Source organism: Amaranthus tricolor, chromosome 3, assembly GCF_026212465.1.
Source record: "Amaranthus tricolor cultivar Red isolate AtriRed21 chromosome 3, ASM2621246v1, whole genome shotgun sequence".
Classification (NCBI taxonomy): Eukaryota; Viridiplantae; Streptophyta; class Magnoliopsida; order Caryophyllales; family Amaranthaceae; genus Amaranthus; species Amaranthus tricolor.
The window spans coordinates 5924015-5981514 of record NC_080049.1 but is presented as its reverse complement, the minus strand read 5'-3'; the positions used below and the strand labels follow the sequence as shown (position 1 = coordinate 5981514).

At 29.4% G+C, this 57500-nt stretch overlaps 2 protein-coding genes and 1 long non-coding RNA gene across 6 annotated transcripts in view; 2 read left to right on the top strand and 1 right to left on the bottom strand.

Moving 5' to 3' along the window:
• The window catches only part of LOC130807263 (uncharacterized), a 5908-nt gene extending 767 nt beyond the window's left edge, over positions 1-5141 (top strand). The window contains exons 1-6 of one of the 4 annotated variants that reach the window (XR_009040550.1): positions 1-1029; positions 2847-2909; positions 3369-3432; positions 3543-3858; positions 4259-4286; positions 4633-5141. The exon at positions 1-1029 is cut by the window's left edge and continues 767 nt beyond it. This is a non-coding gene — a long non-coding RNA (uncharacterized LOC130807263). Of the gene's footprint in view, positions 1030-2703; positions 3121-3368; positions 3433-3542; positions 3859-4258; positions 4287-4632 lie in introns of those variants that run through there. The other 3 variants (XR_009040549.1, XR_009040547.1, XR_009040548.1) reach the window with 3 other exon arrangements.
• Positions 5142-28970: 23829 nt separating this feature from the next.
• Positions 28971-34844, top strand: LOC130807262 (uncharacterized). Its single transcript, XM_057672418.1, has 2 exons — positions 28971-29606; positions 34653-34844. Exons 1-2 carry the CDS (start codon positions 29236-29238, stop codon positions 34708-34710), a joined length of 429 nt encoding a protein of 142 aa, XP_057528401.1. The 5' UTR covers positions 28971-29235; the 3' UTR covers positions 34711-34844.
• A 4067-nt stretch (positions 34845-38911) lies between these two features.
• Positions 38912-46068, bottom strand: LOC130807261 (organic cation/carnitine transporter 4-like). Its single transcript, XM_057672417.1, has 2 exons — positions 45630-46068; positions 38912-40358 (listed from the first exon to the last, which is right to left on the bottom strand). Exons 1-2 carry the CDS (start codon positions 46015-46017, stop codon positions 39193-39195), a joined length of 1554 nt encoding a protein of 517 aa, XP_057528400.1. The 5' UTR covers positions 46018-46068; the 3' UTR covers positions 38912-39192.
• Between the last annotated feature and the right edge of the window lie 11432 nt (positions 46069-57500).

Here is a 57500-nt window from a genome sequence, read left to right as displayed (position 1 = left end):
GTGCAGCAATTTAGGATCAACAAGTCAGTGTTTTAAGCAGCCTTGGGTAGAGTTTCAGATCAGCAGGTCAGCACCAACTCAGTACTGAACAGAGACTGTGTGCAGCTCTAATTTGGGGCTGTGTTGTGTCATCATTGTTGGGCAGCATGCAGCAACAGTGCTTCACAAAGTGCAGAACAAAGTGGTAATTCGAAGGTGTGCAACAAAGCCAAGGACTAATCTTTGGTAGTTTGAAGAGTCCAATCTTAATTCCGCAAACAAACAAGTTTGGTCTAATCTTTGGGACCATACTCGCATCACCAATTATCACATGTCTTTCATAACTTATTCATAGCTGTTTGGTTTCAACATATTTACGATTGGTAACGGTAACAAGTAACCATTACCGTTTCAACTTGTTTGTTTAGCATCAAGGGATAAGCAAATCCATTAGTTGAGGATAATAGATTCCATTACCTTGTTACTAGACTAGAAGTAGCGGTAACAAAATTATTCTTTATTCTTCTATCATCCCTGATCTCCCTCTACGTGAAGCAGTCAAAGAATTATATGGATGTGGGAGTTGGGAAGCAACACTCCAATGCTGATGTACCACCACACCTCTATTTCTTTTGATTCCCTTACCCTCCTATCAAACAATTATTAATAATAACACTTATCATTACCCTTACTCATCTTTACCCTTTTCCTTTCCGTTTCATTTCCCTTAGGCATACCAAACACTCCACAAAATATCATCATGAATTAACACACTAAAACAAGAATATAAGGGAATACACCAACAAAAGATTTCAAGTAGCCTTCAAGATGGTTGGACCTTGAAATTCTTTATAGCACCATATTCTAACTCAGTAAGAAATCTTTATAGTGTTGATTGGCAAAGCAAGTAAGAAATCCCCATTAATGGCAGAAGCTATTATTGAAGAGCTGAATTTAGAGTACACTCCAACATGGGTTGTTGCTCTTGTTTGTTTTTGCATCATCTCTATATCTCTTCTTGTTGGATGTTGTCTTCACTATGTTGGAAAGGTTTGTTGTTGTAAATACCTTGTGTTTATTTTTTTAAATTTATTTATGCCCAAATTATATTATCTTGATAGTGTTTTTGGGATTTTTTTTGATTGAAATCTCAGTATTTGAAGAAGAATGATAAGAAGCCACTTTTTGAGGCACTACAGACATTCAAAGAACCAAATTTCAGTAACGTAATAAAATAGTTGATGGGTTTGTATTGAATTTTGACATGATATGACTAGGTATGAATGCTTTACAGCAACATTACCAAAACAAAGAATGAAGTAATAGCATCAAAACAGAGATTAGCAAACACTGCCCGAATTCAAAATTGTCTAATACAAATATAAGATTATGCAAAAACAAGTAAAAAAACGTAATACATCTATAAATTTGATTCCATTCGGAATTATAGAACCAAATTCTGAAATTTAAGACAAAAATAAAATAAAAAACCATATGCAAAACTTACTTGAAAGAGATGAAAGACAAATTACAATCTTGAAACACATATGAAGAGCACGATGAAACGCACAAGGTAGCTGTTTGTTGTGCCGAAATCTAGGATTTTCAGAGTTTTAGGGCAAAATTTTCTGATATTGGGAACATAATTGCAGCAGATCAGTCGAAGGAGAAGGTGAAAGGCCGAAAGTGTAGAGCGGTTTGATTACAATTTCGAATGCATTTTACCTTTTTTTAATTTGATAGTGTTAGTCACACTTAATAAGCGTGCCTGATATTAACAGTTCTTAGTCACGCTATAAGCGTTGCTATGATTCTCATGCTTAATAAGCGTGCCTAACTAAAATAAGACAATTACACAACTAAGTGAGACAAATTAAGTATAGGTAAAGACAACTTTTTTAGTAGTGATAATTATTAAAATTGCATAACGCCTTTATAGAATTTATCAATTTTTGCTCCGTCCATATTCATTATAACCAAGTACCAAACGGACCTTCAAAGCTTCCTTGGACCATAATAATTTTGTAACAAAAAAAATCCTCGTAAAAATATTAGATTGTGATAAGATATAAATGAGTCGATAAATTAGTGACATATGTTTCTAAAATTTCCAAATTGCATTTATGGACTATATTTATTTAAGAATGATAGAGTAAAAGAATCGATTTCTTATCCTTGGAGTATAATTCAAAGGAGAACAGTGGTGTATTCTTTTGGACAATCTTAGTCGACAAATGTAGCTTTCCTACAACTAATTCTTCCACACACTACCTCTATCGACTATAGTTAGACATGTTCAAAATTAAACCCATTAATCGAAATTGAGTATCATCTGATCCGATAAAATTAACATATAAATAAATATTAAGTCCGATTGTTAAAATATTTACACATAGTCAAGAATTAAAAGTAATATGAACTGATATATTATGTCATAACCCAAACCGATATAAAACCTATCCGAACACTTGAATGACAACCTTTAACTAACTAATAATATGTTAATGAATATAATAAAAAAAATGATCGAACAATACATTTGTTGCTCTACCCCACCTTCATAATTATTATGTGTATGAATATCTCTAAATTGACACTACAAAAAAATAAGGCAAATAGTGACTCTTTGCTATAGACACTTTCCTCGAGTGTCACTTAATATTGTAAAGGTGAGAAAATATTTTGGGAAATAAGGACATTTTACCAAAAGTGTGACAATTTGACAAATAAAATAAAATAAAATAAACTCTTTCCCAGAATACTCATCGTTTGTCCCTGAATAGTTCTCAGATCATCTCTTCAATTAATTCACTCACCTCTGAATATTCGAATTTGAATACTCACCTCTGAATACTCGAATTATCCAGAATACTCATCGGTTCCTGAATACTATATTCATCCGTCCCGGACCGCTCGTCAATTATTGTGAGGTAATCTTAATTGATGCTAATTATTGTCCTTATGCTATTCAATAGAAATTTTTATACTGTAATTGGAAATTAAATTTTTTTGAGAATAATTTGTGGTTGCATCATAGTTGCTATTGTTGTGAGAAAGAAAGTTAGAATTGCAGAGAAGAATTTAGGTTTTTGCACAGATAATAGACAAGAAGAACAATTTTGAATGCAATGAGAGATGCAGGTGGGTTAAACTTGTAATTGGAAATGGAGTACAATGATTGTTCATATATAGCTAGGGTTGTGTCGTCTGTTTCTTTAAGAATTTTCAAAGTTTCTTGTTAGGGGCCAAACTCTTAAAATATTCTAGTATTTCAATTATTAATTCTTGTTTTAAGCTTTTTCAGTTGTTTATCTTTGTTTTTAGATCTGAATTACTATTTCCTCAGTTTCTTATTTCAATTATTGATTGTTTTTCTTTTTTATTGCAAGGTTATTTTCTTTCAGCTTTGTTGAATGAGATCATTACAAGTTTATAGACATTATCGGTATTAAGGTTTGTTCTTTCTTTGATTGTTCTTTTTAGAGGTTTTTTTTGATATGATATGATAGTATAATTTATTTATTGTTGAAGTTTATGCGATCCTTTGGTATTCTCATCTCAAGGAAAACAAGTGTTTTACATTGAAGATGGAATAAGAACAGGATGGTCACACGTTAAGACTAAGCCTAGAGACTTGTTTGATTTAGGCGACACTCCTTGATTGTATGATTTGCGATTTGTTTGATAATATTTTTATTTAATTTTCTTGTTTTAGATTTTTTTAATTTTATTTGGTATTGAATTAGTTACACCAAAATCAATCAGAAACACCAGCCATCCTATCAGCAACAAAGGATTTCCATTTATACTACTCTAAACATTCTGTGCACCTGGACAGTAATTGGACCACAGCATTCAAGGCAACACAACACCCACTTAGTGAGTTGATTTCTGCCTATAATATCTTTTACAATGGCAACGTTTTCTGTGCATACCACATCTTTAGATATTGCAACAACTCATATCTATTGTCTTGAAACATGTTGTGAATTAGTTTCACAAGTTCACGAAAACCAGTAGCTAATGTGTTACGCATCAGCATGGTGCTTAAAAATGAAAAAGCACAATGTGGATGGTTAAAACCATATTGAAAGGACACATCACTAAGCTATAGACAAACAAAAATTAGCAGCACTAAAAATTATTATAGATTCTAATAGCATTGAATGTCTTAGTGCATTATTTGAAGTTTATGAGAAGCATGATTTCTGTTATACCATGAGTAGTGTAAGCAAAGTGACCAATAACACTCATTTTAATTTTTTCATTTCTTTTACAGGAGGACTTGTGAAAAGAAAGTATTCCATGTGGGTACAAAGCTTAGACACACTTTCCATTCTATTATCTGCTTGTACAAATTTTTCAGTTTTAAATGCATTAGACAATGTTGATATATTATTTTATACCCACTGCAATCAAATTCATTAGACATGAAACACATTTCACCACTGCATACAGACAGCTTCATTGCTGCACTTGCCCCTTTACAACATTTAAACAGTAGCCAAGGTCTGAATGTTTTATTGTTGATTCCTGTTGCTTGGAAATTTATGTTGTTGGGACAATATCTAAGTTATTTGCTGAAATGTGAGTATTTAGGTTATTTAAGTTTGCTTCTATGTGTAATTTTGATGTAATTCTCATGCTTGGCAGGTGCATACATCAAGATAAAAGGGGTTAAGGATGAGTTTTAAAAGTAAACGAAACGTTATTCAACATTGCAACAAAGACATTTTTACTTTGAATTCTATGTACAACTATTTAGCTAATGACATTGAAGTTTAGTTCCTTTTTTGATAATGAACTTTTGTAGAACAATTACTTTTAGTTATTTAGATGATTGAAATAATACACATTTTTTGTAGATTCTAGATAGTTTATATTTGAATGAAGTACTTATTTTAGTGCTTGAGCAAAGCGTCGCTATAGTAGGGTTTATATCACTATTAGAAAATGTGTCGCAATTAGCGAGTAGTGATGTCAATAAGCGTCACAAAACTAGTGCTGAAGACAAGGGTCACAAAAGAGAAAAATATAATTATAAGTGGCGCAAAATAGCCCAATACAAACTTGAAAACAGGTCACAAATTGTAGATTGACAAAGTAAAATGTCGCAATAACAAAAATAGAGACTGAAAAAAGCGTCACAAACTGAAACACAATGGCACTAAAAATCATATACTTAGAACACTAAATTAATTAGAGACGCTAAAAGGTGTCTTTAAAGTACATACAGTGACAGTGTAAAAGCATCACAATATATGAACATAGGGATGCTTTTAGTAAAAAGTCACATTGAAAATAGCGATAAGCGTCGCAAAATATCAAAAAAAAGTGTCACAAAATGGCTTTTTTTTTTTTTTGTAGTATCACTATATATGATGACAGTGCATGAATCTAAGGCAATAGACTTTAAAAGAGGTAATCCACTTACAAATTGGATTGAATAAAATTTGGTCTAAACCGCAAACCAAATCGGATTTAAATGTAGCTTTAATATTTCGTCTGGTATACGATCTAAACAGTTTGGTTCATTTTTTTAAAATTTGGTTTACGGTTTGTTCCCGTTTTTTTATTTTCAGACTACACCAGACCATAAACCGTACTATGATTGAAAGCCGTCATAGTTTTTAAAATAAAATAATAGGTTGTCACCTAAATATTTCGAAATGTAGATATTTATTATAATAGTATGTATTTGAATGATGTTGATACAATCAACTAATTACAAATTATTATATTTAGTGATTATAGGTGCGAAATAGTTGCATAAACATGCATATTAATTTCGAAATGTAGTTATTTATTATAGTAGGCCGTTGTTGATTTAAATAGTCCGGCCTGGTCCGAAAATTTTTCTAGATCGAAATTTTCAGTTTGATTTGATTTTTGCGTTACGCCTGACTAAGCCAGACTGTGTGCACCCCTACTTACAAGTTTGAAGAAGTTGGACTAACAAAATCAATTGGTAATAGTAGGAGATTATGAGTTAATCCTTATATTTATAAAGTGATTATTTTTTTCTCTTTCTCTGATGTGTAACAACTCACATGCGGTCAATCATACCTACGAATAAAAATGTTAGAAAATCACAAATGTCATCCTTAGGGGAGCCTTCACAAATGAAATTATTTTATCATACCTACTAATAAAAATGTTGAAAAATGACAAATGTCATTTTTAGGGCAGGTTTGACAAATTGAATTATTATAGTTGAAGATAGTTGGTTACTTGACAATGTTTACCTAATTAGAATCTGATTTTTAAAAATTGGAAGTAAATTAGTTTATATAATTTATTTATAGAAATTGTATACGTCTAACCTAGAATTTGATATATTTAATTGAATGTAATGTGATGTATTTGATAAATAATTAAAAAATTAATATTTAATTTTTTCTGTAAAAAAATCATGTATTCGATAAATTTAATCATATCATATCATCATACATACTAATAAAATTGTTAGAAAATAACAAATATCATCTTTAGGGGAGCCTTGACAAATGAAATTATTTAGTGAATGATAATTGATTACATGACAATATTTACCTAATTTTAAATCTTATTTTTTAAAATTGGAACTAAATTAGTTAAAGTATTTATATAATTTATTTTTAGAATTCTATATCCTAACATAGAATTTGATTATTTAATTGAATAAAAAGTGATGTATTCGATACTTTAAAAAAGTATTTAATTTTTACTTAAAAAAAGTCATGTATTTAATAAATTTAGTCACGATAATAAATACTTGGCTTATATTGGGAGCTATATTTTAATAAATTTCATACTAATAAATTTGTGCATTGCACGAGTTTTATTGTAGTAATGATATTTCAATTAGTATCACATATAGAGCATGTGGCTTAATGGATAGAGCATTTGCATGTAGAGTAGAAGGTTTGGGTTCGACTTTTCTTAGTGCAGGTATTAATTGGGAGTTTTTTTGACTGCGCGCATCTTTTTTTACTCCCTCCTTAGAGGAAAGGGTATGATTTATCCACATTTTTTTAAGAAAAAGAAATGAAAGTGACAAAACAATGCTTAAATTTTTTGGCTAAGCACTAAGCTAACTCCGGAAAATTCTTGCATTTATGATTCGTGACTTGTGACCATCAACTCTAAAATATTTGAATTTTATGATAAACTCTTATTATATAAGAGCAAATTGCTACATCAAATAATAGCCAATAAAATATCTTTCAATAATATAGCTATAAGTATTTAGATACAAGTGGAATTAACTTAAATTTAAATTTGAATTTTTTTATTCGTTAAATATTAAATTTAAGTGAATTCTATATTCTTAAATAAAATTATCCTTCACAAATATAGCACTATTCATTTTCAAAATTTGCTTAAGACTTAATTATTTAACAAAGAATCAAATCTTGTCACAGTTAAAATTTTACTGCATTTTTAGGCATAATGATCATGAGTTTGATTCTTAACTAACTTTCTCCTCCCCTGAGTCTATCTTATAATTAATAATAAAAAAAAGTATTCAACATATGGTTTTACAGACTTTTTTTTTTCTTTTCATTGTGCTAAATATAGAATGAGCAAAATCTTAAAATAGGAATATATTAGTAAAGCATATATGTAATTATAATTTATTTTAGTTAGTTTTTCTAAGACAAATATTATTGTTATGGTAACTGATGTACATTATTATAAATACAAACTAATTAAAATCAGTTTTGTTAGAGTATTATAACATATTCTGGGACTTTAATCATGAGTTTAAGTTTTTGGTTGAATTGGTTTCTTGACATGGTATCAGAAGCCATAGTGGTAATTGAAAAGTGGTCATGAGATCGAAACTCAACCACCTCTCATTTAAAGTGGAATATTTGAGCGCGCAGATATGAGGAGGACATGTGTTGCATCCACACTTTTAACCCAAAAGCTCTCGCATATAAAGGCATATTAAAGTATATAATATATCCTAAAACTTCAACCATCATTTAAAGTTTAAGTTGAAACCTTATCTGATCTAACAAGTTTAAATCAAAAAGTTCCAAAATATCTTACATGAACATATTAGCTGCGGAACTAGGAGTCTAGTGTGTGATATGTATATTCCTTAATTTATCACAATCTAGAGTGCAAAGTCCATGGTATGTTCTCTTTGGTGCATGCATGAATCCAATTTTTCGCACAAAATAACTCATCAACATCATTAGCGGTGCCGAGAATTATATTTTATCTCAATTATTGTAAGAATTATTTTTTTTATAAGATCTTGAAATTGAATTTTATTTTGCCTTTTATTTCCCTTAGTTAACTCTATAATCCAAAAAAAACATTATTAGTAGTGCTAAAAATTAGGTTTTGTCTCAATTGTAGTAAGAATCATCTTCCTTAGACAAAATCCTAATATCGAATTTCACTTAAACCTTACTCTTTCCTCAGTCTATCCTATCATCTAAAAAACATTATTAGCGGTACTAAAAATTAAATTATTCTCAATTAAAGTAAAAATTATCTTTTTCATACAATATTTTGATATCAAATTTCACTTAGCTTTTCTGTTTTCTCAATCAACCTTACAATTTGAAAACATTATTAGAAGTTTTTGGCTATTAATTTGTTGTTATGTGTTACTGCCTTGTCATAAAGGCAATAAGTTAACACAAGTCACAAAATAATGAGAAAAGGAGAGAAGTTTTATATTATTGAGTAGGTATATGTATACCACGTTACCCCTTCGTTGTCTTGGCCCTCCTTTGCGACCTATCATATCATATAATATATAATATATAATATACTCTTTTTCTTCTTTTAAATTTGTCCAATTTGAGTTTTTCACACTTATTAAAAAAAACAGAATCTTTTATTATAATGAGTATAAGATAGTGGTGTAAAGTAATAATTGCATTAGAAGTATGAGAGAAAAAACTAAAATAAAACAAAATTTAAAGAGCAAAAAAACGAGTGAGAGAGTGAATATACTAGAGAAATAAGGGAGTGAGAGAGAGAAATGAGAATATATTAGGGAAAAAAGATTTCCAAAAATAAAAAGTATTCTAAAGTGGACAAACTTTTAAAACTACCCGTTATAGTAAGGTGGACAAACTTAAAAGAACGGAGGGAGTAGTAATTAATTAATTCAGCAATCATTTGACACGTGGCGGCTTAAGAATGAAGGTTGAGAAATTCTCATGATTTGTCACGTGTCACTTTGCTGAATTATCTCCTCAAATTAATTAATTGCTGATTTTCTTATTCTTTCATTAAATACCTATGTTTGGCACATGTAACTTTGTTGAATTATCCTCTGAAATTATTTTTATGATATTGATTTTTATGATAAAAATTATTATATTTTGTTATATATATTTTATGATTTTAACAATTTAAAATTAATTTTTTGATAGGAGAAAAAAGCTGAGCTTTAGAAGTCAAATTTAATACTTTGCATGACAGTTTTGTAGTTTTCAAGCTAATTATAATACGTTTATTTACCATGGAAATTTTGTTCAAAAATGGAATGTATTTAATTTAAAAATAAGAGTTGCCTGGTTTGTTATTTGCCTTGCCTTTTATACACGAAACTTTGTCCTATTATTAAAAATTAAAGAGTAAATTTTTCTAAAGTGTCATTGCTTAAAGTAAATTTTTTAGCTATGAATAAAATTTAATATGAAATACGAATTTCAAATTCTAGTTTACAGTTCTTTTTTATTTAATCGTGTTACATTGCATGGTTTAAAAAAATTAGATATAAGCAATTAATTTGTAACGAATGATTATTATATGGGGTGTATATAAAGCGAGTATAAAGTGACTATAACCGTAATGAATATATTCAATTGTACAGAGTGAGTGAGAATATATTTGATTACATGCCCAGTTAAGCATAGGCGGACGTAGTTAGTAGCATGGAGTTGCACATGCAACGCCATCTCTTAGAAAAGAAATTAAAAATATCTAAGCTTTGTATAAATCAGACTCACGACCTACACAAACAAATGTGGTAGGTAATATCGCTGCGCTATATCATGTTTCTTGATAAACTTCCCACTTCCGTGGGTTTTGTTTAAGTATAGAAGTAATATATTAAAAGAAAGAGAACCATTCAAAACAAAAATCCCAAATTTCAAGTTATAACCAAGGGCTAATTAAATTTTATCTGAATTTTCTATGTAAATTTGTTTAGTTTTATAATTTACTTGAATTAGTTTCTAATTTGGGTAAAATTTTATGATTTTCAATTTAAATTCTTATTAAAGTGTTGAATGTTGTGAGCATTAAATTGTATATTTATGTGTTGCTCCCGCTCTTTTCTTTTTGTTTTCATTATTTTGACTTTTATAATTAACTTTTTAAAACTTGATTATATTTAATACCAAATTTTTGAAATTATTTATTTTTGTAAGTTACTAATTTTATGAAAATACGATACTTGATAAATGATACTTTATTTTATGTTGTATCACTTCTATTTAATACATAATAGTTTTAAGATAATATGGATCAAAGATTTATACATGTGACTATATAATAATAGTTATAATAGCAACAACATTAAGGAAAAAAGAGAACATTATCTTGATAGTTGGGAAATAAGGAATTAAAAATAGTTCATCCGTTTGAAAAATACATATTAGGTTACTTTATTATTTTGTGAGTAATATATATAGCATTCATAAATAAAGAAACTAGCTCAATATTTATGAATTAAGTTATGCAACCCCATAGTTCAATTTTTAGGTCCGTCACTGCAGTTGAGTATGCATAGATTTGAAAAATATTACTAAACGACTAATTTTAAATCTTATATATCTATCAACGAATCTGAATATGTTTAGAAATGTGAAATTTTTGAATGACAATAATTTTTTATAAACATACCATCACTTTTTATGTGCAAGAAAAAGTTTGAATAATCTCAATTTTTTGTAATTATCACAAAATTCATCTTTAATATCTAATTTTGATTTGGGTAATGGATAGACAAAGGGGAGGGGCAACACGAGTCAGAACCCTAGGAAAAATAGTATATACTCCCACTTTTGATACTCAATAGCCAATTTTAATGCTTCTATTAAGTTGTCATGTCCTATATTAAGCTTAGCACTAAATCTTGGCTAAAAGTATGGTAGTATTTGGTGCCTTGAGTCCTTAGGACTCATGTGTGAGGACATGGACATGATAAGGGATCATTGATGTATTGATGGGATCAATATATTGGTATTGGAGTAAAGGAGAAAAAAGTTCAAGTTTTGGTCTTGTAGCTAAAGCCAAGTCAACTTTAGACTAAGGGGATCAAAATTTGATTCGTCATTAAAGGGATTCACGAGGACGTTTAATTTGTTAGCAGATAAAGAGAAGATGGAGATAAGCATTAAGATATTATGGACCGTGGGTTTAGCTTTGTTGAGAAAGAATTTTTCAGATTGTTCTCAAAGAAAGAAATGGTAATGTATCACACATACGTTACGCCACAAGGAAATAGGGTGGCTGATAGGATAAATAAGGTTTTATTATCGACATCTAAATGCATTGTGAATCAAAAAAAATTGTGAATTGAATTTTAAATAGATGCATATTTATGACATATTACTTGATCAAATGTTCTCCACACACTGTACGTAGTTTTAAGTTTCCCAAAAAGATGTGGTGATCTTCTTGGGTTGATTATTCAAGTCTAAAAAATTTTGGTTTTCCATCATGTAAACATGTAAATAAGTGAAAACTTAAACCTAGAGCTAGAATATGCAATTGGATGGGCAATGGGCTGGGTGTTAAGGGTTATAGGGTATGGTGTGAGAAATGTAAAAAGACTAATTGCTTCAAGAGATATTTACCTTTATGAATCTTCTATATTTGCACCTATTTTTGATTTTGTTAATGTAGGCTTAACACATGATGCTTGTGAGGAGGTAAAGCCTCTAAAAGAGATTCAGAAGCTCCTAGGGTTGAGAATGTTACATGTCAACCAATGAAATCGTTATCTCCTAATGTGCAGTGATGCAACAAGAAAACAGTGTCTATAGAGAGGTACATTGAAGAATGTGATTAGGTTGCCTATACTCTCATGGTTGAAAATGCGGTTGAAGGTGTGAATTATCCATGCACAAACAAAAATATTTGCATGGTACACTTGATAACGACGCTTCGTATTTGACGTTTCAAGACTTTGGGTTAGCTTTGAGTAGACAAACAAGTAAGTTCACTTACAATAGCTTGTTTGGTTATTGATATTAAATGATATAAATAATGATTAAAAATTTATGTAATTTAGCTAAGAAAACTGCTTGTCTATTTGTCAAGATTTATATATGATCATGTTTTTCCAAATCAACTCATAAATTATTTTGCAAAACTCATTTTCTTTCATTACCACTTGAAAATGTAGTATTAAATGCTTATGAAAAATTGTAAAGAAAATCTATGTTAAAGAAAACTATTCACTCATTCTCTTTCATAACCACTTAGAATTGGATAACAGATAATTTAGATCGTGTATTCTTAAAACCCTCTATAATCATCCTTTTTTATGATATATACAAATAATAAAAAATATCCCACTCCACAAGTAAGGATGTTAAGATGTACTAATGAAATTTGTAGTTTTGTTAATTATCTGCCTATATTATGTTGTCTTGCTGTCAAGGGCGCTTAACTCTCATTCAAGTGTCCGATCGTTATATATTAACAAACTCTGTATAGTTTACCTATCAAACGTAGATCAGTTGGTAACATGACTTTCTATAATATTATTGGTTGATAAATTTCTAATTACCTATGTGAAAATTTGGTTCCTATTTTTCCATTAAAACTTTGTTTCATTTATTTGATATTAATTACTAATTTTTTTTTTACAGTTTTGATTACTTATATAGTTATATTTGACATTTAAGTCTTTTGTCAATTTTCATTATTTTTATGACATTATGATTCTTTTTGTCTTCTATTCAATTGTAGTGGTCAACAAAAAAAACCTCATTTTTCAAAACATCAAAAGTAATTAGGATCCCTGTACCTTTGTTTTGCCCTTGCTTGTTGGTGTCCAATTGTCAACCTCAAGAGTATAAGAGTATGGTGTTCCTATTGTCCACCATCAAATCTTAAATGCAGTAAAATTATATACGACTATTCATGTGACTTGGAACATTCTTTCACATCTATGGTCGTTTTGTGATGCTAACCTTACAAAGTTTTGGATCTCCAACACATCATATTTTGATATACTTGAGTCCACCTTAATTTATTACATTTGTCATTTTACTCATCTAAATTGACTTCTATTGATTGAAACTTATATAATTCAATTAATTATTTCTAATTTAAATTGTTTTACACAAAATTAAATTTTATGATAAAATTTAATTTATATTGATTAAAAATTAAATCTTTTAAATTAAACTGAACAAAGTCTAAACAGTTCTATATATGACTACACCTGCCAAATTTTGGCCCAACCCAGTAAACTAACTGAATTTTATTCGATTGAGACCTGATTTATTCGGCATGATTTTGAAAATTTTGACAAATTTTGAACTCTACATCAATATTTTCAACTTATAGCTTACTATTTTTTTTTTCAATTAACCTAGTTTGAGTCAATATATCATATTTACAACTTGAAAAGTTGTTTATGCCCAAAAAAAATAAGAACACCTAAATGATATATATTGTTTAAAGGGTATATAAATGCTACAAGCTAAATATTCTTGAGTTTAACAACTTTAATATAGTATAGATTTCTTTGGTTAGGAGATTGCCGACATTTTTAGATATAATAGGTTTGTATACTTATGATTAATGGATATTTTCACTCTCGGTAAAATGCTATTTATTAAAGTTGTTAATCTCAATAATATGTGTCGTAATTATATTTATTTTTTCAAATTAATAATTCTATAAGTAAAATGATGAATATTCAACAAAACAACACACATTAATTTTCATTAGTATTAATCAATATATTTTCATGATAGTATAAAAATATTCTCTATCATAAATATATACAAATATAATGTCAATTTGCTTTAGTTACAACAAGTTTGATTGTCGTGCAATTGCACCGATTTGATAAAAATTTGTGAATTAACAAAGTATATACTATTATTATTCTAAGTTTAAAAATAGCATTTGAGTTAATAACTTCACACAGTAGCTATGGTTTCTCATTTAGTATTGTTATGATTGGTGTGACTTGAGTGCACAATTGAAGTGTGTATTCATGTGTGTGACTCTTGGTTTGTGAAATCCAAATGGGTGTAATTATGTGGAGAGTATTCATGAAGAATTATGGGTGTTAATGAAGATTAATGAAGAAGTAGAAAGGACTTGTTTTATGGTAGCTCGATCAGAATTCTGACAGAGGAAGCAGAGAGGTCGCTCGACCTACCCGCTCGACCGAGCGAGCCATATTGGTAGGTCGAGCGGTCAGACAGAATGCTCCAGAATGTAGCTGATGCTCGCTCGACCGAGCGAGCTCCCTGATCCGGTCGAGCGGATCCTCTGATGTGCATGGAATGCTGTTTTTCGACATTTCAAGTTCTTGGAATTATTTCATATTATTCATTACCCTATATTAATATTGTATTCAAGAGAGCTATTGATATTCTTGTATCTAGTACTATATATAGAGCTCTCATACTCACATTGTAATCATCCACAAAAGACACCCCAAGCCAAACACTAGCCTATATCTCTTCTCTATTGTAATTCTCCATATTTGAGAGTTCTTTGAACTCTTTTTGATAATATAAGAGATACTACACACCGGAGGACGTAGCCTTAGTTGGGTGAACCTCGTTAAATCTTTGTGTCATTTTATTGCATTATTTTCTCCTATAAACATCGATATCGTTGATAGCGTAATTTGTTTGTCACAAAACCTCATACACTCGATCTTGGCAATATTGGAGTTTGAAACACATTGTTCGAACTCTAATACATCGTCGTTTTCAAGTATTGTTGATAAGTGAATAGTATTAATTGAATTAAGATATTTCATACATTTGCAGAAGAATTAAAATAGTTTATAACTAAACAAAACATTACTTACATTATCTTTCTTAGACATATTTATATGTAAGTGTCACTATCTTATTAAAATTTTTCTTTCAAAATAACATAATGATGACATTACTAGCTATTATCAAACACTACAATGGATTTAACTTTTTGCGATATTGAATTTAGGGACATTAAAAGAATGCTACTGATTTATATTTTTAGTGTAATAATTATTGTTTTTATTTTAAATTTCACAATAAAGTGATTTAGTGACACTTTATTTGACCTTTAGTAGCATATGTATATTGGCATTTATGAGAAATATCACTAGATCCTATGTTGCGAAAAACTTTAATATGATTGTTTATTATGCTGGTAAATGGTCTAACAAATTGATGTGCAAATTTTATTTAACCGCAAGTGAACGGTGTACGTGTAGTCACGGGTTGAATACAAGGAAGTTAGGATAAGAAACTTGCTAATTTCTACTAATTATATTGCTCAAGGTGAAATATATTTGGTTGGTTGTTTAAGTATCAAACTACAAATGCAATAGAAATATGGATTAAACTATACGATGAAGAGATCTAGGGTGTCAGGAATCCCCTAAAGTCTTGTATGATCAAATTCTCATTAGTGTCTATGAAATGTCGGATAAATTACGTGGTTAAACACGAACTTGTTAATCTCAAACTCTCGTTCTGTTGATTAACTATTAGATTTTGACCCTATTAATTCAATTCTCACACGCTAGTGTTATTGAACGAATTAATAAGAATTTAATTAAAATTTACCCTAAAGCAAAGTCGATCCTAATCTCACACGCTAGTTCTATTGACTAGTCCGACAAAGCACGTTTAATTTAGGGTTTAGCACAATTTAACCACTTTAATCCTAATTTCATAGACACTTCCAATAATCAAATCATACTTAACTTATAGGTTCAAACCCTAACCCTAGAAAATGGATCTACTTACTATTCATGGCGGAAACAATGAACACAAACCCTAAGATGATACTAAGCGTGAATAATATCATAAATGTTAAAACTTGCAAGAGAAGCAATAATTAAACAATAAAAAACACAACAATAAATCAAGAGACAAATTATGAAGAACAAAACTAATTCTTTATTGAAAGATGATTAATTGAAGACAATTAAAGTTCACTAATAAATGATTAAAACTAGTACAAGGAATTAAAACAAAGGAAATTAAATAATGAGAAAAACTTACAATACTTCAAGAAATGATTAATGGTAGACATAATGAAGAACTAAAATTAAAGGAATAAATTAAAAGTAAATGTAATGGAAAATGAGTAAAAGGAACACTAAAGGATGATCAGTCATTAAGGGCTTATTTATACTAATTAAGAAATTAACCTAAAAATTATGAGAAAACCGCAGGCAAAACACGACTTCAGAAACAAAGAGATGAGTTGTAGTTTTTAGACGACGACGCGTCGCTTTTCTGATGACTGGCGAACTTTAAACAGCCGTCATTTCTTGTTTGGTTGTCGGAATTGGACATATAATATACCGTTGGAAAGTTTTGAAGTCTATTTCCAATGACTCAAACCTTGTATTAATGCAATCTTCCTATCAAAAGTTATGACTAAAAGAGTAGACATATATCAAATTTCACCTCAAAACTTTTGCGTTATAAACACTCTTTTGCTCTTTGTTCATTTTCTTTGTAGAATATCTTCACCAGAGCTAAAATCCCCTTAGTAAACTCCGTCATCATTAAAATCATAAGAATTACGTTTAAAACAATCAAAACCACTCAAAATCAACATGAATAACTAAAATGAGTAATGTAGCATAAATTTTCTAAATAAGCACGAAATTACTAACAACGACCATCATTAAGGAGTATAAAATGATATGAATAAGTGCAAATAATTACCCATAATTTTAGGTTGTGTCTAATTTTTGAGGCAGCCTAAAAGATAAGGGTTCGACCCGAGTCCAAAATGAATAATTGGATTTGGGTCTGGGTCTGGGTCTTTAGTCCCAGCTCTGACTCAAACCCTTGTTATGGACCCATTTAAGTATAGACTCTAAAACCCACTCTATATCAGCTACACAATCCAAAATCAGTTTAAATTTATTAAACCTATTTTCTATATTTATTTGGACTCAATTTAAACTACTTATTAAGACCTATACACCCATTTTAATACTAATTAATAAAACCTTTAAAATGTTAATAGGTTTAAGGATGAATTGTTAAATTAGAACTCATTTAAAATATGTTTGGGACCCTAGACCCATTAGATCCGATAAATTTGGGTCCGTACCCTTAATTTTTAGTCCCTAACAGTCCGTTTGGTTAGTGGTACTAAATTGTGGTAATGAGAAGGATTTATAGTGTTAAATTCCATCAAAAATTCTATGTCATTCCTATGGTGATGAAACTTTAATCCCAAAAAAATTTTCTATTTGCAAATTTCCATTGCCACATAATACCACATCCCCTAATGGTAATGCATTCGAATGAACTTTATGAAGAAAATGAGATGATTGAAGTTGGAAAAGCATGGCCATCAAGGTAGCCAAGAGATTTTTCAACCAAAATTACACTAGTTTTCCTTTTTTTTACCACCGTTTATTACAACCTACAAAATATGTCGTAAGATCAAAGTTTTAATCCAAAATAAGTTAACAAAAAATTAATAGGTATGATTTCAAATTTGATCAAACCCCACCTAGACTTGACGCATGAAAAACTCAAATTGTAGCAGCTTAAACCAAAAATTAATTCATTTAAATCATTACGTTACGCACACTATAATGTGTATAGTATATCATCTTGCATAGTTATAAATTAAGGGAACATTTAGTTATTGATATTAGATGATAAGGGAAAGAATATTTAGTTTAATGTTCACAAAATATGTTTTCTTATTGATGGTAATGAATCTTGATACATCTGTTTTTCTAGAACGCTTTATTGTACCATAAATTGTCATTTTTTAAGTGATAGTGAATGAGAATTAATTTTAATAAAGATTAAAAATTATTAAAATAAAACAATCATAATTACTAATATTGACGAGTAATTTCCAAGCTAAATTACGTAAGATTTATCACTATTTTCATAGTTTAATACCAATATTGAAACACACGGTGGCAGTCGTTGCAAAAAATTCCATCAAAGTTTCGTCAACATCAAATAGAACTAGAGCATCGAATTTTTTAATTACTTTAGATTATGTTTGAGAATATGCATTTTAAATTACAGATTTTAATTGAGAAATCATAAATGAAAAATTTGAAAATGACAAGATATGAGAAGTCATTTTCAAATTCTCAATTTTAACTACTTTAATGTAATGGTGGAATTGATTCAAATTTAAATTTAGTTTTTATTAATTTTCCAAACACAAAATTTAAGTAAATTCTTGATTTTTAAATGAAATTATCATTCCCAAACATAAATTAACGGATTTATAATTAGGGATATTTTGTTAAAAAAGAATAGAAAGGAAGTAATATTTTTTTTTACTATAATAACGTTAGTATATAATTTAATGAATTATTACATACATATGTAATAATTCATTAGATTGTATTCTAATGTTATTATAAAATATGAATTCCGGGGGTCTTTGACGGTTGCGAAGTGATTGATCGTACAAGGTCTTATTTTTCTTCCGTATATGAAAAAGTTAATAAAAATATATGTTAAGTTTATTAATAAAATAAATATATTTACTACACATAAAGCGTAAAATAAAAATTTTGCACAGGACCTCAAAATTTTCAAGACGGCTCTGAATATGATCTATGTGTAGTTAATTATGACTTCCTTTCTATTTCTGTTTTCACAAAATATCTCTTAAGTATAAATTGGTAAAAGTGATAAAAAGGTACACCATCTGTTTTTATTTCATGTTCTGATATAGAATGTTCACTTATATTAAAAGATGTATACGAGAAATTATTTTCTTAAATAATGAAATTAAATGAGAAAAATGAATTTATAAGCATTAAAAAATATAATATAAAATATGCTTACTGTAAAAAATATGGAGCCCATAAATGATGATAAAAATGTTAATGTAATATTAGTGAAAAATATATAAAGACAATAAGAATTAAAACAATATTAAAATTAAGGTGACCAAGACTAATTATATTCAAAGAATATAATATAAAAAAAAAATTCTTTGTGATAACAACAAATGAATTATGTAAAATAAAAAATAAAACTATCAAAATGGTACCGATGGAGTCTATATTATCAAAAAAAGGGAAAATTGTGTGCATGAGATAAAAAAAGTAAGTTAAAGATATAGATGAGAAATAAAATATTATGGTCATGAACAAGAATAGAAATGAGACAAATTTAATGTAATGAATTAAAAATAAAATGGGGCTATTTCTTCGGGACAAATAGAGTATCTAACTAGCTTGAACCCCATGCCAAGCACGGATAGTCTAAAAGAGAGTATAAAAATAAAGTTTTAAAATTCAATAAGTTACTCCCTCCGTTCTTTTTTGATCTTCCACTTTAGGTTTTTCACACATATTAAGGAAGATAGAATCTTTGGGTTGTAGTGGGTATTATTTTAATTAAATAGTAGTGTGAAGTAATGATTGTATTGGAAGTATGAGGTTGTAGTGAGAATTATTTTAATTAAATAATAGTGTGAAGTAATGATTGTATTGAAAGTATGAGAGAGAAAATAAATATAAATAAAAGAAAAGGGTACATTAAAAGAAAAGGGGGGGGGGTTTTAAGGGGTAAAAGTGGAATAAAAACTTTCTAAAAATAGAAAGTATTCTAAAGTGGAAGAACTTTTAAAACTATCCGTTATAGTAATGTGGAAGATAAAAAAAACGGAGGGAGTATTTTTTAGCTAGTAATAAAACACAAATATAGAGAAAATTACATTTGAGGAACTAAATGTAACATTTAATTTGAATTTTCTTAAATATGTGTTTTATATATGTCAAATAAAAAGATTTATAAAGAATTTTATTATCACCAACTAAGAATTCAGATATTAATTACGTTGGGTTTTTATAAGAAGATTATAACTAACTATTTTCATTTTTTGGTTTTTAAAATTCTATTAGAGTGAATTAAGCTTATTATTGCAGAACTCGCCTAAATTTCTTAGTATTAAAAATAAGGTGTAGTATCACTCACATGTAACATATTTTCTTTGATAATTCATTTTGTAAACTTATCAATTCTAATATGTTACGTTTTTGAAAGATGTAATTATCATATGAAGGGGAATATTATCATTTAAGAATTGGTAGTTTTGGGGAGACGGTGAAGAAGATTGAGAAAAAGAAAAGGTGGCCTCATCAAATAAAACTTGTTGAGATATAATGATTTTACGGGATGAGAGATTATAACACTTGTAACCTCTATGAGAAGATGGGTATCCTAAAAAGATACATGGAGCAAAACGTGGGTGGAGTTTGTGGATAGTAGCAGAGGGAAAGAGAGGAAAACATACACCCAAAAACCCGTAGATGAGCATATGTAGGAGACTTACGATAAAGAAAGTGAGTGAGAGTGAGATTGCCAAGAAGTTTAGAAGGGAGAATATTAAGGAGATAAGTAGCTGTGTTTAAGGCGTGAGGCCAAAAAGACGGAGGAAGAGAAGCATGACACAAAGAGTACGAATTATGTTATTGATGGAGCGGATTTTGCGTTCGGATTTGCCATTTTGAGAAGATGTGTAAGGACAAGAAAAACGAAGAGTAATGCCCCGACTAGTACAAAATAGATGAAACATATTATTGTCAAATTCACCCCGTTATCACATTGGAAAGATTTTATATTAAGCTCAAATTGGGTATTAACAAAAGTATTGAAATTCACAAACACATCATAAACTTGAGATTTGCGAAATAAAGGAAAAATCCAAAAACTTAGTATAATTATCAAGAAAAAGAACGTAATATTTATATCCCCATGGACTAGAAATAGGAGATGTCCACAAATCACTATGAACAATATCAAAAGGCTTAGAACTCATAGACATAGAATTAACAAGAGGTAATTGAATGTGTTTCCCTAAAGGACAAGAATGACAAACAAAATGAGGATCTTTATTACATTGAATTAAACGAGAAGAATGCAAGGAATTTAAAACCGCATTGCCCGGATGTCCTAAACGGGAATGCCAAATACTAGAAGAAAAAACGGAAAAACCCGATGATGTGGAGGACGGAGGAGAAGCTCCATGTGTAGATGGGAAAGGATAAAAATCACCCGTGCTATTAGATCTCAGAACGATGCTCTCCGTGGCCAAATCCTTCACAGAAAAGAAATATGCCTGTAAGAAATTTACAAACAGAAATAAGATTTTTAATAAGTTTAGAAGCATGTAAGACATTTTTTAGGGTAAGGGATTTTTGGGAGGAAGGAAAAGAAATATGCCTGTGACCAAGAACTGGAATTAAATTACCATTACCGACAACAATAGCATTATTAAATTGATGCTTTAAAGGAAAATAAGGAAGTAAAGTACCTTGAGATCGAGTCATGTGGGATGTGGCACCGGTATCCATATAAAATTGCTCATCCGGAGTAGACAAAGACAGAGTGTTCATGGCATGATCGATGTCTGTAGGAATATAATTCATAGAAGCACTAGTCTCGGTGTGATAACTTTGTGCCGGTCGCTGACCAAGAAGATCAGCAGAAGGTGCATTGCTTTGAGAAGGAGGAGCCCAAGGTGTAGTGGGAAAGGGAGCAGCATGTGGCCCAATTCTGTTCGGCCCAGTAAGGCCAATAAGGGGAAGAATAAGAGGGAAAGGAGGGTGGGCCAGAAGGGGTTCTGTTGGGCTGAGAATGAAAAGGAAAAATGGGCCTGGAATATTGCTGCCAGTGGCCAGAAGAATTGGCGAAGCTAGGGTGGCTGCCACGGTGGGTTCGGCCACCACGACAAGAGTGACGATGGCCACCACAGTGGTGGGGAGGGCCACGGTTGTTAAAATGAGCGGAATTTTCGAAAAAAGAAGCTTTGTTTGTGGTAATAAGGGCCGAATCTTGAGCGGGAGAATTGTGTTTATGGTTGGAGCGCTCTTCCAATTCTAACATAGAACGAAGAGTATCAAAAGAGGGAATGGGATTCATATGTTAAACCAAAGACTGAAAAGTTTTGTATTCCGAAGTCAAGCCATGAAGAACTTGGAGAGCCAATCGATTATCGGTAATGGAAGTGCCAAGATTAGTAAGAGAAATAGCAATAGTTTCAAGTTCATTGCAATAAGATTTCACATTGGGAAAAGTGGATAGAGAAATGTCATTAAATTAAGACTCAAGATGAAGAATTCGAGATTTATTATTTTGAAAATTGTTCTCAAGACGATTCCAAGCATCAAAGGCACAATCATCGGAACGAACTATATACTTGTTGGATATGAGAATCCATGTGCGAACAATGTCATCATGACGTTGCCATTCAGAATCTTTAGAAACTAAAGCTTTAGAGGAGTCATCGGGAAGAATGTGAGAATCCACAAGGTGAGTTCTACAATGAAGCTTGAATAAAGTAACCCAAATATGAAAATTAGAACCATCTTCATGAAGTTGGATAGGCATGCTTGTTTTAATGTTAGTAACCAAAGTGGCGGGATGCATTTTTGTGAGAGAAGCCATGGAAAGGGCAACAAGGAGAGGTGGCGGTAGAATTTGGTGGCGGAAATGGTGGTATGGGCGGCATACTTGGGGAGCAAGGAAGAGATAAGAGGTAAGAAAAGAGGGAAGCAAGAAACCTAGGCAAATGATACCATGAAAGAATGATTTGGTTGTCTTTCTCATTAGGAGTAATGGTAATATATACAATATTACAAACTATACTTTAGGAAACTAAATATTTACCTAATATTCTACACAATCATATTGATTATACAAAATATTCTAGTAATCAAAAGATATTATTCTAACAAAAAGTAATATACTAATATATTGTTTTTCAATGTTTATGGTATTCAAATTAATCAATTAGTCATGTTAAATTAATTCTATGAATAAAATGTCAATCAAATAAACACATGAAATTTATTTTGGAAATATACAATTATTATTTTATTACATTGATTCACTATTCTTATTATTTATTGACATTATATATCCTTATTATTTAGGCTAGAAAACTTTTAATTATTGGTTGACACAAGGTATTTGAAAATTTTCTTGGTTTCTATTTTAGTATATTAGTAAGTATAGATAAATAGATATATCACCTGGGTGAGATTAAAAAGAAATAAAATGCGTTGATATGAATTAAAAAATGGTAAATTAATTTTGTTAAAGAAAATTGTAACAGATCAAATGTCAAGATATCATGGAAATAGCGTGTGCATGATAGCATCACCTAAAAGGGTAAATCTGTTAGTAGACAACAGGCATAAAGATTGTTGAGTACATGAAGGATGATAAACTCAATGAGCTGGTAGTGTATCCACACCGAAAATTTTCATACCAATTATCCATAAGGATTATATCCCTACATATCTGGATATGTATTTAAACTCAGTCCATATAATCATTTCTATCACAATTACACTTTCACAAAGTATTGTTAAACATGCCTTAAAACATACAACAATTCATAAAACCAACATGCATGATGCCCACAATAATAATACATGTAATAAATCATTCCATACTCAAAATTATCATTTTGATATCATTTTTCAAGATTTAAGAACTTCTCTTTGAGAATTTTATTTTTAAAAACAAGTTTATAAACAAACTTTCTCAACTTATTCTTAAATCCTTTAAAAAAATCACCCCATGTGGCATACTTCAATCCTTAACTTCAAAAGTACTCCTCAATCTTTGGTAAAACTTTTCAATAACTAAGATCCAACTCCTTTGCTACAATCATTTTTAAAGATTTCAAAAATAGTATTATTTCGAATCTTTCTATGTAACTTGATGACTTTTGATTTCTAACTAAAGATTGTTAGATTTACTTACCCTTTGATATTTTGTTTATTTGGAGATTGATTAGTGTTGAGCAACACTTGTTGAACAAGTCACACAACTTGAGAGTTTTCGACTAGAAAACATAAATAGGAGATTGTAAGTTAATGAAAGGAAAATATTTCAAATTTTCTTCTTTTGGCTGAAATTTCTAAGCCTTCTTAGGAAACTATCTTTCTTAGTTATTATGATGAAATTTCCATTTTATATTTATCTTAGTTTATAGAAAGATTTCATTTTAAAAGAATTTTACATGAACAAGTTTTAACAAAATTAGTGAATTAAAGGAATAACCATAACTTACTCTATTCTTAGTGGATTTCTTCAAGTTTGGTGTCTATGGAAAGCTCTTGAAATAAATATTATTTTTATGAAAGATTTGAGTTTCTAAACATAAATTTTCAGAAGTTTAGATGAGTTTTTTTTGAAGAAGATTTGATGAGAAAAGAAGGTGTTTTTGCTAGGAATTGTAAGATTGAACTTCTATAGTGCTTATGGAGGAATTTAGGAGTAAAATGAAGAGTGAAAGAAGGTTGATGGAGCTGATAATTTGGACAGCAAATATGTGTTGATTTATCATGTTTGCATGTTTTTTATGATGGTGTTTTTGGATAAGAACAAAAGGGCTTTGGGTAGAGAGAGTTTGATGGAGTGTGTTTGTGGGTTTTGGGGCTAAAAGAGGGGTAGTATAGCAGCTAGGGGCTGACTGTTTTGGGGCTGATTTTAGGTAGTTTTTATCCTCAATTGGGTCTTTATGGTGTAAGAAAGGTTTATCTAAGACAGTTTAAAGTTTGGGTAAAAATTATTGTACATGTAATTAGTTATGTAACTTGTATTTCATGTGTAAAACTCACTTGTATATATGTATGAAATATTTATTATTCCCAACATGGGTAAATAAAGTTTTTGAATAAATATTCTAATTTTTCCAAATTGTTGTGGGTAATTGCTCAACTTTAAGTTTTACCTTCAAAGTTTACGTTACTTATTACGATTCATAAATATGTTACAAATTAACAAGTTTCTAATCATCATAGATTTTTTTAATTTTTTTTAATTACTACCATCACTGATTTAAAATATTTAGACGTTAAATTCGTGATTAAAATGAGATTAATTTCTGCGACTGTTTCATTGAGCCTAGCAGGTAGCCCGCCCATGAACAAGTCTATCCTTAATCTTTACTTACAATATCCTTAAATATCTACTTACAGTGTCCTTAATGCTTACTTATATCATCCTTAATGCCTACTTACATCATCCTTAATACCTACTTATTGTATCCTTAATGACTAATTATAATATTCTTAATGCCCACTGATACCGAGTAAGTGTGCAGTATTTATATATCTTAAACGTCTTTACGATATCCTTAATGACCCTCGGTAGATTACCCTACATTTTTCTTTATGGGCTCATCTAATTAGAAATGATCTCTCAAGGAAACCATCTCTTAGAAGAATTTGTCATAATACTATCAACAAGAGGTCTTTGAGGGTGTGCGAAGTGATTGATCGTACAAGGCCGGCCCCCTCTTTCTTCCGTATATGAAAATGTAACAGGAGCGGCAATCTCGATACATAATTAACATTAATAATAATGTTTAATACAAAAAATATTGCGGAAGTCTCAAAATGACGAACTGTTAAAAACTTTAAATCTTAAAAACTCAAACTGTTTAAAAAAAAAGTAAAATATTACATCTGATAAGAAATATTATCTGCTTAAAAACAAAAAAAATCATCATCATCAAGTCATCAATAAAGATACAAAAAGCAGCTAAGTTCTCGATAAATAGTAATTGTTGCTGCCTGGATCGTAACCTGAACTAATCCTGCAAAAAGCTTCCATCCATGATACGGATGACAGCCAATTGAATCGCTTAACGTCGAGCTTAACTTCCTATCCAGCTCAAAATACGAAAATAAAATAATAATTTATGTACGAACTTATACTTAATTGACACCATCGTATACTTTTACCATATTCTTTTTCTATTACATACTCTTAAGTTATTAAGATACCATTCTCAATCCTGACAAAAGTATGTTACTGCCACTTATACAATTCGGTAATCTAAAGACTTAAGTAAGTTCATTTTATTAATACTCATAACCGTATCATGCATCATAGCATCTACACTAATCAAGTTTATTACTGATCAACAAACACATCAATATGACACCTGATATAAGTAAGGGTCTGGTTAGGTGAGAACCATAGTCCTAAACCCTAACTGTGGTGGGAGTCGTCACCCCTCCAATACAATTTATGCTCAAGCTCTACAGGATAGGTAGCTAACCCCCTGTCTTACACCGCATTTTACGTGCCGGCCAACACGGGCGCCGTGATTTTACATGCCGGTCCATGGTTCGACATTACCTTACTATCAGAGTTATTCAATCAATATTCATTTACACGAGTACATCACATTTTTATTACTACAACTTGACTTTGACTTTGACTTTGATCAACTTAGGTGATAACCTCTTTTATTTAATAAAATTCTTAATCATAACGTAAAATTAACCTTTATGTCTTTATACATTCATTATTAAATTTTTACACATTAAATTTTATTTATAACTTTATTTTTAATAGTTTGCTAAATTCACACTAATAACTTAATATTTTTTTAATAGTCTCCAAATTAATATTTTCCACAAGTAGTTACTAAAATCTATTTCTCTTTAAATAAGTTTCCAAAATCAACATTTTAAACTTTGCAATAAATAAAACTTTATTCTCTTAAAAAAAGTCTAATATTCTAATTAAAATTCAAGTTAAAATGCATCCTTTAGATAAGTTTTCAAAATTCAACAAGTTCAACGAAAATCAATATTTCAAGTTTAGAAAAAAAGTAAACTTATTAGGTTTGCAAAAATCAACATTCTAGTTATAAAACAAATAAAACTTATAATTTCACAAAAATCAATATTTATTTTCTAGTTTTAAAACAAGTTAAACTTATAATTTTCACAAAAGTTAATATTTCTAATTATAAAACAAGTAAAACTTGTAATCCCACAAAATCAATATTTCACACATAGTTTGAGCGGCAAGTATACTAAAAATATTTTTACATCATTTTACATAAATATTGGTCAAATAGTTAGCAAATAAAATATTTTGTACTAAATAGCGATTAAAAGTTACTTTTATTATGAAATCTCATATATTCAAGAAAAACACTTCAATATTTAATAACTTATAAAAAATTTCTCAAAAATATCTTTTTAAATTGTTATTTTATTATTATCACAAAAATAGTTGTAATAATTTAAAATAGTAAATCAAACTCTTTTTTTTTATATGATAGTGGTCAAATAGCCTATGAGTGTTTTAGGCCCTTTACACATAAAAAGAATGACTTAATTTAATATATCATACTAAATCCTAGATTTAAATATATCATACTAAATCCTAGATTTAAATAATTAACATAACCACTTATAAAAAATAAAAACTTTACACAATAACTTAGAAATTTACTATAACTTTAAGAATAAACTTAAATCTCAAAAAAAAGTATAATAACATTTATTCTTAAAATCATACTTAGTAAAATACGTTCATAAAATAACTTACTACCTTATAAACTAGTTTGAAGGCTAACATAAACATATTAATAAAAATTCTAACATAAAACAAATTCTTAAATATAATAACATTTCTAATGTAACACATAACTCATAAACATACTAGCACTAGTTTATAACATAAATCATACTAATATCACTAGAATATAATTTTGTACCCAACTTCCTAAACTTGTTCAAAGATTACTAAATTAACATACTAAAAATACTTTTAGCATACACATACTTAATATAATCTTGATCATAATTTTATTAAACTAACTTCCACTAAAACTTATCAACATATTTCATACTTTGCATATTATAAGATAAATATAATGTAAAATTCCACGAAAAGAGTAGCGTAAGAAGTTATACCATACTAACACCAAGGATTAGTACTAAGTACATATTAGGAAATAATAAGAAATAAGACCCTCCAAGATAGATAATAATGCTCCAAAGATAAGAAAGAGTGTTCTAAGCTCCATGTTGTTGAATTTCTTCAATTAATAATAAAGGTATTAATGTAGTAAGATTTTAAGTGAAATATAAGAAAAAATGTTAGAAAGATTTGATAATGACATGGCTAAGGGGGGTATTTATAATGAGTTTGGGCAACTTTATAGTTTATTAGATTGTATGAAAAGGAGTATTTGGAGTATAGAAGAAGGTTAGCTTATGTAAGTGATTTAGAGTGTATAAGTGAATATGTAAGAGTTGGAGTGTGTAAGTGAATGTGTAAGAGTTTAGAGTGTAGAAGAAGGTTAGCTTGTGTAAGGAATTAGTGATAGCTTATGTAAGTGATGAACAAGTGAATATACTTCAAAATGATGGGTAAATTTGATCATGCAAATATGTAATTTATTTAGAAAATTTTGCTTAAACTATACTTAATTTTAATAATAAAAATACGACTCATTTTTATGTATAAAATAATTAAATCAAAATTATAAGGTTAAAATAATAAGTAGTAATGTTAGTTTAAGGAAGAAAGTTAAAACGTAACGTTTTACAAAACCGTGAATATAATAATAAAATTTGAATATAATAATAAAATTTTACTTTTCGTACTATAAAATAATAAAATAATATTTTAGTGCTTATAAAAAGATTTTAAACAAAATACTATTTTAAAGTTTAATATTTGAAAGAAATTACAAAATTTGAAAAGATTTAAGAATTAAAGATGGTTTGAAATGGATAATCAAAGGATTAGAGATTTGAATTGAAAATTCGGAATAATTAAAGAGAAGATTTAAATTAAGAATTTTGAGTCTATTATAAAAAAAATTAATTAAAAAAAATGGTAAATTTATTAATAAAATAAATAAATTTAATATAAATAAGGTGTAAAATAAAAATTTTACACAGAACCACACATTTTTTAAGACCATTCTGACTATCAACCAATAAATAAATCTCCTCTATAAAATAAAGCCGAAACAACGTCCCATTAATTTAACGACCCAACATATCATCATCATTCATCACCAAAATCAATATAAGTAGTTGAAAAGAAATAAGAGAAATAAATTATGATCATCAAATCAATATCAAATTTCACTATTACATCTCATCAGTCATCACCCACAATAAATCAAAATAAATCCCTCTAAAGTCTAAAAATATAATTATTTCATATTTAATTTCACCTATAAATTTCTCCTTTCTTTTTTCAATCGCTTCTACCTTACTCTCTTTCTCCTTTCTACCATTAAAATCATAACTCCATGAGGTTTCTATTCGAATGCGTGACTTGCCGTAGCTCCGTCACAAACACCCATTCATCCGACGAACCGTCGTCTCCAGCGACGCCTACGACGGAAGAGACCCTCACACTCGTTACTTCCGGGCCGGAAGTGTCGAATCGTAGGCGTCGGAAAAGAGGGAGAACTAGAGGTTCTTCGTCGGCGGCGGATTGGAAACCGACACTTTTTGCGATATCGGAAGATAACGCAATATCTGCCTCTAATACTTCTCAGAGGCCAGTTAACCGTAAACCGGTTACTCCGGTGGTATCTCCGACTCCTAGGAATGTTAAACGTTGTGGGTCTTCTTCATTGGTTCAAGTCAATGCCCGTACCCGGTCTTATGATTATGGGTATGAATATCATCCTCTATCCTTATTTCCTTTTCTATTGAAGCACTCTTCATCAAGTCTTTATTGCATGATTGATATTTTTTCTTATAGTGATTTTAATACTTTGGGAGTTATATTTTTAAAGTTTTGTGAACGATAATATTAATTTTTTTTAAAATTTACAATTATCTTGGTAAAAGAAGTTTACCCCATTTAGGCTAAATTATAGAATTGCTATCAATTATTTTAAAGTTTCGATCACCAAATAAGTCATAATCCTTTAATTGACTTGAATTTTAAGATTGTAATTTATAAATTTTTTTTGTTTTTTTAACTAAATTCAAAAGTTTTGGACCACTAAATAAGTCATAATCTTTTAATGTACTAATTCAATGCTTAATAGCGATAATTGTGTATAATTAAAAATTATAAAAACTAAATATTAATAAATTTTATGTTGAGATTAATTAAACGAGATCTCATTTGACTATGTATTAATACACTATTAAAAATAAAATACAAAATAAGAGTAATTGATAAAAACTAACTTAAAAGCAAATGACACATTTGAAAAAAAATGGAGAGTATTATCATTTTTTATTGTATTTTGTGTAGTAATAATTATGTGGATCAGTAATTATATGTTGATACGCACATCCATTATTGTTTTTGTTGTATTATGTTGATTGTCAAAAAATTATCATAAATTTTTAAATGAGACGGATTTATGGTGAAACTATCCTTTTACAGTGACATGTGTATATTTAGTTTATTAAAAGATCACTTACGATTTAAAATTATATGATCGATTATAAAAATAGGTTAATTGTATGAGTATGATAAGATAATTTCATACATGACCTGATGATTATTATTTATATTTATATTTATTTTTCAACTTTTTAAATTTTGTTGGGCGAAGAAAACAAAGTTGAAAGGATTTTCAAGATGGAATGAAAACAGAGTATGAATATATGTATTAAATTTAAAAAGAATAAGGTATCATATCACTATCATTATTTATCATGTAGTTTTAATAAAATTATTGTATGTAAATTAATTTGATTTGTCTTTTCTTGTTTTCTTTATTTTGTTGTTTCTTATTTTAAAAATCATTTATTTATAAACAAATACTCCATTACTCAATGTATTTTTATCATATAGAATTAATGATCTATTAGACCTGGTACGTATATAACATTACAGATAGTATATATCAAAAATAATTTTTAAATGCGGACTTTTTATGTTTTGTTAATTTTTAATTACCTATTTCACATTTTCTTTTAAAAGTCTGCTTGATTGTGTGTAAATATTAAATGAGTAAATAAACGTCAAAGTACAAATAAAGTTAGTTAAGTTAGATGATTAAAGAAATTTGATTGTTAAAGAGGTAGAAGAATTAGTTTGAAAGTAATGAAAATAGATAAAATAGCAATTAGTTATCAAATTTTTAGGCACAAACTTACCTTCTTCGAGGGTGGGGAAAATCTTTTCCTCTAAATGTGGGAAATTATCCTTCTTTTTTTTTTCATCTGTTTTAGTTTACTCTCATTCTTCCTCTTTTAAAATTATTTCAATTACTTCATTTGCATATCTAATAACCTTTGTTTCATTAGTTTGTAACCCCTAAAATATTTAATCACAATCCAAGCGAAACCTTATTATAAATTCAAAAAGTATTATAATTATTAAAATAAAAATAAACTTGATTGTGTTGGTTAGGTAATCACCTTTCACACAAAAAAACTAGGAATCTCTCCTTAAAAATTTACCTTTCATTTGTATTTTTTTTAGTTACTAGTAACATTTTTTTTTCTTGAATTCGCCCATGAATCTAGGTAGTTGGGCATTTACATTTTGGACATAATTTTAATAAGGTTATAAAAAATTTCCTCATTCTTAAATAACAATACTTAGTAAAAAAATATAAATTAGAAAAAATCATACTAAATTTAATAAACTAAAATGACAATTATAAAATAGTTGCAACTTTTTAGCATAAGTAAAACAAGTATAATAGAAATAATAAAACTCTTTAAAGGAAGCAACATAAATTTCAATCAACTTTTATATATTGGTGTGCTCTTATTATTAATTACTCTAACTTTTTGATGGAACATTCGAAAGAAATGAATATTTTACATAGAGATACTAAATGCCAAAACTTTTTGGTGGATAAGATTTTCCTTTTGAAATATTTGAATGATGGCTAACACATCAAAGTTTTTGAATCCAAAAAAATCAATTATATTATGTTTTTGGAGAATTTTACATTTAGACCATTATGATTTAATTGATTCGTTGAAATTTTAATGTATTAATATTGAATTACAAACATATAAAATAAAAAAGGTTATTATCGAGTTATTCAGCGTGTATATTCAACTCATTTTATATTTAACTCTCAGAATCATTTCATTCAAGTTGTCAAATTTTAAGGTTTTGTTTGGTTTGAATAGATTTTTTTAATCACATTATTTTCTATCTTTCTTAATATATTATTACCCTTTTATGTACCTATTAAAATAAATTGATACTATAGGATGAAGCATCTTGTCAAATTGAACAAGACTTAATGACTATATTTTTCATATATATTAAGAAAATAATAAAAAATTAATAAAATCTAATTATTTTTAAATATTGTAGGCTTTTTAAAATTGAAGAAATTATAACTATATTTATTAAATGCATGTTGTCATACGTGCTCTAAAGTGATAGATCTTGCTTAAAGTGTTGAATTTAGTCTGGCCAACTTGTTAATTAAATATTATTCATTATAAGTTTAAAGAATTCATAAAATTTTAACAATTATTTCTAAATCTATATTCTTATATTCTTATATTTGACAAGGTAATTTTCGTATATTCCATGAGGGGAAAAATCCTTGTATTTCTTTGATTTTGCTGACTTTATTTTTCTTGTGAGATTTCAATTTGCTTCCTACATGACCAGTCTTTGATATTGATATCAACTTCTCAATGCTCGCGAAAATAAATTTTACATGTTATTGACTCTCTACTAAAAAATTAGACTTATATTTTTATCCGTTCTATTAAATTTGCTATATATTTTTACTCAAAATCTACTTTTTTTTCTTTGATTTTTATTCACACAATTAATTTACCTTTTCATCTAATTGATATATTTCTTCTATATTCTCATAAAATATGAAGTACTTTTTTTTTTTTTTTTTTTTTTACAAATTTCACTCATTTTTTAATTACCCTATTTATACTCGAGTCAACCCTTTTAAATCAAATGAAGTACTAATTAAAAAATTTTAACTTGATAATAAGATTATACTATCTCCATTTCATAACAATACTGGCACCATTTTGACTTGACAAAAGTATTAAAGGAATAATTAGTTGATAGCAAAATACCATAATCGTCGCTAAATAATAATAAAAGTGTAAGCATAAATAAAATCTAGAGTAAAAATAAGGTAGAGGAAAATATAATAACGTGTAAGTTTCTTATGACATAGAAATATATAATAATGTATCAAATATTCTGATTAATTAACAATATCAAGTTGGATTCATTAATTAGCCGTAAATGTTAGTATGTAGTAGTTGTTTATAATAATAATAATAATATAAGATAATAATTATAGATCAAGTATCAATATCATTCTGGCGTGTGAGGGTGTCATACATTAATTAGTAAAAAAAAATGGATTTTAGAGATAAGAAAGAATTAGTCAATTGTTATGCCAATCACTATTATTTAACTGTTTTCACATTTTTAATCAATTACTTATATTTTTTATTATATTTTTAATTCTTATGTTAAAAATAGGTAATTCACCAATCACTCATGTGTTAAGTTATATTCTTAATTTTTATGTTAAAACATATAAATGAAATTTAATTTGTTTAACTCATCTCGATGTAAATTTTATTAATATCAATTTTTTATAATTTTTCAATATACTTAATTAATTAGAGGTAATGAACAATCAGAAATAATGCATTAGCATGTATGAAAAATAATTAATAATAGTGTAGTGATTTGCATCATTAAGTACTATAATAATAACAATGACACTATGATCATAACATTATGAATGAAAATTATTTTATAAAATAGTGAATATAGCCAATTTTAGAGGATGATGATGCCAGAACAGTTTTGATTTATTTAGTCATAAAATAATTCTATACGTAATCCATGTTTAATTAAACCTAATGACTCATTAAGTCTTTGGTCTTAAAAATAATTCAAAATAAATCATATATTATGCTAAAAAAAGTTCGAAAAGGTTAATGAGTCTAAATTTAAAAATGAGTCATGCAATACTTGATCATAAAAATTACACAAAGTGGGAGCGAGGATGTGTTACCACAACTTAAATAAAAAGTAGCAAAATTAAATATGTTATCCAAAACTATAGCAAAATTTCGAAAGAAGAAAGGGAGTACTCCATTTTGTGTTACTAGTAAATGATTAGGTGGTGGCAATTAGTTTTTTTATTTGCTTTTTAATTGATTTTTAATTTTTGTATTTTTGTTGGTTAAATAGTAAAAAAATATTTGATAAATAAGTGGCTTTTAAGTTGGCTGAAAATCAAATAACTATCCATAATAGCTTTTTGATTAGTTTTTGTCAAATACTTTTAGATGGTCAAACTAACCATGAACTATAGCTTTTAAGAGTATATAACATATTTTGGGTCCTCAATCATCAGCTTAACTTTTATTTGAGTTGGTTTCTTGACATGGTATTAGAAGCTAGTGAAATAAGAGGTTACGGATTCGAATCTCAACCACCCCTCATTTAAAGTGAAATAGTCAACACTAGATATGAGGAGGGTTTATGTCGCATCGACACTTCAAGCCTAAATGGCTTTCGTATAAGGGGTGTATTAGAATATATAACTTATCATGGGGCCTCAACCATCAACTTAAGCTTTTTGATTTAGTTGGTTCGAAACTATTTTCCAAAGAAACCCTTAATATTTTCCTTCATATTTTCTTATACTAACCATAACATTTTGGCTTACTATTGGATAACTTATTTATATTATCAAACCGAATTTATTTTATTGAATGTTTGCAGGCGAGAACCTTTAGCAATGATGTTCCCAGCATTTACAGCAGCTCCATTCATGTTTTGATAATTTTACAATATATTTGTAAGCTATTCTCCTTGTGAAACTTGTGTAAGTAAATGAATTTCAAAGAATAGTTAGTCACTATAATATATGGAATTCATCTGAGTTAGTGAATGTATATTATATATTGATGGGTATCCTCTCATGCTCTTTTTGCCAATAAATTATAGTGAAAAATTACCTTTAAAAATCTCTAACTATATGTGTTAATTGAGTATAAAAATCTCAATTTTAAATTAATATTTGATTTTTTCTTTAATTTTCAATTTTTGAAATGACAAAAGTATAAAATATAAAAAGGTAAAACCACCCCTCCCCAATCAGGCAACCACGACACCCAACACCACACACACTTTTGTTTCATTTGACTATCAAATTTGCTTGATTACTAGGTAGATGGGGGTAGAAAAGGCGTTGATGAGGTGGGTTATTGTAGTTATGCAAATGGGGTCATAGAGTGTTTGATGAATAGGGTTGAAGAGGAACAGGATGGAGCTATGGGCAAACCGACATTGGGAAGGAGGAGGCGAGGGGTGGGTAGGCTAATTTGTTGTTGGTGAAACTTGAAAGTCTAAGGTGGTGAGACGGAGCTAGATGCGATGGTGGGGGCAGATGGTGGGTTGATCAACGATAAAGGGTGCCGACAGGGGTTAAAAGTGTTGGGTTAAGGTTCATGGTGGGTTCAGGTTGAGCAAGTAAGAGGGTGGCAATGGATTCTTGCCATTAAGGACTTTGGATTGTTGGCGGTAAGGGCGGTATTAAATTAGGTGGACGCACTTTATAAGCCATTAGGATATATATATATCTTTCCAAAATCATATGGCAATAGGAATAAAGGGCTCCAATAACTTATAAGGTATGCATACTATCTTTAATTTGTTGATATGCGATAAACCATTCCAACAGGCGAAGGGTTCTTGGTTGCTCGTTGACGAAGGGTTTGGGGCTGGGTGGTGGTCGACAATAGGGGTTTGAGCTTGGTGATTGTCAGTTATGGAAGCATGGTTATCAGAATCTCGATTCTGATCTATGATTCTACAACTCGGCGATCTAAAAGCAGACGAGCGATCCAAATCTTAAGTAGAATCTTAATATGGGTTGTAGAATTGTACAATTTCTACCAAGATAAAGAATGTAGGTAATAGGATCGTAAGGATCATAACAAAAACCTACGATCCAACAATCCAATCCTACAAGGATAGTTCCAATTATAAATAATTATTACAAGAATTTCTTTAAATACATACCTAATAATATAACTTAAAAGTTAAAAATACATCATCTTTATGATTATGAAAATTCGTGTATTCACTAATTTGCAGTTTATAAATAATTATTAATAGAATTTCTTTAAATCAGTTAAAAGATAAAGTCAAATAAATGTTTGATTTATTTACAGCTTAAAACTTTAAAAATGAACTAATATGAATAATTGTGACCGATAATCAATCATTTTATAGCATATCAAAATATATTTGTAGAATTTTGTGATTCTAACCCCTTATCAATCATAGGTAGAGCTGTTCAAATGTGACTCGATCCGACAATCCGAACCGAAACCGAAAGTTAACCGACACGAAAATATGTTTATTTTTTAGGTTTATCGAACCGACATTATCCGAATTGAAGTTGCGCCCGAACCGATTTACGACCGAAAATCGTAAAATCGAACCCGAACTGCGACCGATTTTTATAACTGACATATAAATGTTTACCGAGATTACCGAACCTAATAGTGATCGACCCGAGTCATACCCGACCCGAATCATGCTCAAAACAAAACTTGTTCCGGCTAAAACCTACTTAACCCGAACGAATTTTAAATTGAAATGCTGTAAACCTGAACCCAATTTTAACATAAGGTATGATCGACTCATATTGAATCATCTTATTAGTTAATCTAATAAAGTAATAGAAATTTTAATAAATTAAATTTTATACATACATAATTTCATATATTTAGAGTTAATAATCAATTGTCAATGTCTATATAACTATTTTTAATTAAATTAGATGAAAAATAATAAAACTTTAATTTTAATTTATAGTCAAATAAGTAAAAATAACAAAGTAATAATCACTAACTGATTTACATTTTAACTATTTTGCCTTAACTAAGGGGAATCTTACATCAATTAAAAAATGTCTAGCAACTTAATCTGATATTGACTCGATCTATAGTAATTAGTAATTTGTAGCCGAATTCTACTGGAAAATAATACCCGAACTCGATCTGTACCCGGTAAAACCGAACCAATTATTAACCGATGACAGTCCGAGACCGATTGACTACTCGACACGAACTTCAACCTACACCTTACCGATGCTTAGCCGATAGCTCAAATAACTGATCTTCAACAGAACCGTGACTAACCAACCTGACCCGAGTGTGACCCGTAGTAACACACATCTGAATAATAACCGATCCGAAATACAACTGAACCGAATGACATCAATCCGAAACCGACCCGATCACCCGAACGAACACCTCTAATCCTAGGTAGGATCTTAATACTTACAACTTTATATGGAGGTATGTTTTTTTTTCTTTAAGACTTGTGAGCTAGTAGAACGATAATACATGATCATTTTTAACCTCTTATAAGCATTACCAATTAATAGAATGCTTTTATTTCATGTTGCAATTTTCAAATATTAAATAGAAGTAGGGCTTCTTACTTTTAGTTTAAAACAGTCACAGTTGGAATTTTTAAAATGAATTTTTTCTAAATTATAATGAAACTTACAAGAAATGGGCATGAGTTGGATCTGGGTCTAATTAGATCCATATCCAACCCAATATTTTTATTGAACCCAGAGCATTCAAATATTAGGGTGCGACGATTCTAAAGTTTGAATCTAAGTTCAAAACTTTTTTTTTTCTACAAACCTATATAAATAGACAAAATTTTTTATTAAGAGTGTCTTGTGAGACAGTTTAATTAGGCTGGCCATTATAATTTATTAAAAAATAAAAGCAAAAGATGTAGTTAAAATTTTTTTAAAATATAAATGATTTTGGGCTGCTTGTATGGGTCCGTCTTACAATGAGACAGTCTCATAAAAAAATTGTTGTCTTTATACAAATTGCGCGAAAATATATGAAGTTTTCTAACATTCAAGTTTCTAAAACAAAATATTTTTCAAATCTTTCAATTTTTAAAGTACAAATACAGTGCCCACATTTCAAATTACATACTTCTACAATTTCCAAAATATAATAAAATTCCGAATAAACCAAACAGATACACATAGTAGTTATTTACTTTTCTACTAAATTTCCCCCATTTTATAACTTATGTAAAATACTAGGAATGGAGAATCAATATTTTCATTACCATTACCATAATGGTGAAATTTATCCGTTTAATGCTCAGTAATCTTTTTAGTTACAAGATCTATACCTCTAGCCTAAACACAATTTAGAGAAATTTTCTATACTTGTACATCCTTCATCCTTGAGTGTAGTTCCTATTATCATGGATAACTCCATTGATTTCTCTATTAATAGAATAATCTATAAGAAAAAATATATTTAAATGGAATCTTATTTGAATCGTCTAATTACATACTTTCATAATATTATTTTTTTTATATAATTATTGGATATGTATAGTTCAATATATAAATAATCAAAATAACACATTAAGTTGCGTAAAAGTCAAGTACAGTAAGTGTAATGGAACGGAAAGAAGTACAATCTAGGCCTTAGAAGTTGGAAAGACGTATCAGTGATATCACACATCAAGTTACCTTAGTAAACATTATGTTAAATATTTGCATTAATTTGCTTATTCTTACATCAAAATCCTATATATTCTATTTTCAAGTTGAGCTCCAATCATGGAATAATTTACCATTCATCTTAGAAATTTCAAAATTGTTGCTAAATCCTTGATTCTTCATTCACAACATTGTTGATATATATAAATTGAGAACGTAAATTTAAGCATTTTTTAACCTTCTTTTAAGAAATTCAAGAAATATATAGATTATTAAAGTGGTAAGTGCATTAAAAGTAAGGTGGTACTAAATTGTCATTTGCTATTAAATTGAATGTATAACTTCTACATGGATTAAATATTTAAATTTCAAATAAAAAATATTCAAAAGTTTTGGAAATAACCCAAAATAATTTGCATAAGCATTTTTCAAAAGCAAAAGAATAACACAAATTCCCTAATATCTAATTGGAGGCGTAAGATGACTAAACCTTTCATTCGACTACAACAACATCATAATAACAACTAATTAGCCCATTTCTCACCAGTAAATCGTTTTACTATGAGATGAATTCATATAATTAGCCCGTTCTTTTAATTGATCACTTTAAAGTCACAAGTCATCACTTTAAACTTATTAGTGATTCGTTGCTTTAAAACTGTAAATGATCAGTTTAATACAATAAGTGTACATAAAGCCATCCCAATAGTGATAATTTCAGCTGTGAAATCGTCTTATTTGAATCGAGAATTTGTGAAAGATTTACCTAAGTCCTCTATTTGATTCACCCTCTTCCATACCACCAATTGTATCATACAACGGTCGATTCAATGTTTCAGGCAAATAACAAGCCAACAAACCCCCAACAATTCCACAAACAGAGAACACCGCAAAGGCCACTTTACCACCCATGAGCACCACAACCGGCGCTAGTATCGCCCCCATCTGAGACGCTTGTGTCGCGCATCCTAAAGCCGCGTTTCTCACCACCGTAGGAAACAATTCCACATCATAAACAAACAATATATTATAACTTCCAGCCATACCCAAAATCCCTAATATCCCACATATCATTTCTAAGCCTTTCCAATTTCCATACCCCTGAATCATACTGCCTACCAAACAGAACACACCACTAAACCACATTGTTCCTACTGTCAGCGGCTTTCTCCCAAATTTATCGGACCATGCTGAATTCAATGTGTATGCAGGCATTTCAACAATGGCGTTTAGGAACACATTGAGGTAGAGATTAGTCTCGAGATTGACAACGTTTAGACTAAGACCATAGTACACAATCGCGACAAAGAAACTAATTATAACGACTAAAAAAAGGCGCAGTCTTATGATGGGTGACTTTGCGACATCTAGTAAAGAACCTGTGATTCCCATTTCGGTTTTTTTTTGGGTTTCGATGTTGTTGTTTTTGTTTATATCATCGTCGAGGATTAGTTCTACGGATTTTGGGATAGTATGACCGTTGGATTGGGCTATAACATGCACGATTTGGGTAGCTTCCTTGGTTTTTCCTCGTACGAGGTACCATCTAGGAGATTCCGAAAGGAATGGGATGATGATTGTAACAAAGAGAAGTGAGGGTATTGAGGATGCGACGTAAAGAGATCGCCAAGATTGGAAAATGTAGGCTATTCCGGAGAGAAGGGCAATTCCGGTTGAGAAGAAGTAGAAGGTTGACATACCGATAATCCCACGTTTGGTGGGGCCAATGGGTTCTGTGGCGAGGACGAAGGCGCACATGCCTACGCCCCCGCTACCGAGCCCACATAAAAATCTTAAGAGGGTGTAGATTGTGTAGTTTGGTGAGAGGGCAGTTAGGCAACCAAGGATGCCATTTAATAGACATGCTATTGTTAAAGAGCCTTTTCTTCCTATAGATGAATCTGATAGATGACCAAATATTCCTGCTCCTGAAAATATCAAAGAGACCATTGTAAAATCCAAAAAAATAAAAAATAAAAAAGAAATAATCAAAGTTGCATTAAATAGCTAATTGGCTATACACGGCATGCGCAAAGTCTTTAATGCGCCAATTATGGATATGGAGTAATATAGAATGAATAGAACACTATTAATAATTTACTAATTTAACTATTATTTTTCGATATTACTTTCTCTGATTTTATTCTGTCATATTTTTGTTTTTCATGCTATTTAATGCACATCTTAAATATTTTTAATTTTATAGGATAAAAAAATAAAAAGTTAATATTATAAAATTTGTATTAAGAGGAATTAAATAAGACCCCACTTAGTTATTTTTACATTATACTTTCTCCATTTCACACAAAATGGGACATTTACTTTTTTGACACTATTCACTTAGCACTCATAATTTGTATTTTATTCTTAATCTATAGATTAAAATATATTCAAGTGAGATTTTGTTTAATTCATCTCAATACAAAATTATTAATATTCATTTTTTTATAATATATCGTTATGTATAATAAGATATTAAACATTGAATAGGTGCATTGAATAATATCCAAAAAGTAAATGAGACATTTTAAGTGAAAGAGAGAGAGTATATACAGAAGTATATGTCAAAGAAGATCAATTAACAGACACTAGTTGGAATAGCAATTGTAGCACCTAATTTAATATTAATAAAGTTTTTATTAAATAGCCCGTAGCGAAGGATAATTCTATACAAGGCCGGCCTTTCGGATGGCAGAGAAGAGCCCCCGCTCAAAACCCAAAATTTAGAAGTATTATTGTTATAAGCAAAAAGGGCTTTTAAATTTACTTGAAAGGCCCTGGAAAATTATTGTTACGAGGGAAAAATAAAAAAGGAGTTTTGAGATTATTGTAAAATCTTTGAGATGAAAAATGACTTTTAGTATAGTAAATTTAAATTTGGCTTCTCGATTGGAACAAAGAGTTATACTTTTGTTTTTGAGTTGGATATTATTATTGTATAATTTTGTTAAATTGAATACTTAATAGGGTAACTTTTTATTTGATATACATAGAAAATACAACAGATAGTTAAAGTCGATGAATGAATCCATGAAAATATATGTAATTTTAAGGGACATTCTGCATGATAGTAATAAACTTTAGCGAAAGATTAAAGATAGTAAATCTAAAATAGTTTCATAAAATAGCATTGTATTTTTAGAATTTCACAACTTAACGTATAATCTAACGTGTTTTGGGCGTTAATATTACGGCAGCTTAAATTTCAAAAGTACAATGCTATTTTGTAGAATTTTAAGAAAAGAACGTTTCTGTATTTTAAGAAAAGAAGACCATGGTAAAAATGGAATTTCACATATTGACGTATAATTTAACATTTTTTGGACATTAATATTCCGGCAGTTTAAATTCCAAAAGTACAATGCTATTTTGTGGAATTTTTTTTTTAAGATTTACTAACACTGTCCTTTCATAAAAATTTATTGCTATTATGTACAATATCCCTAATTTTAATTGGTAGCTCAATTTTTAAATTTGTTGCTGGTTATTTTTTATGTTATTCAGATTTGAGCATTTAAGACTTGCAAATTAAAGTGAAAAAGTTGGTTGTTCACTTGAGCTGTAGAAATTTGTTTATTTTTAAAAGAATGCCAACTTACTATATGTCAACCACCATAATAATAAGTTTGATGAAATAAAAATTTTATAAAGCATTAAACTTAAAATGAGATTATTGATTATTATTTTAAAATATTGATTAATATATGTCAAAATGTATAAAATTATAAATTCTGTTCGCAGTCTTAAAATTTTATAAAAGCAATTTAATTTTTTTATAAGTGAAAAAACAAAGTAACTTGGATTTTATAATAGACAAATCAATGTGTGAGATTGTATAATAATAGTGATTGACTTTTGAAAGTACAACTATAGACTTACATGTGAGCCAATATAGACAGACAACGGCCTATGTTACCCTTTTACTAAATCTTAAAAATAAAATAAGTATGTGTTAAAGCAAGTGTCAATAATCTTAATGATGACGTTAACTTTACACATATAAGCGAATATGCTTTGTCTTGTACTTTAGAGAGGGTCGATAAAGATGTGTCGGATATGGGTGGTTTAAGGTTTGGAACGGTTGATAAGAGTCGCTTGATCAAAGCAACAAAGAAAGAAGCAGATTGTGAGTGACTCGACCAACCGCTCGATCGAGCAGAGCCTAGCTCAACCGGTCGAGCAGGATGTCCAGAACAAGTCAGTAGCTTCACTGGAATCTCGTTCGACCAAGCAAGGTAGTGGCTCGGTCGAGCAGTAGTCCAACAGACTACATTAGATTCTGTTTTTGGTCAGAATTTATAGTGACTATGCAGTAATGTGGTGCATTACTCTATTGTTTATTGTAATGTTTATTGTCATAGTTAATTAGGGGGTTAATTGGGATGTTACATGTGAGTTTATGGTGATTTATGAGGGAATACTAAGAGTAATGAATACCTTGCCTATATATATGATTCATCAATCATAGTAACATTCATCACAAACACACATATTGTGAGGGCTATTGCATTGTTAGAAACTTGAGAGTGTTCTTACTTTGCTTTAGTATTTGTAGTCTTGAGAGATTGTTCTCAAGAGAAGGGGAGGTTTATTATACTTGTAATTTTTGAATTCAATATAATAAACTACATTTGAGGGGGAGGTATCCAAGATACCTCATATACACTTGTGTTCATATTTTGCATTATATTTTTCATTTATTTTTCATTGTTAAACCTTTTTAAAGCTTTCATTTTCAATTTCACTTTTTACATTCTTCACCTCAACATATAGGGTTCATATAAATTAAAATAAATTAAAGTTGGCTTTAGATAGTCTTCATTAAAGCCAACATATAGGATCATCTACATAAATTAAATAGAACATAATTGGTATCACAAATTCTTGTGTGAGACGGTCTCTTTGAGAGATCACATGTAAATGAACCGACTTATAAAAAAATGTAGAATAAAAGTATAGTATTAAGCTTTAATGTGTTGGATTTGAAAAACATCTCTCAGAGAGACGGTCTGATCTCAGGAGACTGGCTGGATTGGTACTACCAACCTTACTCTCAAGTGTCAACATAAGAGATTGGATATATAATAAATCAATACAAATTGAAATTAGCATTAAACAACGCTAGATTGTGTTTCAGAGCAAGTATTTTATTTTAATTATAAATTTCAATTACATAATAATTATTTTTCAAATTCTAGACTATAGCTATCTTTTAAAATATAGTAAAGGGATATTTTACATAATCACAACGAACTTTTGTGAAATTCCAATAGTAGCAAATCTTAAAAAAATTTTCACAAAATAGCATTGTACTTTTGGAATTTAAGATGTCATAACATTTATGCCCAAAAAAGTTAAATTATATGTAAAATTGTGAAATTTCGTTTTACCCTTGTCTTCTTTCCTTACAATACAATAATCTTTTTCCTTAAAGTTCTACAAAATAGCATTGTACTTTTGAAATTGAAGTTGTCGTAACATTAATGCCCAAAAACGTTAAATTATACATTAAGTTGTGAAATTTCAAAAATACAATACTATTTTGTAAAAGTTTTTTAAAAGATTTACTACTATTAGCTTTTCTCAGAAGTACTAATCATTCTCATACTTTTAATTTACTAAACATTAACTTTAAGTTAATAATATAAGTTAATGTTTAGATTTCTAAATAAAATTACTTTGTTTTCAAACATAAATTTAATTTATTTCAATGCATTCAAAGCACACATTTCAAAAAGTGAAACAAATACAAGTGTGCGTTAGAGTGAAACTGAAAACTGATACTATATGATCTCAAATTTTGATTTTATATTGTATATGTTTAAAAAACGATATTTTCTAAAGAAAAATAATTTGTTTGGTACTTGGCCCTGCATCACGTGAACTAATTAAAAATGCGTACATGATTTATTTTGTATTATTGTTAGTTGTATTTAAGATAAAGTTATGACTTAGTCATACTTATATATTTATATTATCTTGTAGTATCTAATATATTTAACATATTGTATAAATTCATAACGAATATATTTTGTATCCCTAGAGCACCGTGATTTTTTTTAACCAATCATTTTTTCATTTTTAATCGAACCATCGACTCTAATATCATGTTAAATTAAATTGGACTTATTGTCAATGCCAACACATTAACGGGGAGACACGAGGTGCACATACTTCAGAAGTGAAGGAGATATATATTATCTCAAAATCATATGGCTATGGAAAGAAGAACTCCAATAATTTCTAAAGTATGCACACCATGTTTAATTTGTCGATGTGGGATAAATCATCCTAATAGTTAGAGGCCCCAAGTAAAATGGCGAAAGTACATAATCTACAAAATAAATATATAGCAAATTTCATGCCCCAGACTAAAAAATGATGTTTTTATGAATGGTATCATGAATGGTGTGACTTAAGTGCAAAATTAATGTGTGCATTTATGTGTGACTCTTGGGATGGAATCAAATGAGTATGTTAATGTGGGTGATTAAGTTGGTAACTTAATGATTGTAATGTTTAAGTGTGATTTATTGTGGTGAAGTATTCATGAGAATTATTAGTGTTAATAATGATTAATGAAGAAGTGCAAAGGGTTTTGGAAGATACTTCGCTCAAGCAGAAACTGACAGAAGAATTCTAAAGGTCGCTCGACTAGCTCGCTCGACCGAGCGAGCTCTTAGGTTGGTCGAGCGGATAAACAGAATGTATCTAGAAGCTACCTATAGCTCGTTCGACCGAGCGAACTCTCTGTTTTGATCGAGTGATTCCTCTGATATGCCTAGGATGCTTTTTTGACCTTTCAAGTCATTGGAGCTGTTTCATATCATTCATTATTCAACATTAAGCATGTATTAAGTGAGCAATTATCATTGAATGTACTTAGTAATAGAGCTCTCATACTCACTCAACAAACACATAAAAACACAACCCCTAAGCCAAACACATATCCTTTTGATTTTATCTCTTACTCAATTGTAATGCTTCATTTGTAAGAGTATTTTATACTCCTTTGATATAATATAAACAAGAAACTACATACGACAGAGGACGTATCCATTATTGGGTGAACTTCCTTAAATCTTTGTGTCTCTTTGCAAGTTATACATTATCAAACATTTGTTCAGTTCATTGTTATTATTTTCATAATCAAAGTTATTAGCATCGTATCGATTTTAGCAAAAAATGAAATAGCTTACCCATCATGCAACCAAAGAAGAAGAAAGCTTGAACCATTCCAACCTTGTACTTATCACCACACACCAACCCCCACTCTGAAACGGTGGAGCTGGCCCGCCCATCAGCCCATTCCCAAGACCCAGGTAGAAGCCCACAAAGTTGGGCCGTAGGCTGGCACCCTGGCCCAATGCATTGCCAAGATGGCTCGCGGTCAGCAAAGATCATAGCCATAGTATGGAAAGCCTCTAAGGCCCAACCTAGGCTGGTTAAAAAAAAGTGCCTAAGTTGCCACCTCCCAAACTCTCCACAGTATTTTTGAAGCATTTCATCAATGGTGAGCTTTTCTGGGCCGTTAGATATGCCAGTAACCGGCGAAATCAACGGCTCTTGGAGGTTTTCAGGAGGCATTGTTGAAGAGAGAATTTTGCTATTTTCTCTAAATAATTTGCTATGTTTACTGGGTGCAGATTGTATGAGTGGAAACTGGAAATAAATAAATTGTCGGAGGCCAGCTCAATCAACGTCATTTGGCCCCACTTACTCTTAAAATTTCAAATTAGAAGTATTATTCTCTTTCCCTATTGATATTAACATAAGGAATGCTAATAAATAATCCTAAAAAAATAAAAAAGAATGCTAATAAAAATTAAGAAAAATTAGTTTATTTAAGGTGATATATATTATCTTATTAAATAACAAAGTTAATAAGAATAAAAGTAAGGATCATAAGCTTTGAAAAAATATTAAAATAAATTTAGTAAAAAAATATAGACCATAATTATTAAAATATGTGTTTAAATAAAGTTGGAAAACATGTATAAATTATAAAAAATATTGAAATATTAAAATACAATTATTTAAAGATATTTAAATAAATATTATGAACATTAATAAAACATTAATATCAACATTTAACTTTTTGAATCTTATTATAAAATCTCAGAGTGAAACTGTGAAATGCTTCTCATATAGAAATAATACGGGTATAACTATAATGAGTAGGTATAGTAGTATAGACGTTAAAACTCTAATATGTATTGGTAGTAGGAAGGTTTCAAGTGGTGGGTATGAGACTATGAGGTATTACACACCCTTTATCAATCAATTACTAACACAATATCCACACGACTGTCCTATATCTATAAATAGATTGTTTTATATTAATTTTGTATATTTTAATTTTAAATTATTGACAAAAATTAAGAATATTAACTTATTTTTGTCACATTGTATGTTTTAAATAAAAATAGCTATACAATTAAATTTATATGGTATTATAACAGTATGGAGAATATATAACATAATATAGAGTGAATTTAAGGTGTGTCTAACGTGGACATACTCAATCGATCATAAATCATAATAGGTGAAGATATGTGTAAATACATACTTAGGTAAACATGTATCTCATCATCATACCCAGTGTATCTTGCTCAAAGAAAACTATGATCAGGGTCTGGGGAGGGAAGAATGATGACAAATCGTACCCATAGAGAAAAGTGCGGTAAAAAGTTCCTCGACTCGAGAATGGTCTCTAAAAAGAAAAAACTTGCAACTTACAAACAGAATAAATAGATAACATGTGTGAATATAAAATTTCTACTCCTATAATTGATAACAATAATTCATAATCAATAATCGTAATTTGTAAATCACCACTAAAATACGAAAAGAATCATATTAAAATAAACAAAATCAAAAAAGATAAATTAAAATAACAAAAATCTTTACTATCACATCCTATCATATAAGAGTGATTTATTAACCTCACAAATAACTGTTATTTACTAAGAAATTCTTAATTAATAAGTGGTGAATATGTTTTACCGAGGGACATATCGCATCCGTCCCACAAATTGTCAAAGGAGCGTTACACGTTTCTATTAAAGAATAATAATATATGAAAAGGGCGCATTCACGCGAAAATGCGTATAGTGACTGATTCGAACATATCCCGAAGTGTGAACTTGTGAAGCAAGAGACTCGATCTATTTTATTTTGTGATTATCGATATGTGGAGTAGTTTTTAATCTTATAAAGTAACAGATTTATTAAACCGTTTAATAGTATTAAGTCGTGATTTATATAGGTTAAAATACTAATTAATATTGATAGAATATAAAAAATAAGTTTGAACAATTTTAAATAAAGAAAGAAAAATAGAATTTATATATGAGTCTAAAAAGGTTCACTATTAAAACAACTGGAATTTTCTTAAAGAAAACCAATTGGAAATATTAGGAGCTAGTCTTTATGTTTATAAAGTTTACGCCTTTCTATTTACTAATATTGTCCCATTTAATTTTTGCACGTTTGTCAATGTATATATTTAATCATAACATCTCAAATTGTATTTAAGTGAAAATTATAAAATGTTGATGTTAATAAAATTTACATCGAGACGAATTAAATAAGCTCCTACTTAAATTTTTTTTAAAATAAAAATTAAGAATAAAATATAAGTTAAAAGAGATTGATAAATAGCATCAAAAATTCAAATGAAATTTAATAGTAAATAGAAAGAAGTTTAAATTAAAAATATAATGCAATGCAATTTAAAAATAATTGATGAATAGTATTAAACTGAAATGGAGCAACTATGCTAAATAGGAGATACTATATTAAGCACGAGACATCCACCTCTATTGACTTCTGCAATACAAACTATTACTTGCTTATTTTAAAAACAATTGCAAGTAGGAAAAGAATAAAATTTAGATTTTCTACGTATTTTAGATTTGCCACAGATTTCCTACATATTTAAACCTTTATGTTTCACATTATAGATTTATTGTTAAGGTTTCGATATGCTAAAATCTGAGCTGGCCGGCAATATCTCGAGTCAAGATAACCAAGGAAATGGCTAAGGGATTTGGGAAATGATTATCTTTTTATCATTCAATAATACTGATGTGCAAATTTTATTTAACCGCAAGCGCACGTTGTATGTATAGTCGCGGTCGAAGATAAGAAAGTTAGGATAAGAGACTTGCTAATTTCTACTAATTATATTGCTCAAGGAGAAAAATATTTGATTGATTTTTGACTAATAAACTAATATGATCAAACTCTTATTAGTGTCTATGAAATGTCGAATTAATTATGTGAGTAAATATGATCTTGTTAATCTCAAACTCTCGCTCTGTTGATTAACTATTAGATTTAAACCCTATTAATTCAATTCTCACACGCTAGTTTTATTGAATGAGTTAATAAGAATTTAACTAAAATTTATCCTCAAAAACAAAGTTCATCCTAATCTCACATGCTAGTTCTATGACTAGTCCAACAAAGCATATTTAATTTAGGGTTAATGGTACAATTCCATCACATTAATCCTAATTTCATAGACACATTTAATAATCAAATCATATTTGAACTATACCTTCAAACCCTAACCCTAGAAAATTGATTTACTTACTGGTCATGGTGGAAGCAATGAACTCAAACCCTAAGATGATACTTAACATGAATGAAAATGATAATATTGAAATTTGCAAGGAAAAATAATAACTAAACTATGAAACACACAATTAAAGATCAAAGAGACAAAATAGAAAGAACAATTTATTAAATGACAATTTCTAAGAAAACAATTAGAGTATGACAAGGAAACATTAAACTAATACAAATTTGATAAAGAAAGATTAAACTAATAATGAGAAAGTAAATCAAAGACAAGAAGTTAAAATGACAAGAAATTAAAAGCTTACAAGAATTAAAATGGTTTTCAAATGGAGAGGAAGATAAAGGAGGAAGAAGGAGAAGAGGTTTTTAGTCTCCCTCCTTGTGCTCCTCTAAATGAGGCTTCCTCTAATTGCCTCTTATTAACTACTAAATAAACCCTAAGAAGTTAATTAAGCAATAAAGATAAAAGAAAATAATACAAAATTAAAGTATTGAAAAATGGGTTGCACTAATTCCAGAAGAAAAAACCTAGTCGGCGGCCTCTTCTACGACCACGCAGCCGAGTCAGCTTTTTTGGCTGACAATTTCTGCAAACTACAAACGATCGTAATTTCTTACTCGGTTATCGGAATTAAGGGTATACTATACCTTTGGAAAGCTCTTGAAGTACAGTTTCTAATGCCGCAAACCTTGTATTAATGAGATCTTTCTATTAAAAGGTATGACCAAAAGAGTAGACATGTATTAAATTTCACCTCAAAACTTTTGCCTTATAAACACACTTTTACTCTTTCACTCATTTTCTTTGTAGAACATCTTCACCCGAACTAAAATCCCCTTAGTAAACTCCGCCATCATTAAAACCATAAGAATGATGCTTTAAACAATCAAAACCACTCAAATTCAACATGAATAGCCACAATGAATAATGTAGCATAAATCTTCAAAATAAGCACGAAATTACTAACAACGACCGTCATTAAGAAGTATAAAATGATATAAATAAATACAAATAATTGCACTTATCAAATACAATTTCGATTTCTCTAATCTATGCACAAAGTCTATATATTAAGATTACAAAATAGCTAAATTTGTCGAAATGTAATTTGTAATATAAAACTGGTAAATATAATAAATCTTTAGAGATTATTTCAATAAAATTTAAATAAGATGACCTATTTTGTAGTCCAAACATATGCACTGGGTGCATAGGTTAGAAAAATTGATACAATATATATTACAAGGGTTCCGTAAATTGTACGGATTTCAAAAAATAAAATCCTAATTAACAATATTTGTTACCTATATTAAGGAATACAAAATAATTAAATTAGTCGATCTCCTGAAAGACCATCTCTCTGAGAGATGTCTCTTAGGCTTAACCCTTTAAGCCTTAATGTTTACTTACTATAGCTTTAATGTAATATTACATCATCTCCTCAATGTCTATTTACTTAATACCTACTTACAATATTTTTAAAATATATCATACTTAGAGTACCTTTAATGTCTACTTATATCATTCTTAAATGCGTACTTAACCGTATCCTTAATGACTATCTACCATATACTTAATGCCTACTTACAATATCTTAAATTTATACTTATAATATCCTTATTGCCCACCGAATAAGCGTGCAGTACTTACAATATATTAAATGCTTACTTACAATATCATTAATGCCCATCGAGTAACTTACTTTATATTTTCCTTTATAGGACGACCCATTTAAAGATAATCTTTCCAAGAGACTTTCTCACAAAAGTTTGTGAATAGTTATTTGATAACCAATTTTTTTTGTTACATATTAGAGAATTTGGCTTTTTTTTTTTACAAAAGATTATAATCCCTTCTATTCACTTTAAATGTTCTATTTGGTTTTGGCATATTTGCCAAAGCACGTTTTCAGTCTTAAATATCTCTCAATTGTGCGTGAGTAAAAATTGTAAAAAGTTAATATTAAGAAAATTTACTATAAGACGAATCAAATAAGATCCCGCATAACCATGTTGTAACTTAATGCTTAAGAACAAAGCACATAATAAAAGTGATTAATAAGTAGTATTAAAAAATCAAATAGGACAAATAAAGCGAATAGGAGGGAATAGAATATTTAAAATCATACTAATATATGATTTTTTTTTTCCCAAAATATTGCTAAATGGAAAAATCTATTCAACTTTATATTTTGTAAAAAAAATATTGCCCATGTTAACAACAAATATAGGACTGTATTTGAAACAATATTTTTGTATTTCAAACGCAAAAAAAAATCCATGACACTATCTTCTATGAGAGAAAATTTAGTACGGACTTGGTAAACACTATTTTGGTGTGCCGTGTGCACTAGCCTTATAAAGTAGAGTAATATGTTTTTCCACGTGATAAGTATTGTAAAATACAATTTATTGGAAATAGTTACTATTTTTAAGTTAGTGCACTCTAAAATATTAAAGACTAAATCTATATAAGATTTTTGTTTTTGTAAATGGTACTACAAAAACAATTTTCCCCAACAATATTTAGAGGGAAAATTCCTAATAGAGTATATAGATAATAAACGTAGGGCTATAATTAATAGGGCCTTAGAAAGGACATGAGGACAAAAGTAGAAACTTTGAAAAACAAATAAGACTATTTAACAAAAATAGTCAAAATTCAACTTTTGAGCAAACTTTAATTCCAAAATAAGCGTGTTTGTCTTTAAAGTTAAATTTGGTATATACTCGTTGTTATTAACATCGAACCAAGTATATGCTGAAATTTAAATCAAAGGTTTTTTTGCTGTAAGTCACAGCGAACAGAGATTTTGGTAAAAAAAAGTCAACATATCTGTTCACTATTACTAACAGCGAATAAAGATGTTGACTTTTTTCTACCAAAGTCTTTAGTCGCTGTTAGTAACAACGAACTAAGATGACCCTAAATACGGCAGATCTCCTTCTTCAACATTTCACCCAAACTTCAAACCCTAACTTTTAAACCCACAAAAATCTCCCTCTTGTTTCCACCATTAAAATAAATTCAATCCTTGAATTGATCTCATCAATTTTCAAGTTCCTACAAATTATTAGTTCTGTCATCTTCCTATATTGTCTTCAGGTTTTTTTTTTTTTTTTTTTTTTGCTTTTTGTTTCTAATTTCTAAATTTAGGTATTAAATTTAATTCTTCTTATTTTACATAATGTAGGCCAAAAAATTTGCAAAGTACTACTCCTAGGTCATCTATAGCTTATTAAGGTACCTTTTCATTGATTTTATTAGTTATTTATGCTTTTGTTTAAAGTATGTTTGTTGATGGTAAAATTTAGTTGTCAGTTATCTTTAAATTGTATATTTATGTCAAACTTAGCTGTATTTTATCATGATCTTAATAATGTTGTTTATTCATGTATTTATGCAGAAAATGTTTGAATGTAAATTTTTTTTCTATTTTGTCATATTCTTGGCAATGTTGTAGATTATATATATGTTTATGTAGAAAATGAATGAATGTACTTTGTTGTTAAATGTAGTTGTGAATGTTGTGCACCGTAGTTGTGAATTTTGTTGAATAACGTATTTGCTTTCTTATGAACTTGATGGTGATGTTGACTTTGTATGTAATTTTGTAGAAATGCCTTTATTTCATGTGACTATAGTATTTTTTTTAGAATGCTTTAATTCGATCAAGTAGTAATAATGTTAAGTGTTGGGGGAAGACGTAAAACGCGTGCATGCAACTCAAACATGGATTTGAATGAATTTAATCTTCTTATATGTTCTAAAATTAAGATTGACACTACAAGAAGTACTGTTAATATAAGTTTTAAATACGATATGAGTGGACAATTGTTAGCTTTTCTGGTTGAGGATGATGAGGCTATAGATGCTATATGAGAGTATTCAAAGTCTACTTTTATTCCCTCTTTGGAGTTATACATAGAAGAGGTACCCATAGGAAATCAAGATGTCAATGTTGTAGAAACAAATGCATTCTTGAATGTAACTTCTTCTGCTCCTTCTCCTACACCTTTCTCTACCCAAGAAACCCAAAATCTCTTTTTGCCATCGTCCTCTTCTACTTCTAATGAACCCAATCAACTTCAACTTTAAGTTTCAAATGATGTTACAGTTAACTTAGAAGATACAAATAAGTGGTTATCTCGGGATGATGTTAATAGTAAGAGTCATGAATTCGTTGAAGCTCCTTCTAAGGACGATGTGGGTGTTGATGAGGAGGCCCTAACCAATGACATGACCTTAGGCAACATTCCAAAAATTGTTGCTCCTTCACATTATGCTTTAGTTCCCCCTCTAGATGAACATGTTGAGGAAAACTCTTGGAGGTCTTGGACATGTGATACAACTTACACCAATGAAGGAGAGTTTCAAAAGGGTATGACGTTTGATAATAAGGATTCATTGTTGGAAGCTGTTAGATTGTATCATATTCGTAGGAAGGTTGAGTACTGAATTTAGACTTCCAATCAAATTACCTTGAAGTGTAAGAGGGGGTGTACTTAGAGGTTAAGGGCTAGGAAGAACTCCTATTCATCTACATGGGAAATTGTGACATACAAAGGGAAGCATGGGGGTTGTGGATCAAGTAGTGACAATGTATCAGCTGGACATATTCATTTGACATCTTTTGTGATTAACAATGTTATTAGAAATTGTGTTGCTCAAGACCCATCAATTAAGGTCTCTGTGGTGTGACAGATGGTGAAAGACCAATTTGGTGTTGAAGTGACCTATAAGCAAGCATGGTGTGCTAAATAGCAAGCCCTTCATGGACATGGGAAGACTCTTATCCTCTCCTTCCATGCTTCTTGAAAGCAATGCAAGTTTCTAACCCCGGGACTGTAGTTGAGTGGTTCTTTAAGGAAGATAATGATGTTGGTGTGTACGTTCGTCCTAGTATTAGAACTTTTCAACGTGTGTTTTGGGCTTTTAAACTTCGTATTGAGGGGTTCAAGTATTCCAAACTCCTTATCGCCATTGACGGAGCACACTTGTATGGTAAGTATCACCATTGAGTACCCTTCGGAGAAACCCACCTAAAGTACGTGCAACCGGATCCTTCATTCAAGTAGAATGGACAAGCAACAAACTCACGTTCAGGATCAAAGTCCCTCCAATCTGTTTTATTTTCAACTCATAACCACAATCACAAAGCTGTTCAACAGAATGATTCTTTAACATCTACGGAACACATATAATATACTAACACAATTAATATTCAAAAATAATATTAATCTTTATTAATTGAGAATAATACTAACATAATACCTTATATCACCTTTAAAACCGATTAGCTAACATAAGAATGATGGAGTTTGGATAGAATGAAGTAAGAAAATAATGACGTATTAATAGAACATAATGACAACAGATATATTCAACTTAATAATGGTCATTTTTCAATTTTACAACGGCTAGTTCAAAGCATAGAAAAAATTCAACAAAAGTCAAATACTTAGTTCACTGTTACTAACAGGGAACAAAAGCAAACCTAGTTAAAGAAAGTCAAGCTTTGTTCGCTATTAGTAATAGAGAATAAAGGTTTGACCTGCTTTGACCAGGTCTAGTTTTGTTCGTTGTTACTAACAGTAAATACAAACTTGACTATTTTTTGACCCGTTTTCTAAGTTTGTTGTTACTAACAGCGTGTATATACCAAACCTAGCTTTGAAGACAAGCACGCTTATATTTGGGATTAAAGTTTACCCAAAGCTTGAATTTTGACTATTTTTGTTACATAATCTTTTTTTTTCAAAATTTCGACAAAAGCTAATCTTAAAGCATTCTTTACTATGAACTTTTGTCAAAGTTTGTCCCAAAACTAGAAAAACCTTGTTTTTATACCTGACATAAGTAGAGCTGTTCAAATGTGACCCAATTCAAAAATTAGAACCGAAACCGAAAGTAAACCGACCCGAAAATGTGTTGCTTTTTCAAGTTTATCTAACCGACATCACCCGAACCGAAGTTGTACCTGACCCGATTGACATCCGAAAATGGGATAACTGAACCCGAGCTGCGACCGATTTTTGTAACAGACATATAACCGTTAACCGAGATTACCCGAACCTAATAGTGACTGACCCGATTCATATCCGACCCGAATCATGCTCGAAATCGAACTCAATCCATCTAAAATCGACTTAACCCCAACAGATTTTTAATCAAACTACTGTAAACCTGAACTAATTTTTAACATAGAAGTATGATCGACTCATATTCAATCATCTTATAAGTTAATCGAATAAAATGGTAGATATTTTAATAAATTAAATTTTATAAATACATGGTTTCATATATTTAGAGTTAATAATTAATGGTCAATGTTTATTTAACTAGTTTTAATGAAATCAGATGAAAATTGATGTTATTTAATTTTAATTTAGTCAAACAAGTAAAAACAACAAAGTAATAATCACTAATTGATTTGCATTTAACTATATTGCTTTAAGGGAATCTTATCATCAATTAACAAATGACTAACAACTTAATCTGATTTTGACTCGATCTATATTAATTAGTAGTTCGTAGCCGAATTTTACTTGAAAAATAACCGAACCCAATATGTACCCGATAAAACCGAACCAATTATTAACCAATGACAACCCGAGGCCGATTGACACTCGACTCGAACTTCAACCGACATCGAACCGATGCTAACCCGATAGTTCGAATAATCGATCTTCAATCAAACCGTGACTAACTGACCCGACCCGAGTGTGACCCGTCGTAGCACGTATCCGAAAAATAACTGATCCGAAATACAACCGAACTGAATGACACCTATTCGAAACCAATTCGATCAGTCGAATGAACACCTCTAGACATGAGAACTCAAAAAAATGATGAGTTGTCATCTTCTTATGAGATTGTTTTCCTCATTTAAGCAAAGATGATGTCATTGAATAAGGACGACTATAGGAGTCTTAAATGTTGAAGATGATTATAAGATGATTAATTTGACCATCATTAAAAATTTTAGTTGGGACTATAACATATACTACTAAAATTTTAAAAACAATGTAATAAATAGTATTATGTAATAAAGATGCACAAATTATTATATGTGATTTTTAATCCACAAAGCACCATTGATCTATATGTTTTTAAAAAAATATTCATTCATTTACTAATTAATTATATTATTTCTGAATAGACTTTTAAAAAAAAGTTCACTAAAATGTTAATTATATTATAGATACAATTTACGATGGCCCACTGCTTAATCATTATTATAATGATAATTGATAAGTATAAAAAAATTTTGAATTCCAATTTTCATGAATGTAATAAAATGTGTATTAAGAAATAATTAAAATTAATGTAATATTATGTCTGAGCATTCAATTTATTTGTATTTTTACATCAAAATGAAAAAATCGTGCATAGCACGGACATTATCTACTTAACAATAACCTAGAATTAGATCATTCCTTAAAAATTTCCACAAGTCATGGGATTTGTTGATGGTAATGTGACTTACAAATATTACAACAATAACGTAATTGTGATAAAATAATTTAGGGATATTATCAATGGTACCCCTGTATTATAGCAAAATATCAATGGTACCCACGTTAATTCCAATGGTACCCCCCAACTATATGCTAATTACAACCGTGACACTATTTTACTTTTTTCCGTTAAATGCTCGTTAAATCTCGAATTTGACCTAACAATGATTAGTTTCTTCTTCTTCCCTTTTCCTACTCCTCTTCTTGCTCTCCTTCCATGGCTGCTTCATGTCAAGCCCGACAATGATCAACTCGAATATGCAGAACGTACCAGTTGTTTCCTCCACTCCTCCCTAAGTCTTCCTTCTTAATTCCCCCTCTTAATATATACTCTTCTCTTCTTCCTTACTCTAATCTTTTACCACTTTCTTCTTTCTCTATCTTTCTCTGTTTTTTTCTTCATTAATCAAGCTTTGAGCTTTCTCATTAATGGCTGACTATGAAACCCTAACCCACTGAAATCCACTTGTAAAACTGTAAATTTAGCTTAATGAAACTTTACCCAAATAAACTTGACCTCTCTCAAAATTTCATTTCTGGGTCTTTCCTTGATTTGTCAAAGTTTTCTTCTTGTTCTTCATTATCAAGTTTGAATCTTTCCTTCAATTTATTGGATTCTTCTAAAGATTTGAAAGGTGCTCATTTTGGGCTTTCTCTCAAAACTTTGGATGTTTCTTTAAATCATTTATCTGGGCAACAAGTTCTTCCATGGGTTTTCTCTCAAGGTTTTGAGAAGTTAACCCACTTAGCTTTAAAGGGGAATAAGTTACAAGGAACATTTTCTCTTAATGGGTGTTCTAATTTGGAGTATTTGGATCTTTCTTCCAATAATATATCAAGTTCCATACCAAATTTTGGGGAAAATTGTCCTAACTTGAAGTACCTTGATTTATCTTTAAATAAATTTAATGGAAGAATTGAATGTCTCTAGAACAACTCGTTTTATGATGAAAATCCCACCT

Coding starts and splice junctions, on each gene's coding strand:
- LOC130807262 (XM_057672418.1), top strand. CDS start 29,236: ATGAGGTTTCTATTCGAATGCGTGACTTGCCGTAGCTCCGTCACAAAC. Junction 29,607..34,652: donor ACCCGGTCTTATGATTATGG/GTATGAATATCA, acceptor GAATGTTTGCAG/GCGAGAACCTTTAGCAATGA.
- LOC130807261 (XM_057672417.1), bottom strand. CDS start 46,017: ATGCCTCCTGAAAACCTCCAAGAGCCGTTGATTTCGCCGGTTACTGGC. Junction 40,359..45,629: donor CTTCTTTGGTTGCATGATGG/GTAAGCTATTTC, acceptor TGATATTTTCAG/GAGCAGGAATATTTGGTCAT.